This window comes from Pundamilia nyererei, unplaced genomic scaffold, assembly GCF_000239375.1.
Source record: "Pundamilia nyererei isolate P.nyererei 1_Seehausen unplaced genomic scaffold, PunNye1.0 scaffold00050, whole genome shotgun sequence".
Lineage (NCBI taxonomy): Eukaryota > Metazoa > Chordata > Actinopteri > Cichliformes > Cichlidae > Pundamilia > Pundamilia nyererei.
Window position 1 is genome coordinate 240,125 of NW_005187451.1, and position 72,089 is coordinate 312,213.

Genomic DNA, 72,089 nt, shown 5'->3' on the forward strand with positions numbered 1-72,089 from the left:
TAAAACTACAGAGAATGTGAAAAGCTAGATGAATTAATGACATAAACTGAAGTTATACACACGCCGTTTTTAATCGATCCTTTCCCCCCTTTTTGTTCCGATTTGATCTAAAATTGTGCTTTCGTTTGTTTTCACGTGTTTTTACACACTTATTATGAATTTTAATTTCATGCACAGAAAAATAACATATTCATCCAACAATTAACTTGTGTAAGTTATAAATCAACAATTCCATTTTTGGATCACATATTTAAATGTGTTCATTCTCTGTAAAATCCCATGTGGAAAAGGAGCAACAGAGGTTTGTGTTTTATATCCTCTTGCATTTAAATGACCTGAGAACAAGTAGATGAATGGATGGATGAATAGATGGATGGATGGGTGAATTTAGTGTTAGAGGTAACGGGGCTCTTGATATATTTTCTGGAATGGATAACCCATCATTTGACCAAATGCACTGAATGATGCACTTGGCTCATTTTTAGGTATTCTCTCTCAGTGCCCCATCCAATGACCTCTGGCTGCTTATGGACTTTGAAAATATAATGAGCACCCTCTCGAGCAAACTAAATGCCAGGATCACCTGAGCTGCACTTTAGATTCATTTAATTTGCCAAGTAAAAATGACACATTGTGGAAAAAATGCACAGACATGAATTAAAATGACCCCAAGATTGAAAGTAATAAATGCAAAGAGAAAATGCCCAAAGAAAAGCAGAACAGAAAAATTCTGTTAAGTTCACAGAATAGAGCCATATCTGTATTTTGAACAAAACTTAGGAAAAATAAGCTAATTATGATGTGACTGGTTGCATAAAGGTAACATGTTGCTGTTTGGCAGGTTTGGTTTTTGATCATTTGATTATAGACGAAGGTATGAAATTGAAAATGTCTCATTGCAGCTTGAAGAGAGGACTGATGAAATCACTTGAGAAGAAGAACATGCAAAACCTGCAAAAATTGGAAAAGGAATGTTTTTCATTATTCATTGCATCTTTAAAGTTTCATTGAGCCTTTGCTGTTAAATGTCATCTTTACACGTGCCAAGTCAGTGCTACCATATGTAGAAGCTTCACTGTGCTCCTTTCAGATTAATCCTGTGGATTGAGGTCAAATGACCCAGATCGGGTGTGTTTGATGTCGGCCGTTTTGTACACACAAGAACATTTTAGAGAAAGACTAAAACCCTCACATCACAGAAAAAACAAAGGTCCCTGTATGCAGTAAATCAACCCTCCACTAATTTCAAATTTCAACTTGAGTTATTTAGTCATGTCTTACGTTCTTCTTTTTAGAATAATGGAATTCCACAAAAAACTATATATTATTTGATATAAACTTTTACAGATTATTCATAAACTGACATTTTTGGATTCCTTCCTCAGATTTTGGGTATATTTTTGAGGCTTTTCATCAGTACCAACACTTCCACTCCCCTCAGTAGTGACAGATATCAGCTTCTTCAGACACTGCCATTTTTAATGCCCATTGACTCTGGAACTGTTTTTCTATTGTCTCTTCAATTTGATCCACTAGTGTTGCTGATTTCAAGACCTTTGCATGCACATTTTCTGCAGTGAGCATACTTTTGTAACGTTTTGGGATTTTGTAAGATTGTCTCTCTTACAGGCTGCACAGAAAAATGAAGGGAACACTAAAACAGCTTCTAGGAGCCTGGTGAAAGCAATGTTAAAGTTAACATTTTTTACTGATACAGAGCAAAATGTTTTAACAAAAGTTCAAATCTGAAATCACAGACCAAGCCTGTTCAGTTGTGTTCATATATGCCTGACAGCCCCTGAGCATGTTTCTGATGAGACAGTGGACGGTGTCCTGGGGAATCTCCCAGAATATTTGGCAGGGTTGACACACTGAGGCCTTTCCCTTAGAGAGAGAGCAAAGAGTTCAGTCATTTGGGAGGGTTTTAGAGTAGAGCCACATTGGTCCACATTGAAAGGAGGAACCATCTCAACTACCCCTGCGATCTGGCCCCCAGATAAGAGCAAGAAACTCCGGTCACACGAGGCCAGGCATTGCCCTTTGTCAAGAATCCAGGGCCCACTGCATCAGCATAAACTCTCGATGATGGATTCCGTCCCAGCACCGTCGAGTACTTTACGGTGGCACAGACCTGTGAGCACTAAATGCCACCCTCATGGATTCCTACTACTACCTGCAGGAACACAGCATTAAACACACATCTGTGATGTATTTTATTTGTCTGCTAACTTGAAATCCAAAGGTTTGTACATATGTTTAATTTTTGGAAGACCAAAAGCTGCAACAAGCGTGTTTCTAAAAAATGTCATTATTGAGCATGACTTACAGTGGGGCAAAAAAGTATTTAGTCAGCCACCGATTGTGCAAGTTCCCCCACTTAAAATGATGACAGAGGTCAGTAATTTGCACCAGAGGTACACTTCAACTGTGAGAGACAGAATGTGAAAAAAAAATCCATGAATCCACATGGTAGGATTTGTAAAGAATTTATTCGTAAATCAGGGTGGAAAATAAGTATTTGGTCAATAACAAAAATACAACCCAATACTTTGTAACATAACCTTTGTTGGCAATAACAGAGGTCAAACGTTTACTATAGGTCTTTACCAGGTTTGCACACACAGTAGCTGGTATTTTGGCCCATTCCTCCATGCAGATCTTCTCGAGAGCAGTGATGTTTTGGGGCTGTCGCCGAGCAACACGGACTTTCAACTCCCGCCACAGATTTTCTATGGGGTTGAGGTCTGGAGACTGGCTAGGCCACTCCAGGACTTTCAAATGCTTCTTACGGAGCCACTCCTTTGTTGCCCGGGCGGTGTGTTTTGGATCATTGTCATGTTGGAAGACCCAGCCTCGTTTCATCTTCAAAGTTCTCACTGATGGAAGGAGGTTTTGGCTCAAAATCTCACGATACATGGCCCCATTCATTCTGTCCTTAACACGGATCAGTCGTCCTGTCCCCTTGGCAGAAAAACAGCCCCATAGCATGATGTTTCCACCCCCATGCTTCACAGTAGGTATGGTGTTCTTGGGATGCAACTCAGTATTCTTCTTCCTCCAAACACGACGAGTTGAGTTTATACCAAAAAGTTCTACTTTGGTTTCATCTGACCACATGACATTCTCCCAATCCTCTGCTGTATCATCCATGTGCTCTCTGGCAAACTTCAGACGGGCCTGGACATGCACTGGCTTCAGCAGCGGAACACGTCTGGCACTGCGGGATTTGATTCCCTGCCGTTGTAGTGTGTTACTGATGGTGACCTTTGTTACTTTGGTCCCAGCTCTCTGCAGGTCATTCACCAGGTCCCCCCGTGTGGTTCTGGGATCTTTGCTCACTGTTCTCATGATCATTTTGACCCCACGGGATGAGATCTTGCGTGGAGCCCCAGATCGAGGGAGATTATCAGTGGTCTTGTATGTCTTCCATTTTCTGATGATTGCTCCCACAGTTGATTTTTTCACACCAAGCTGCTTGCCTATTGTAGATTCACTCTTCCCAGTCTGGTGCAGGTCTACAATACTTTTCCTGGTGTCCTTCGAAAGCTCTTTGGTCTTGGCCATGGCGGAGTTTGGAGTCTGACTGTTTGAGGCTGTGGACAGGTGTCTTTTATACAGATGATGAGTTCAAACAGGTGCCATTCATACAGGTAACGAGTGGGGGACAGAAAAGCTTCTTACAGAAGACGTTACAGGTCTGTGAGAGCCAGAGATTTTCCTTGTTTGAGGTGACCAAATACTTATTTTCCACCCTAATTTACGAATAAATTCTTTACAAATCCTACCATGTGAATTCATGGATTTTTTTTTTTACATTCTGTCTCTCATAGTTGAATTGTACCTCTGGTGCAAATTACTGACCTCTGTCATCATTTTAAGTGGGGGAACTTGCACAATCGGTGGCTGACTAAATACTTTTTTGCCCCACTGTAATTATCTGTGTGTGCACTGCACTGAGCAGAGGGTGAGGACTTGGCAGTGCCTGCAAGACTGTTGGGAACATGACTGCTGTGAAGCTACCTCCCTTATCACGGCCACCACAGACTGCTTTTCTTTACAATCAGCATTTAAGTGTTAGCCTTCAAAGGGCCATAAACTTAGTCAGTTGACAGTTCCCAAAGAAGATCAGCCATAGAGTCAATTGGAATCTATTTACTCTAGATGATGAGATAGCCTTTATTTGTCAGTTGCAGGTCTTTTGCCCACAACCGAGATGACAGACCTTGCCGACCGTACATGCAATACATAAACATCACATTGGGGAGACAGGTCAGGCTAGGTAGCGAGGAAAAAAACATCAAAATGTGTTAGTAAATACCAGTGTGTGTATCATAGGTTAGTACTTACTGTGCTATATCATCATTTTCGAATGCTTGCTTACAGTCAGCTTAAGTTGTATCAGGTAACATCCTCTGGTTTTAAATGTTAAACCATACAGTGGTAAATGGTAAGATAATGAACTGTGCTCATTTGTGTCTTTTTTAAATGATCTGTTCCCAAACTTTCTGTCAGGTCCCTTTCATCACTGCAATTTTTAAAAAAGCCAACCAAACCTAAAAACCACTGTATGCTGTAACTTCTGTTATTGGCTCTACAGTTCACCTGTTGTCACTTTCATTTGCACCTTCATTCAAATGGACATGCACGAGCTTTCTTTTTTAAATTTTTATTTTTAGGATGTAGAGCTCTTCTCTTCCTCATTCCATGTCTCCTCCATCAAAGTGACCTTTAGACTGACACAATCTGTAAGTCTTAAGAAGTCAAAGTCCCAATTCCTAAAATGCGTCTGAAGGAAAGAGGGCGCACTGGTGTTATCCTTAGCAAAACTCTTTTCAGCACTACCAGTTATAAAAGAGGCGTGACTTGCAAATGTATAAATAATAATTATATAAAATGATTTAACATTTCTGTTACCGGTGGTAGAACAATCCAAATATCGATAGTAGCAATACTGATGGTGTTGGTGTTGAATTGATCCAAGCACGATAGGATCAATACTTTGTTTCTGTCCCACTGAATTGTGTTAAGTAAATTATTTTAGGGGGAATTAAAAAATATACCTCACGCATTCATTCTGAAAAATGCCGCCTGCATCTTTTTGTGATGTCATGTCTATTTTATTTGTAGCCTGTAGCAGTTTGAACAACAGAGGTTCACCCGAAGTGTTTTAGAGACATGTACATTTACATTCCAAAGCTTCAAAGAAACAAAACCCTGTTTTAGAATACACGAATAACTGGAAGGAGTGTTTTATGCTTTGTTGTGTTGTCTATTGTGGATTTAGTGGTCATTAAAATGTGTTCAGAAACTGATGACAACTCATGTAATAAGTCCTGCCACTCTGATCTCCCCAACACAAGCTGCTTATGATGGTTATCAGTATTGGTACTGGCAATACTTACTTCAGTACTTGGCATAGATCATGCCAATATTTGCAGTAACCCACAGCACTACTCTTATCCTTCTTTGTGTGTGTGTTTGTAGTAAACACACAAAAATGTATAACATCCTCATTTTTTCCTTACATTACAAAGAGGAAATATAATTAAAGCGAAATTCATAACAATGCCAAGCTCATCTGACAGAAATAAAGTGCAGCAGTAGACCAGACAGACATTTTCAGAAGCAATCCATATGAATTTAATATAATTAAATTAAATAATAACTAATTATTTATTATAATTAATTATTAAAATATTATATAACTATTAAATTATTATATTAAAGACATGTACTTTGTTTAAACGCTTAAAACGCCAGAATCTATTGTCTTTTTCTCCGCTGTGGTGTTTCCACGCCACTCCAAATCAGGGTTTAGGGATGGTGACAAAAAACAAAAAAGCTGGGCTGCTCGGATCACGATCTAAAACGGAGACGGGGCAGGCAGCGCCGCCCTCTGTGGTGCGCAACAGCTCAACGTCAGGCAGCGGCTCACTGAGGAAATTCAAATAGCGATCTGTCCACAACACAGCCGCACGCATCTTTATGCTCCAAGGTCATCGCAGCCGGCAGCCCGCGGAGGACACGCACGCACAGCCTCCTTCAGAAGGTAAAGTAACATCCAGTGGCCGGTTGTCATTGACTGCAGTGAAGGACGCGCCGACGTTGCCGGTGAGCCCGAGGATTAACCGAGCGATGCAGGGATGCGTGTGCGCTGCGGTGAATGAGCGCTGTAGCCTGTCAAGACAGCGGCTTGCGGCGCTGCAAGTGTCCCAGTCGGATGGGTGACCGCATTTTATGATGCGTTCAGGAGCCTTTGAAGAGAGGAGAGAAGGGAAACCCATCTGCCGCTTTGCTGTCAGTTGTCGCAGGTGGAAGAGCTGAGGTGCACAGTCCTAAAATATATTTGCACTGATTTTTGGGCTGTTTTGAAGCATCCGGTTTAGCAGGCCGTGAGCATTAAGACTGGCTTCATCCGGTCAATATCCGGTCTCAATCAGCAGCATCATATGATTAGGCTGCAGTGCTGAGGAATCACTCTCCGGTTCCTGCGCCTTTCCAGCTATAGGCATTTCTGATCGAGTCGAACTTTGAAAGAGAAAAAAGTATATTATTATCTTAGGATGTCACAAGTATTTATGTCCACGTCAGGTCTGGTTCACTCCTGCTCAGTTAGTGATCTGTATGAATAACTTCACATTCTGCATGTGATGAATACCCTATGTGTATTTAGCTTAAATGGCAAAAAGCTTACACGACCCCAGTTTTAGGTTTGAGTAGAAGTGAAAAAATGAAGTCTGTAGTTTGTAATCTATGATCCTGTCGTGCAAGTTGGCTGTGACAGAGCATCTTAGCAGGTTATCAAATATGTGGTTGTAACAGCGCCCTCCGTGGTGAGATGCTAAAATGCTAAAGCACAGGCAGAGTTGTAAACTGAAGATCATTAAGTTCTAGGTGGCTTACAGTAGCTAGTATAAACCGGATTTATCAAACCACTTGTGGCCATAGGAGCAGAACTGAAATGTTCTGAGTCGAGTTTCAGTGTGTTAAATGTCTCATGAGTACAACTTTTCAGTCACAATTTGTTATTAAAAAGTAACGTCATTTTAATGACATTTTGCTAGCAGATGAAAAGGTCTTTTGCATCCATTATTTATTTGCATTAGATTTACATGGGACTATGCATAAACTTTTATAAAAAAAACTTTAAAAAGCTCACAATTTTTGGGAATACTCTTTTTAACTTTCTTGCTGACAGTCTGATAATAATATTGTTACCCGCACCAAATAAATGAAACTACCATCAGCAGCTAGTTAGCTTAGTATAGCATATAAACTGGTCAGCAGCTAGCTTGCTTTGTACCAAAGGAAAGAAAAATAAAACAGCTTCAGCTCCTCCAAAGCTCACCAGTTAACATGTCAAATCTGTACATCTGTGTTGTTTTATGAGGAGATGTGTGGGACAGTTTTTTGACCAAGTGCAAGCACGGCTAACCAGCGAAAACTTATAATTGCTATAAAGTAATACGTGTGATATTAGTCATCTGTGCTCCTTTAACTTACTTTACTGATATGTCCGGAATTTTCTTATGATTAGAATTTCCATTTTAGCTTTTTTTTAATATCCTAAGTTTGTCATATCATGCCCTTCCATCAGAAACGAAGTTAGCATTTTTCTCTATTTAGTCTCCGTCCTATTTTTGTTGCTTTTAATGTTGTCTTGTCTGTAGATTTAACCTAAACAGTCTGCAGTTGACAATGTCCACACTGTTTGTTTCTCCGAAAGCAGTGACCTTTCTGACCATGTGGGCAGAAATCTTAAAATGTGTGTTGTTGTTTGTTTTTAACTAAGTTACTCTTTGGCTAGCATTTATGTCTTTGCCCGAGGAGATTGTTGTTGTAAATGTTATACTTACAGTTGTGGTCAGAAGTTTACATTCACTCTTCATGAGCATGAATGTCATGGTAATTTATTTGAACTTTTTTTCTGGGTGGAATGATTGTACAGCATATATCTTTAATGTCTTTTAAGAAAAACAAGAATCAGGTGAACAAATTTGAATTCATTTTATATTTGTCTCTAATGCACACAGGGCCAGTATTCATAAAGACTCAAATATATAGATTCATTTAAATCAATTAATAATTGAATTGGTTCTAGGGCTAGGTTTCAAAGGTTTCAGTTTATCTTTGCGAGCATAAAACGTATTTGTTTGACAGCATTCCAATGCTCAAAACAATGGGGAAGTCCAGCTAACTCCACAATTTTCAAACTGACACAAATTAGGAAAGTCTCTTGAGGTTCATAAGTACAAGTTGTTTTTATGTGTCATCACTTTTCCAAAATCTGCATGAAGAGCTAAACCGTCAGTCTAAGGTGAGAGGAAATTGGTTAGGAGAACCAGAAACAATCCAGGAATCACCACGGCTCCGGCTTGCCATGAATTGAAAAGTGCTGAAACCTCACCATAACTGTCCACGTAGAAGTGAGTTTTAGATGGACATGGGCCAAGGGTGCTAACCAGCAAAAGAAACCCTTGCTCCAAAATACACAACTTCAAGCTCAATTGAAATTTGCAGCTATACACATAAAAAACAAAATGCCTATTATAGCTTTTTTTTTTGGTCACATTAACAAGAGGTACAGTATGTTTGAATGGAGTTAAGGTGAGGCTGTCAAACCTGAGAACACTGTTCCAACTGGGATGATCTGATATCCTCGTGTCGATGTTGTTCCCAAATCATCATAATAAATGTTGTTCCAGGTTCAACATTGCAAGTGACCAATCACATTGTTGTGACGTCCCCCTTTTGTGCCTTTGAAAAATACCGCCTTAAAAAATCTACTTCACTTGTGACAAGAGAAACCGCTTCTGTCCGCCAATCCAGGAACTTGAATTCTTTGCATTTCAGGATACTTTCCTTTAATAAACGGTAAGCATTATACATATTGTCCTTACAGAGGTGGTTTCTCTTCCCGCAAGTGAAGTAGATTTTTTGAAGGCGTTTATTTTTTTCGAGGTCGCGGATGACGTCAGCAGAAGGTCACTTGCAATGTTGAACTTGGAACAACATTATTTATGATGACGAGGGAACAACACGAACACGAGGATCGTCCGTACCAACTGTCAGGCACGGTGGTGGTATCATCATGCTCTGGGCCTGTTTTGCACAGTGGATGGAATAACGAAGAAGGACTACCTTCAAATTATTTAACTTCACTTCACATCAACAGCTGGATGATAGAAACTTGGACACAACTGGGTTTTCTAACAGGACAGGACTGTTTTGGAAACCTGCTAAACCTCTGGATTAGGTTTCATTAGTATGACCTCATGAACACTAAACATGGCGTATACTCCACACTGAGAAAATATGTTACTTACTTACTGTTAATCACTTAACATCCAGAATAGTCAAACTACAGCCAGGCCTTGGGTTTCAGCATTGTTATTTTGTCATGTAAAACCCATGTAAATGCACTCTGACAGAAGCTGCCTCCTCAACAGTGTACTGCAAATCACGAAAACACAACAGTTAAGAATAAGTAAGAGGGTCAAAGATTCCAAGTACGGAGCAAGCCTCCAGACTCCACAGATCAGCTCGATAAAACGTCCACAGGATGTCCCTAAACATGGCCACAGAAGCTTAACCCACAAGACCCAAAGGATCTGGTACCACAGGTCACCCTCAGAAGTTCCATACCTTGATGGATCAGCAGTACAGTTGCAAGGGTTTGAAAAATAGTGATAGTTCACAAATGAAAAAAAGTTAGCTCCCTACATTAAAAAGAGAAAAGAAAGAGCAAAGAGCAGACTCAAACTGATTCTACCTGATTCTTATTTGAAAGATGGAAATCATGCCAGATGTGAACCCACCCATAACACACCATCACAGAACCACTCGGCACTGATCAAAAACTACAAAAACTGTTTCTTTGGACTCTTATGATGGCTAGTTAAATTTTTTTGTACCCTATTCGTCAAGTAATAGGGTAAAAAAAAGTACAAATATTCTGAGCAACAGAATTAGTATCATTACATAACATTAGTATCCTTCCCCCCATACACATTTCTAGACATGACTAACGTTTGCTGTCTGACTATTAAATATAACATGATTACAGTTCTGTGACCTTCATGACATGGTCAGAGGTGTGTAGCGGAGAGGGAGCTCAGGATTGGATGTTTAATGTGGGTGTTGGCAGCCCATATGGAAAAGTGAATAAGCCTCCCAGCAAGCTCTTGTGTCCACACATGAAATTTATTTTCTAAATCAAGGCATCCCGGAGTTAGTAAAAGGCCAGAAGCTGAGGAGAAAGGGAACTACAGTGTTAGTGTACTTTATGGGGAGACCCTCTGCCTGATGGCCTTTTTAATCAGAAAGCAGATTTTAAAGGAATTATTTCTTTGTGAAAGAATATGGGCGAGTGTGTTTGCCTGACTGCTGAAGTGAGATTAGATTGTTGTTGTGATGATAAGAAGATGGCATGTGTGCTTTAGTCAACATTTAGAGAGGTGTTTATTGGGTTAATAATGAACTTCTATTTTAACAATGGGTGTACTGTTACTTGGAGGTTACCTTAGAGCTAATCTTCCATTGCCATAACTTCAAGTCCCAGCATGAGGCTTTGGCGGAGTCAGGAGGAGGAGGGGGGCATGCTGGCAAGCTGAGTGTAGAGGTCAAGTTTCCTTTTGTACTTACAGGATATGTTCACCTGAATAGCTTTTAAGTGAAGCTTTTGAGTATTTCTTCTGTTCAAGGTCTTCACAAATACAGACAAATCCTACGCTTTAATTTATCTCCTCCAGGTAAAACCGGTGTCCTCTTGCTCCGTAACTCTGATTTAGTTAACCTTCTGTTGTCCTTCATTACAATTCAAGTCTTACAAGGCTCCACAAAAGCCCATTAAAAAACATTAGTAATTGACCACTGCTCAACCTTCCACTATCAGTAAAAGTGGAAAAAGTACTTCAACATATAAGAATTCAAAGAAAACTTTTAATTAGATGTGAACATGAAAATGTGGAATTGTTGCTCTTCTGAAGGATGTCTTTGCTGTTCTTTTCATCCTCCTTTAATGGCCCCTGAAGGCTACCTTTAAAAGGTGTCTGCAATATCTCTCTCAGGAAACTATAATTAACCTCCATCTAAAAATAATAACTGGATGTTGAAGTTGTGTTGGCAGAGTTTGAGAATCATGATTCCCTTAAGGAGATATTAAAGTTCAAACCTGTGGTAATCAGTGTTTTTGTAATAACAATAAATCAAGTCCTCAATGTGTTTTGTACAAGGAGTTGTTGCACTTACTGTTTTAGAGTCTTTAAGCTTTTCTAATGTGATTTTTATGGCCTCTAACTTTACTGCAGAGCCGATATTGGATATTTAAGCCTGATACAGATATCAATATTAGGTAATCTGATATATGAGACAATATTATTTATTTTTGAGATACACCAAATATAAACAGTTTTCACTTCAATTTGTTATGTTTAGTTATTTATTTACTCATTTTAGCTCTGCACCATTCTGCCCGGATCATCTGGTTGTTGTGTTTTTGGTGTGGATGACAAAGTTTTCAATGTCAACACACGTGACGTGGCTGGAGGATGTTTCTCTCGTCTCGTCTGCTTCTTCATCATTCAGTTATCGGGTGTTATAAATTCAGATACTAATAGATTGGCAGAATGCTAATGTCAGATTTGGATCTACACATGATCATATGTAGTCATTGATTTGCTGCTACTACCGTTAGCAGGAAATGCAGTAGGTCTGGTGTGCCAACTCAAAGAGGGCAAAGTTCATTTATTCCTCTTTACTGACATGAAATCCAACACTGAGTCTCAGCTTTGTCCTTGTTGTGAATGAAACCTGACATTCTTCTTCATGTCTTGGCTTCCTACCAAGGCACTAAGTGATGTCTTTCTAGGACACACACATACACATTCACACAAAAACACAAACACACAGATGTGAGCAGACCTGTTTGCACGGAGAACATTTCTTGTCATAATGCACAGTTACTGTAACCTTAACCTGTCACGACTAACCAAACTCTAACCTTACCCTACAAACAAAGACTTGTAGCTCAAACAGCACACACATTCTGTCCAGTATGTAACCCAGCTTTTGCCAGTTCTATGATTTGATTATAGAAACTCTATTTTGGTTTCTGCTCCCCTTGCCGTGTCCTTGCTGTCCCCTCCACTGAGCTCTGTTGTCCGGATAAGACTCATCAAGGTGAAGTCAGGTGGTCAATTCAAGTGCACTGAGATCACACAGGCCCAAAAAAACAGTCTGTTTAGCTTGAGCGACTCTGTGCATGGCTCCACACTTGTTGAGAAATGCGGTTTCACAGTCGCTCTGTAGAACACTTTCTAACATGGTGACTTGTGATGGATTCTTTGGGGGATTTATTATGATGCTTGAAAAATGCGGTTAATCCAAATCAGTGCCAGTTGGCCAATCCTTCCTCTTGGGTCAGAGTGAGATATCTTTAAAAATACTTGGCAGATATTACTGGAAAATAATGAATTCAGCTCATTTTGACTTGTCTTCTATTGCCGTCTTCCAATCAAGATTTCTGTTTACGTTGGTTTCTGCCAAAACACAAAGTAAGCTTCATGTATCCTTTGTGTTATTATTAGATAGCTGTTTCATGTCACTGAGCTAATGCTAGGTAGATAACATAGCAGTCATATATATATAAAGAGGCAAAAGAAGAAAAGTGCTAATATGTTTCCTAATCATGTTTCCTGAACTCAGTGGAAAACATTGCTAGGCCAAGGAAACATGCTAAAAAAACATATAAAAAGAAGACATAAGAACTTCAGGAAAGATTGTGAGTGAATCTTAATTCACTGACATTGGACCACTAAATAATATGACTGTGGATCTTTCTGACATGGTTCTGCTACAACGTAGCACTCTTAATTCGTACTCTCATGTATATATCTCATGTATATCTCATGCACATATCTTTCCACGTAGCACTTTTAATTCTTATCCCTACTTTTATTTTGTCCATGTCTATTTAAGTGTTATTTATGACACCATGTTTGCACTGAAGCACCGCAGCAATTTCCTAATGTTGTAAACCTGCTCAACATTTGGCAATAAACCCCATTCTGATTCTGATTCTGCTAGAAAATGGACAATGGGCTTTTCATAGGTTTGGGCTAAATGATCGATGACCCAGTGAATGTATACGCAGATGGAGGACAGAAGCTGCTCTGTGTCTAACATGCTGCTTTGGAAAGACTTCACAGCTACAGTCATATTTTATGACCACTGTAAACGAGCCCTTATTTATTATGTGAAACATACAAATACTCACCATGGCAATCAGCCCATCAGTGCTGGTACATAGTCAAACTAGCATACTGGTCTGTAACTGCTGACCTCTGTGGAAGACAAATCTGAAAAAAATTCCAGACAGGAGTCAATAAAGTTTTATTAGCACCTTGACAATGAATTATGTTTGGTTGGTGAGTTGGAATGTTTTATTCTAAAAGTGGTCTTTCAAGTGGGTGTGGTTGTACAGTCCTGTTGTTGTCACCTGACTTGTTCCTTGGCACTGTTTTATAACCCACCAGCTTTGACCCAAGCAGCAGTCAGGGCTGTAGTAGCTGCTCTCATGATCACTGGTGTGAAGGGCACAGGGGAGACGGCACATGACACTGATCTGGAAGGAAGTAAGTGTTGACTTTGTAACGACCCAACAGTGACTTTACTTTGTTTGACTTCTTGTGTACTTATATGGTTGATCATAAACCAGATCCATCAAGCTTGTGCGGACAATTCCCTTTTTTTACCTACTAGATCTTTTATGGCCAATCTGTTTGGAGCTTCATATTAACAGCCATCAATTTATAAGCTGCTTATGGGTTCTGAGGATCCTTCGTGCACTGTTGTCACGTTCAATCAATCAAAACTAGTATTTCCACCAATTGCCGCTCTGGACAGTCTGTAATCTGATTAGCACGGATTAGACCTACTATATGAAACTCCGGGAAGAAAGACTAATCTTTAACTTTGATTAAAGGGGCAATACAAGATATATATATAGAGGACAGTTTTTAGCACAAGTGATGTTTTGCTTAAATCATTCACTTATTTAAAACACAGTTCCACAACTATTGAATTCCAAAATAAAAGCAAATTTAATCATTCCCCTTTGGCTTTTAATTATTATTATCTGAACTATACAGGATTTTTAAGACCAGTACCAATACGATATCAGTTTGGATATCCAATATATCTGCCAATATGGTAAAGGAAAAACAGACAAAAGGAAGGAAAAACACAATATTCCTTTTGCTTGCTAGCCAGGTAGAGTCATTCATCCATCAACACAGTGCCTGTTTTTTATCACTTGAACACAGTGATGCACATTGAAACTAGTCAGTGCCTGTGTGGCTCATTTAGTCACAAAAGTCCATACAACATTGTTAGTATAGTTTACTTGTTATATGAGTTGAAAATCTACTTGGAGGAAATGTTCTAGTTGGCTAAAAGCGAAATGCGTCTACTACACAAAATCTCTACTGACTTGCTACAGCCGCACGTCTCAGGGCCCCTGAAGTTTCTTATTTTCTGGTGCGTTCCAGTTGAAGTGGAAAGTTAGAAATCCATAGACATCCAAGTCGAAATTCCCAAATGAAACACCGCTCCGATTCAGATTTCTTTCTGTGAACTTTTTAAGCACAAAACAGCAGGTATTGTGCTGTCATGCTAATAATGCACGAATGGCTCTACATTGCTAAGAAACAGAACAAATCCTGTTTGAACTTGCTTTTCCAACTTTGCTACTGTAGTTCGTTCATTTTAAAGCCTTAAAAGTGTTCATTGTGATGTCACTCTCTGGCCTCCTGCCAAGAAATAATCTTGTCTTTTATTTCCTGCTTCCTGACTTTCTTTAGCTTTTCAAAATTATTGACAGTAGCAAATGTACGAGTCTCCACAACAATGCAGTCTGCTCATACCTGAGCTGGAACAAGGAAGCAGAGTGACATCATTTATTTACACTGGTCTTTACGAGTCATTGATGCACTCGGACAGGAGAACCATATGTTTCCTGGTTAAATCCTTTGATATTCTTAAATGAAACTTGCTCTGGTAAGATGTCGACTCAGGGCCGGTACGTTTGGATCAGCCAGCTGAATATTTTCATGTAAAAGTTAAAAACAATGATGTTGTATTTCACTTAAAGTTGTGGTTTGAATTTTCCAGTGGTTGCCTGTTGTGTTGTAGAGGAAACTGTCAGAGCTGATGGTCGAGTCGCTTGATCAGATACAAAGCTGGATAGTGAGGTTTCGTATGATGTTTATGTTTAGTCAATTTTCTGCTTGATCAGTCAACTGGCACGGGGAAGATGTTATCATTAAGCGCACAGACAGGTGAAACTTGATATGCACTGTGCGGGTCTGAGTTTTAATCGTGACCATTGTTTTTTTTTTCTAAATAAATAATAAAACACTGACAATTATTTAGATGTCTGAGAAATAGCGGGTGACGGCTACCCCAGCAGCAATCTCTTCCCCTAAACAATGAATCAAATGCAGAATGCAAAAAACTGCAGTTCCTTTAATGGCCACTGGAGTCTGACTCCAAAAAGAACTCCATCCCCATAAATGCCCAACTTCAGCCACAGTCTACAACAAGAAACATTTTAGCCCTCGGTCAGAGAGGCCTAGAAACTGTCACTAGGTAAAAATGTGGATTTCTTGGTGTGCAGCTGCTGGAGGTTGCTGGCAGATACCTGTACTGAATGGAAACTCTCTGCCTTATGCAGCATGCTTCAAAACTAGTAAACCTTACCTTGAAGCATGCTGTCCATTTTTGGTTTTGCAGCTTCACTACCACTGGACTATAGAGGGCCATGGGTGCCAAAATGAATTAGCTAAATACATAATTAAATAATGGATTAAATTACAAATAAAAGTAGAAAATAATTAATAAAATATTAATTAATTTAATTTAAAACATTTAATAATTATGTATTTCTTTTTAATTGTAATTCATTATTGACACATTTAATTAATTAATTCCTTCCAGTTTGAACGAATTATAGACACGTTTTATGGTCTATTCATGACAAGTAGCTGGTAAGTATTAGCAGTACGCAACCAAAGTGCAGCACCACATAGCTCTTTGCAACCAGTTACACCTGCCAGCAACTTCCAGCAACCGCTCACCACATGTAGGAATGCAGCTTCATCCCTAGAGACTGGTGGTTGCCAAAGGGACGCCGACCGTACTCTCGGCTTGTATAACTGAGACCTGAGGTCTTCATAGCTAATTTCCCCCTTACTAACAACTTCATGGTGGATTTAAACGCTTAGATTGTCTTTAAGCTTACAATGACTGTTCTGACTGGCAGGTATTCTAGCAACCAGCTATTGCTGATACCTGTCTGCTAGGAACAGGTCATCATTAAGCGATCAACAGGGAACCAGTTTGACTTTTAAACCTTAAAATGGGCCTCGCTCTCTAATGAAAACATAATAACACAAAGCTGAAGTGAAATCAGCGGTGCCAATTATTTCAGACTCGTACCCGGTAATCCGAGTCTGGCTGTGTTAATCTCAATAATTACTCACTTGTGATTCTGCACCGCTGACATGAGCAAACATGTTGACTCTTCGACAGGTTGCTCATTTCTGTAACGCCACACTAGCTGCCATCATCTCAGTGGGTGCCTCAAATTAATTATACAGCTGTAAATTATACAGCCTCACCTCTGACTGATGACAGAGATGAGGCTAATGAGCTTAGACAGAGCTAAAAACATAGCAGCTGGCCTTTTTGGTTTATCACATGTCCGTGAATATAAGTGCATCTTTCTTTACTTGACTTGTAGCATCAGTACAGTGATGTGTGGCAGTAGATAGTTTCCATACTTGTTTTTTTTCCCCTTACATATAATTAGGTCAGGTTTACTCTGTATACACACCACGTGATTTTAAACTGCCACTACACTTCTGTAAGTCAAGCTCTACCCTTGTTTCATTAATGCCTGTGGGAAGGAGGTGTGCTCAAGGTGAGCAGTGGGCGGGGGAGATCTGGCCTCTCAGGTATAATGAGTGCATGCCCTCTGGAATCTCGTGATCCTGTGTTTGCCCACACCCTATAAAGGATAAGGGCCTCTGGCATGTCCTCCTTGCTCTTGTGTCACATTACTGTTTGCAGCTGCGCATCTGAAATACAGAGAGAACAAACATTTGAACCTCCTTTGTCATCCCACAGGTGTCTGCATACTGTCAATATGAGCTACAGCTTGTGATTTATCTACAGGATATACTACCCCTAATGATCGATGACATTTTCCTAGAAACAGAACTTCTCGGGTCATTTTTTTCCGTAACCTTAAAGTTCTCTGTGAGTTTTCATATCCTCCTTTCTTTCTTTTTCCAGCGTTCAGCGAATCTGCGTTGAGTTGGGTCAGTGATGCCAACCCCAGCCACAAGTCCTGCTGTGCCCCCACCAGATGGTGGGTGGGGGTGGGCTGTGGTACTTGGATCTTTCATCTCCATAGGATTCTCATACGCTTTCCCGAAAGCCATCACAGTCTTCTTCAAAGAAATCCAGAACATTTTCGGCGCCTCCTACAGTCAGATCGCATGGATCTCCTCCATCATGCTTGCCGTCATGTATGCTGCAGGTAAATAACTGGTTAAAACAAAGGAAAAGCTAAATGAAATTTTTCTAACATAGTTAAACCTGTTCATGTTTCGAAAGCCTCTAATAATAATTTGGTATTCTAGAGTGGGGTTGTCATGGGTTATTGCTACAGCAACAACACGACGTAAAACATAGATCGTTTAATTATTGCATAAAAGTATTATGGAAAAGTTACAAATGAATTTTGTATAAGGCATCGTATTAGTTATGCTAAAGAAGACATAAAAACAGACCTCCCACTATGAAACTGATTGAACCGGTCTCTGTCTGCAAAACTTAACCCAGAGAACGTTTAATTAAATCATTGTTAAAGTAGAAAAGAACAGGCTTGTTCTCCATATGTCCATAATCTGCTTTATCGTGGCTGCCTGCAATAATTATTTCTCTTGGATCTAACTAAAGTCCACTTGCTGCTCCGTTAACGATAACTGATGGCTAACACAGCTATGGGTTAATTGCTAATTGTTAAACAGCGAACGTCAACATGTCTGCCAGCCAGATTAAGATTTATGATAACTGTTTAACACTTTACTGCTTTTAAAACGAGAGCTTTACTGACCTCTGAAGTTCTTTCTAAAGTGTTGTTCAGTGTAAACTACCAGCCTTGCTTTGGGTTGTTGTGTGTGAGCTGACAGAGGCAAAGATGCTATTGTTGGTATTGATACAGTTGCAAATTAGTATTTCTATTCAGTAATAATTTGTTATTAATTAATATCTGAGTACTTGTGTTTTTGTCAATGCTACAACCTAATAATGCTAAATAACTTGAGTCTAGATAGTTGGAGTTAGCAGATGCACCATTAAAGAAATCTGAAAAGCACGATATGAGGAAAGGCACATAGGATGGGACATGGTTCATTCAATAGTTTCTCTCATCATTGTCACACTGTTTCTACCTGTAAACACAATATGCAGTGACAGAATTGAAATGGAACTAGTTTGTGTCATTGGATCATGACCTGGATTTGAATCCACACGAGATGCTAGCACAGCATCACATGAACAGCCTGCAGATAACCAGAGAAACTGAAGCCGAACAACAGCAACAACAAATTGTAATTCCTTGTGAGTCAGAATCACTTACAGCCTGGAAATTGGAAAAAATAATCTATTAGTTGTTGATTGGATTTTGAAATAAATTGATCTGTCTTCTGACATGGAAACAGGCGAATTTTCATTTCACTGAGGCAGAATTTTTATTTCCGCGTACTAGAATTTCTAATAGTTTTCAGCCTCTAATCAAATTCAGAGCACGATTCAGACAAATCCTGTATCTTCTCAAAATGCTGCCACATTGCTGCAGCTGGCTCTTCATTTTGTTTTGAAAAAAGGAACCTTTGAAGGGTTGGAATTTGTTTTCAGCAGGTCGCCCTCTCCACCATATTGCTCTGATCACCTGCTGTATTTCCCCACTTTGGCTTCAAGCCTGCAGTTTCCTGGCTCGGTAGTGCCATCTGTCCACGCTGTAATCCTCCTGTCACACTGTCGTGTGCTGTTGTCATCGTCAGACCCGCAAAGCTCATTTCCTATGTTGTGTTCAATTGAAAACAAATTTTCATTCAGTAACTATAAGGTAAAGTCTTCTGCTCAAAATTAAGTATTGTGGTCTCATAAAGTAATTTGGGATTGTGAGTAATTCTGATTATGAGTAAACACCTTATGGACAGGTGGCGTTCATCAGGCTGAAACAAGCTAATGGTTGCTGTTCTGGTAATGACACAACCTCTCTAATGTTCCTAGCGAAACATATTTATCAAACAGTAAAAAACTTGAGTGGTTATTGCTGATTGTCTTGGCTTTTTAACCGATCGCTAACTGCTGCTTTAGCTTAGCAGTGTCTATATGCCGCTATCACGTGGTTACGGCATCAATACATGCGCTTACTGAGTGAGCCGCTCTAGTTTCTCATTCATTCACATTGATCGCAGCCATTCAGCTATTCATTAAACACCTGCTCTCTTGTTCTGACTCTCACGCTGATGATTCAATCAGAGTTTAACACCTTTCTAATTCCCCACTGCTGCTTTCGTGTGTGTATTGGTGTTTGCATGGCCCTGTCATTACTGTGGAGCTGCCTGGTAATGAGCCGACAGCCCCAGACACCCACAAGTAATAATCTAATTGATCCAAATGACTGAAATGACCTTTTACTTATTACCTCTACCCTGAGCTACCCTGTGTCTCTTCAACCTGCTAAGCTTTTTGATGAACAAAATACTGAAAATGATGGTTTTGGCTCAGTGGATTATATTTTATAAGCCAGTTAGGTCACATTTGTAAAGTCCCACACGACATGAGATGTGTGTGGAAGGTTGCTGGTTTGATCCCTGGCTCCTCCAGTCAAGGGCGAGATACTAACCCCAAGTTGTTCTGCGATGCATCAATCGGCCTATGAATGCTGGTGAATGATACATAGAAAGCAGTTATAGACAATGAGGCAAGTTCGGCTATTATTACATTCACAGAGAGTTGGGGAATGGCTGCAATCACAGAGATATAGGATGGTGACAGATGGACCCTTAGGCCATCTGTCACCTCGATTCAGAGATGGTCTTTCCCTTTAAACGTAAATGGCCTCCTTGACTCCGCCCTCAAACCAGCGTTCCTCCCTGTCCAGGATGTGTCCACTGGCCTGTAGGTGTAAATAGACTGTTTAGTCCTTAGCTCTTCTGTGTTGTGCCATCTGCTTGTTTGGTTTCCTCGATGTGTAAATCCTGCTGGCACTTAACATTGTACACTACATTACTCTGTTTGTGCCACATAAGGGATCACTACAGGTTTTCACTTAGGCAGGAATTATCTTTCTTCTCTCCTGGATCAGCTGGAGCTTTCTTTAGGCGCCTTCCCAGCTTTGACAAATGTCCAGCTGAGATAATCACATTTACTCAGGGACTTCTTGATGTGATGTTCTTCTGCTTCCCTGGCCACTGTGTCTGTGGGGATGGTGTTCGCTCTGTGTTGTAGCGTCCTGATGACACCCAGTTTATCATCCACATCATGTCAACCTTAGCATGCTAAGCTATCCTTCTGTCAGAGGAGGTTAGCATTAGGCTTATAGTTCAGTTTCACAGAACCCCGCTCCATATCGCCACTTTGGCTACTTTTTGATATTTGTATTGATCTCTTTTGTTGTTATTTAATAGGAAAAATCAAAAACAATAACTAGAATAATGAATAATAAGCTAACCCATCGCTGCAGGTCTATAGCCCCGAGCATTCAGTTATGGAACCAGACGTTTTGAGTGGCAGTACAACTGTGTAGCTACATTTCAGTTTCAGTTTTTGCATGACAGAGCTTCCTCTACAGAAGCTCTACAGTTATTTGCATAGTCATTTGCTTGCCCTGATGTGCATATCACCTGGCTGACAACATGTTTTCCAGAACAAAAGAACTATCGATGCTATTCTTTTGTTTCTCTGTAAGAGAAGAAGGTGTGGTTAAAAGCTGTAAACCCAACATTGGAAATCTTTTGTGATGGCCTTTGGCATACTTCAGCCCTAGAGTGCAATCCTGCCTCCTATTACATCAGGCAGCAGTGAAGCAACCGCCAATGATCCACTCAGCACAGCGAGTGTCGCACTGTGATGATGTGTTTAATCTGCATGCTGTGTGTTTATGTTGGATTAGTGTCGCTAATCCACAGTGAGAGAGAGAGAGCGCTGACCTTGGCTGTGGAAACGCTGCACACTGTATCACACTCACTGTTAGTCTTAAAGACAGGATACAAAGGCTGGTTTCTCATAAGGAATACAGCCAAACATTTTGTTTTTAATGTTTTACCTGGTCATTTTAGAAAAATATTAACAATCATATTGCTTATGATGATGAGTAAATATACTTTTATACATTCATTTACTCTTATTTCTCAGTGGAAAAAGTCAATGGGAACCTTGTTTCTTGAACTTGAGATGTCATTTCCACCTCATTAACACCTTAAGGTTGCTGTATTTGCTGCATGTCAAAGTGATTGAGCAGTCCTTTTTACCACACTGCACAGTAGCTGAAAAGAGAACTGTTGCCAGTGACGTGCATGAATTATCATTAGAAATGTGGATATTGTGAGGAAACATGTAAGTGTTGTCGTCTCTTTAAAAATGAGAACTTATGTAACTTATTCAGAAGCACCTCTGTGGTGAAAACTTTACCCGCCCTGACTGATCATGCCGGTGAATTTCAAGCACCTTTAAAAATCTGCATTTATTTTTTTTCCGGCTTAAAGCCACCGTGTTAGCATCATCCAGGATGTTGCTGCTTACTGCTCTACAAGTGTAAACTTTACATCAAAGCCTCTTGTGAGCCCGAAAATTTGGATAAACTTTTATCACATAAATAAACTGGGTTTCGGGCTGGTTCACTCTCCGTTATTTCCCTTAAAACATCCGTGTAATGGGTCGGCGGTGAGTCACTTCAAAAAACCGCAGAACAGCTTTTAAAAGTTGTTTGCCTCCATTTCTGTCAACTCTTTATCCTGTTTGAAGTGTGATGGATAGCCGGCATCTATCGTGAGCTGAACCAGCCTCTTCGCTTGCAGCTCACATTAAAGTCTCGTGGAAAAAAAAAAAAAAAACCTGTTAGACGCGTCTCTATATGTGTCATTCCCTTTTGGGATCTAGGTGCTTATATTTAGTTTGGGTCTTTGTCCACTGTGTAATGAAGTCCACGCTGTGTCTGGCCAGGAGATGATAAGCCCTTTTGCAAGAGAGGTAATGTGCAGGCTCAGGGGCTTCCTCATCTTGGCCGATTCGGGTCCCGCCAAGCCCCCGAGAATACCGATCACTGCTGCGGATGCAAATGAGGGGAACTTTCCTCAAGGTCGAAAAAAGATTCATGCAGAGCAAATTAAGTGAGATGACTCCTCGCCCAGTGTGGCTTTTTAAATTGCATTGGGCCTGGCAGAAATATGATACATCTTCTGCCTGGTAATGAGAGCATTATTCAAAAAAAGAAGAAGAAGAAGAAAAAACATCTTTCATTACTTTTCTCTTTCTGTTCGATTTACACCTCCTGCACTTAAAATTCAGCAAAAAGGTTAGGAGACGGGGTGAGTTAAAAGATGCTTAGATTTCTCAAACAATTCTTATTGCTGCCTCATTATAAGCAGGGTGCTTTGTACAGAGAAAGCAATCAAATGTTCTCACACATCTCAAGTGGAACAAAATGTAAACAATAGAACATAAAGTGCCACAGCAGCAATATAATCTGAGTTGTTGAGTCAACCATTTTTAGCTAAAATCAGTGAAACGAGCAGCAAAGCAGAAAAATGTGAATGAAAAGTCATTCCAGGCCCAACGGAGAATAACAAACAGTAAGTCATTAAGTTAGAGGAGATTTTCCCATCACTGTTATTAGAATGGAAATGGACTTTCTCTGCGTTTTTTTTTTATTTATTTTTTTAAATTCAGGACGAACTAGATTTTAATGACAGCAAGAAGCACTGCAATAGCTTTGAAGTGCACTTAAAGCAAGTGCAAGATACAGGCTTTTGTTATATGAATCCCATTTCAACATTCTTGACATCATTTTGTATATAATTGCATAATTATTTGTTTATGTGGATGTAGTACATTTGTAGCATTCATTTCATTGTTTAGTAAAATTATTAGTAATGTTGTTACATGTTGTTGGTTACAAGCTGTTACTGTAAAGTACATAACACCTAACCCCAACCAATCACAGCAGATGGCCCCGCCCCTCCCTGAGCCTGGTTCTGCTGGAGGTTTCTTCCTGTTAAAAGGGAGTTTTTCCTTCCCACTGTCGCCAAAGTGTTCGCTCATAGGGGGTCATGTGATTGTTGGGTTTTTCTCTGTATGTATTACCTTACAATATAAAGCGCCTTGAGGCGACTGTTGTTGTGATTTGGCGCTATATAAATTGAACTGAGTTGAATTAATAATTAATAATAATCATAAACAGTGTCATTTCCTATATGTTGCTAATACGAACAAAAAGGCAGAATTTATTTTAAGCATAGTTTTTAAGATAAAAGATATAAACGTTTGACCTTATTTGACCTTGAAGAAGAGTGAGAAGAAGTGAAAGGTCCAAAGTAATGTGATATATAGAATCCCCATATATAATTCCCTGTATGCCCATATGTTCTCAGTACAAATAATGGCACCTTTTTTTAAAATTTTAAAATTTTTATTTTATTCAAACAAATAATGGCACCCGAGAAACACTTTCTTAAATCGCTCTGTGAAGCATTATAATGATATTGACCTTCAGATCAATCTAGAGATCAGAGGTCAAATGTCATATAATTTTAAATCATATTTCGGTACTTTCTACATGTTGACAATACACACCACCTGCACCAATCATAGTTTATAAGTTACAAGGCTCTTTGTAAATTTTCCACCAATAAATCATTGAGTTTATTTTGAAAACCTTGGTGGATGCAAGCCAAATTTGGATGGATTGTGACCCCACTCTACTCCACTTCAAAGTTTTATCTGAATTCATTCAAAGATTTTCAAGCTATTGTGTTTAGAGACAGAGTGACATGCACACCAAAAACACAACCTCCTTGGCGGAGATAATAAATACCTGTGGTTATCATCCTTACTAATATTTTAAAATATTTTCATTTTAACCCTGAATAATTTGATGATTTTTTTTGTGTTGTTGACCCAACTCCACAGTTTCTATTAGCTTAACAGAGCGATAGCTTCAATTTCCATCTTTCAACTTGTCTTACTTTCTGACTCACAACTATAGCTTCATGTTTAACTCACGCGTCTCTTATGAGTTTTGCTTCCATTAGCACCAGGCATCTATTTCCATTATGATAACTAGTAGCATACAGTGAAAACTTTGTACTAACAGTTAGGACCCTGATTAAGCTGGCAAAGCGGCGAGATAGCAGTTAGCAGCTAGAGAGCCAGATATTTTCCTTCATGAGTTGCTGAACCAAGGCTGAGGGTTGGATTCAAATTTACACTACTAGTCTTATTAGATCATTATATGTCAGTAATGTGATTACATGGTGTCCTGTTGACCACAATTGTCCAAATATACTACAGCTTTAAAAATTAAAGCCTGACTGATATGGAATTTTTGAGACTAATGATGATAATGGTGATAAAAAGAAAAAAAAAGATTCTTGTTCTTTCTGACACATGAAACGTAATTCGATTTCCCTAACATTTGTTATGTGTAGTTAAGCATTTGCTTGTTTACACTCTTCCCAACTCTGCTGGGATCAACTGCTTGTTACATTTGTAGCAATCTAAACAGTGCTTGAATGCTTGAAGGGTGTTTCTCCAGTCTCGACTTTTCAAAATTTCTTTGCCCACAATTTTGTTCTACATGTACAACAAAAAAAAAAAAAACTATTCTATTCAATTCTCTTCCATTATAACGTTGGCTGATAATATCGATGTGTGAATAAATCAGGCAGGCTCCACTGAAAGTCTTGCTCAGTGCTGGATTTCACATTGGAAGTGCATCCTGGCTGATGAATTCAGTGCTGAGATTCATGGATTTCATAATGAAGGTGCATTCGGAGATTTATTACAAGTCATACATACCTACAGCTCATAGCATAGTAAAACTATGGAAGTGCCTTTGTGAGATCTAATCAGTCTTTTCCTATTAACATTTGTTTAATAATATTCACACAGACCTCTGTTTTTTCTTTTCATTAAGTCATTTAGATAACATGGTTACATTAGGGATTTCTTATAACCTAATTAACCTAATTTAAGACTTTGGCTGTGAGCTTTCAGTGTCATTACATGCTGAAGTTGCATAATTAGTGACCTCACATGCTCGCAGTAGGCGACTCTTTTGTATCCCTTACAAATCTGGATTCAGTGAGTAAACTGAATGTTTTCTTAAGGCTGTTTGTTTGCACAGCCTCTAAATGTGCAGCCGGGAGAATAAAACATTAGTTAATGTATTTCGACACAATGCATTTTTTTACATAACTTAAACTTGTCAAATGGAATTTAAAAAGTAATTTTACATGCAAGTCTATTCTGTTTAATCACACTGTCACTTTACTTAAATTAATTTGACACACGATGGTGGGAGTGCCTCGTTTAAAAATTGAAACAACCTAGTTTCTGCTATTAATAGCTGCTGGGTTCTGGGTGGTGTTCGGCGCTAACAAGATTAAGTCATTATGCGCTCACTTTCAGTGATCCTGACAGCTGTAAACATGCAAACATGTGGTTTGATTTTCTGTCTTCTATATTTTGCAGGTCCCATCAGCAGCATACTGGTGAACACATATGGCTGCAGGCCCATCGTCATGATGGGGGGCTGCCTCTGTGCCCTGGGCATGATCTCAGCTTCCTTCTGCACTAACGTGTTGCAGCTTTACATCTGTATGGGAGTTGTTACTGGTAAGTCCATCTGAATCCGTTTAAATCAATTTTGGGTTAATTTGATTATTCATTGGAATCTGGTTAGAAAAGAAAATAGTTTGCTGTATATATTTAAGTCATTTTCTTTTATTTAAAATTTTGTAAGATTAATCATTTCCATATTTGGACGTGGCACTTGTTTCATGTTTTCCAGAAATCAGCTACAGTACAGTACAACAGTATGTATGGGAGTTGCTCTGGCATTAAAATGTCACAAATTTACCATCTAATGATCAATATTCACATGTGGGGAACAAACCATTTAGTGTCCTGTTGTACTGTTAAACTATTTAATAGCTTTTTTAATCATTCGCTCGCAATGCATTGCATTAGGAAGGTTTTTTTTCTTACCTCTTTATGAATAAAACTCAAGTGCAACTGAAGAAAACACCATCAAATAGAAAACTGTTGCAAAAGCATAAAAAAAACATACAAAAACAACAGAAATACTAAAAACAGCAAAAAAAAACAAACAGCTGCACTTTCCTTATGTTTTGTGATTTGTTTTTGTTTTTTTACTTCCACTGTGTTTTATTCATTTTCCATTCTGTTTTTTTTTTTTTATATATCCAGTGTTTTATTCAAATTGTTGTGCTATTGCAGCATTTTTCTATTTGCTGGTATTTTCTCTGTGCAGGCAGTGTGCACACTGCTAATGCTGTTCCACAGCAGGGATAATGATGACCTTTTTCATTTCGTGCATTAGCCTGCTAATATCAAGCCTCCTAATAAACACTAATAAGCACAAATTATAGTTGTGGCTGACAGGAATGTCCTTAGTTTTATAGATTCAAGCCAAACTGCTGCTGTAGCATAGCTATAAGCACCAAAGCAACATCAACAAAAATCCTTTTTTGCTTAAAGCTATTCTTATAAGTCTTTTTTTTTTCAAACTTTATTTTAATTTTAGTTCTTATTTAGGTAAACAAAAAAATAAAAGTAGTATTCTGTAGTATTGATTATTGTAACTGTAGTTAAAGCACAGTTGTTTCAAGTTCAATGCCTTTCTTTCAATATAGGACTGGGGCTGGCCTTCAACCTGCAGCCAGCGTTGACTATGATAGGGAAATACTTCTATAAGAAGCGTCCGATTGCTAATGGGCTGGCAATGGCAGGCAGTCCAGTCTTCCTCAGCACCCTGGCTCCTCTCAACCAGTATCTCTACAATCAGTTTGGCTGGAGAGGAAGCTTCCTCATCTTGGGTGGCCTGCTGCTGAATTGCTGTGTGGCAGGTTCGCTCATGAGGCCTTTAGGACCTCCACCTGGCAAGGTCAAGAAGGATGAAGAGTTGGCCGCCATTGCTACCACGAGCAAGGAGAAGCGCAGTTTTTTGCAAATAGTTAACAAGTATCTGGACTTATCTCTGTTCAAGCATCGTGGCTTTCTCATTTACCTGTCGGGCAATGTCATCATGTTCGTAGGCTTCTTCGCACCTATTGTTTTCCTTGCTGCCTATGCAAAGGACATGGGTGTAGATGAGTACTCTGCTGCCTTCCTGCTCTCAATCCTGGCTTTTGTGGACATGGGTGCCAGGCCTTCCATGGGGCTACTGGCCAACTCACGCTGGGTCAGACCCAAGATCCAGTACTTCTTCAGCTTTGCTGTACTGTACAATGGAGTATGCCATATCCTCTGTCCACTGGTTGAAAGTTACACTGGTTTGGTGGTGTATGCAATATTCTTCGGCTTTGCCTTTGGAATGGTCAGCTCAGTGCTGTTTGAGACCTTGATGGACCTGGTTGGAGCTCAGAGGTTCTCCAGTGCTGTGGGACTGACCACCATTGTGGAGTGCTGCCCAGTTCTCATTGGGCCACCATTAGCAGGTACAGTCTTTCTGTTTTTGAGCATATTTCATTCATTTACCGGTTTCCATTCAATTTAATGTTGTCAAGAACAACGAATGATAGCATCTATTTGCAGTCAATAGATCCTGGACTAAGGTAAGATAAAAGTTTATTAATCCCTCGGGTGGGTTCCTCTGGGAAATTCGGTACTACGACTACTGTAGCTAGTTGAAAATGATACCAGTCCTGAAAAACACTTTAGTATTTTGTCCTCCACAAGTTAACCAGCTGATTGGTGGAATCCCAGAAATGGAAAATAAATGATTTGGCAACACAACTTTAAGGAAAACACTGACCGAACCCACAATTCAAAATTAAGTGACATTAGCTGAAACATGTTTCCGGTATAGTGTACCTCAGTTTTACATGTGATACTCTAAAATGTATATTATTTATATCTTAATATTTTCTGTTGTCTTGCAGGGAAACTGGTCGATGTCACAAAAAATTACAAGTATATGTATTTTTGCTGTGGAGCTATTGTGATTCTGGCCAGTATTTGGCTCTTCATCGGAAACTTCATTAACTACAGACTCTTAGATCGTGAGCGCAGACGTGCAGAGATGTACAAACGGACTGAGACAGAAGATCCGGACCAAACTCTGGATCAAAAGGAGGCTGATGGCGAAGCCCAGGCCACTGAAGAACTGGTCGACGAAAGTCAGAAAGACGAGCAACCTATGCAGCGGGAAACCAACATCTAGATTGTACTACTCTGCCAACACCTCACTGTCACCACTGCTGCAATCTTGCCACACCCTCCACTATGATCAGACTGAGCTCCGAGCTAAGAGGTGCCTCCCGGTGTTCCGCCAGGCTCTATCTGGGGTCCTCTACTTCTCTAAAGCCAAAGCAACAGCAGTGTTGTAGGAGAGGCTGTGAGGGATAAATTCTCTTTGACAGAAAGTAAAGTGTAACATACTGTTTGCATGTGAAGAGGCTAAACGTCAAAATGTTTGTGGTAGTACTAACTGTATTTTCTTTTTTCCAACATTGAGCTTGTATCGGAAATACTATAAACTGCGGCATGTGGAGAAACACTCACATGACACAGTGGCTGTTTGAGTCAGTACAAGGGAATATTGTTTCTGTCCTATAAAACTAGGACAAGTGGGAGCAATTGTAGCAGCAAATTAAAAAAATTGGCAGATAATTTTGAAACCTTCATCAAAAATTTATCTGCTGCCGTTTATTAAAATAATAATAGTACTGACTCTGTTTTAAATAGATTTTCTGTGTGACCCAACAGAAAATATCTTTCCATTCTTCCTGCTGCGTCTTCTGACCTGAATGCATCATAATTCCAACAGCACCAGCAACCACATGTTTAAAATAAATAAGCCTCCTTAACAACATAACTGGTAAATAAGATAGGGGTTTTTTGGCATTCAAAGACATTTCCGTCACTTAAACCAGTCTCCGTTACTTGTGATGTCTTGACCACAGACTGCTGATAAAAGATGGACATAACTTCTGAGTCATAAATGCAAAGCCAGTATGGAAGTGCCTTAAATATGCATTTTTTTAAATGGCCACTGGGGGGTGCAAACAGTAGTCCAGTTTAATGAAGGTCAATACAGATCACTAGATCTTATTTAAAATGTCACAAATGACATAAATTTTCATTAATTATTGTGCATATAAAACTTAAGAGTATCCTTTTGGGCATGCTTTGTGATTGACACATTGTTACATTGCAGGACTTCCTTTTCCTTTTTTCAAAGCTCAAAGGTAGCGATGGAAAAAATGCTTAGCTCGAGGCTTCGCATTGGGACTTCTTTAACTGATGCTTAATGACATGGTGGTTAAATCCATCTTTTATATACAGTCTGTTCTTGAAGTTGAACTAATTTCAACCTCTGGCTTCAGCCAACAAGCAATTTCATTGCATTTTTTTCAGCATCTGGGTTGTTTGAGGTTCTACACCCATATTGGACAAGCTAAATGGAGGGTGCTAAATTGCTAGTGCAAATAGCTTACCAGAAAAGGCAGATGAAGGAATCACCTTTGGCCATAGTAATGAACACACCCATTCTACAAGTATCAACATTTAAATTCAAAGTTGTGAAGAATGGGACTGTACCTAATTGCACTGTGCTTTATATGGCAACTGGGTGCCCTAAAATTCCAACTTCTATAAATAAGGTACAGATGTGTTCACAGCTGGCGCCTGTGTATTATGCTGTCCATCCGAGAACTCTAACTTTATGCAGTAAAACCTGCCAAAAAGTCCAAGCTCTGATCGGGTCATAAAATGCTACGTTAAATGTCTTGGGTCCCATATTCTTATACTCACATATACCGTGTGCCGCACTAAAAGTGAAATGGCCACACTTCATTCCAGACTTCATTATGAAATTGCTGCAATTCAGTGAATTTAATTATGGTTGAATGTAATTTCCTCTGTGGGCCTTAAGAAGGTATTAATAACCAAAAACCATCGATTACGAGTGGTTTTCTACATATGGCCCATAAGCAATATGCTCACATTGTAACACAGCTATACAGGGAAACATATTTATAGTGACCATTGCCTCTCCATACTGTGATACATTGCCTTAAATCTAGTGCAATCAGTGCAGAGGAGACAGTGAAAACTTGATGAATCTTGATAAATCTTTGTGTTAAACGTGGTCCACCTCTTTGGTTTGATTAACTTCCCAACTCATGAGAAATCAATGTAACGTGTGTATACTACATGATAAAGCTTTAAGTAATTGTATTCTATATGCTGTAGTCATTAACAAAATAATTCACTAACAACCCGCGCACCAGTATGTTAACAAGATGAAGGAACACGTCACTAATTAACAAATGCTAATCGTGTCCAAGTGTGTCGTGTTCACTCAGATATTTTGGTTGTTATAAATGTCAGTGTTGTTCAGTATGATATCCATTACATGTGTATTTTTGTAAACGTCACCCTGCTGTGCTGCTGATCAGTTTTTGTCTGAAAACCTGGAGCTAAAACTGACCAAATGATATCCTGCCACAGATAAGAAAGCCAAACACATTTGCAAGTAATCATGAACATACACACTGGTCCCTTTATAAATGGTGGGATGTGTATTCAGAACTCTAAAATCCTGATATCAAGCTGTGTATCAGTGGTTCAACCATATCTTGTCTTTATCTAAGACTCATGATAATAGTGCTGTGATATCCTCTGTAGGTGGGTTTGAATCGGCTGCTGTTTTGCTTGTCTGTGTGAACTCTGGTATGAGTATTGACCACTGCTGTGTTCTTTGTTTGTTTTGTTTCTTGCAAGTAAGATTGTTCAGTTTCTTTGAGCTCTTTTTTGTCCTGGACTTAGTCTCACATATATTTTCCTTTAAGAATCACTTAATCTGAATCTCCTGTTATGGCCGCTTGTCTCCAGAAATGCACTTTAGTTCATCAGCATTTCATTCCCGTATCACACAGTATTTTTATATACTGTCATGTCTGTACCCTCCTACATTTAAAGTCTGTGAATGTTACTTTATTCAGCCTGCACTTAATTAGTGGAAAGAGGTTCACTATGAATGCTGCAAAATCACTTCTATCAAATAGCACTGCCCCCTGCTGGTTTCAAGCCACATGAAAGGTCAAGAAAGCCAGGTTGTTGTTTGTTACATTTACCTATTTATAATATCAAAAACAATTAATTTTTCATGGGATAAATGCATGAGCATTTTTCTTTTCTAAACTATATTTTCTTGATATTTATAGGTTGAATTATACACAAATAACAAAGCAAAATCTTGTCATGTGAAAATAAGGGGAATATAAATTAGTTTCAGTTTCAGTTTCATTCCTATTTTTTCCAATGCCCAATTTTCCCGGTAATTAAAATGATGCAGTATGGATAATGTTATTTATGCAAAAAAAACAAAAACAAAAATCATATACCATTAAATTTAATGTGTGATAAGGTAAATAACATGCTTGGAATGTTCTTATATTTACATATTGACATCCAAAACAAGCATTTTGTGTATTTTTTAAAATTACGTTTATTATCAATTATAAGGTGTAGCATCTCAAAGATTGTGTTTATTTTCTTTTTATGTGTGTATATTTAGAAAGAAGACTTTTATTTGGAAGTTTGCTTAAAACCAATTTTAGCAGAGCAATGACATTTAAGCGAATAATAATGACTCCTCCCCCTGTGGCATTATTTTTTTAAACACAGTTAACTATTAAGCAGCTTAATTTATTATCCTGGTGTGTGGAGGAGGTGTCACTTCGCTGTAAGATATATGCAGATGCTAACGTTGTTGGACACTGGACAGCACTTTGCAGCTAACACCCTTAGCTTGTTGAAATGACAGCAGATTGGAGCTTTTCATTCATATACTAAATAATATAAAACAAATCGTGAACTGTTAACTATAATGATCTGTTTTTCTTTGAATAATGTGTATTACATTTCAATAAAATTATTTTCTTTTTATAAGAGAATTTGGGGAATTAGAGGTTTATTCTCAGTTAAATTTGTCTTTTTGTGCATTTCAAATTACCTTTAAAAAACACAAGCAAACAAAATTCCAGCTTGCAGGTGGAATCTTCCCACACGTGTATCACACTGCTTTACGTTGATGTGGATATCAGTATGTGTTGCTGCTGATTGTATAGAAGGTCATTTGCTTCTGGGAGGAGGAGGAGGAAATGTAAGCTAACTGTGCCTTATTGTTTTAAACTGACAGATATAAACATGGACAATAGTGCAACTTCTCCCCTTGCTTATGTTGTGTGTATGTTTACACATCACTGCAGTCCTTCTTTTTACTCTAAACGATCAACTTGTGTAAAGGAAAGGAAAAAGAAATTCACTCCATATTTAAACCACATATGAACAAATACGCTGATGATGTGAGAATGTGTATGCACTGAATCTGGAAAAGTATTTTTTGTCATTTGTCTGACAGAACTCACTATGTATTGTGTTTATGGAGCTTTGTACACATAGTCACACATCCAGATATTTCTGTGTATGTACACATGTACTTTTTTGTGTGCGTGTGGTGTGTTTGGACCTTCATACTGTAGTTTGTCTCAGCAGTAATCTCAGTGTCTTTCATCCTTCGAGTACCAGATGTAATATGCGCTTTCAATCAGGGCAACTATCCTGTACAATATGATCCTTTTTCAGATTGCGTCACTTATTTCCACTACCTCTGCAACTGTCATGTCAGAGTGGGGAACAGAACCACACGGGTATAGAAAATTAAATTATGTTTTTGTAACTAATATAAAGATACCACAAATCACATTAGCTAAATAAACTATGTATGTATTCAAATGAACGATTGTCCCTGACTTTGTTTATGATTTTATGTTTTGACTGATAGCTAATGAAAGTTAAACCAAGCCACAGACTGGATATAAAGATGGACATGATGTAGCCTCCACCTGTGAGGTTTTTAGCAGTATTTTACCTGCACTCTCTCTAATGGCCAACAGGAGGCGACTCCTCTATTGTCAGAAACAAGGCTAGTTGATCTAGATTCTAGAACATAGTTACCTTTCCACGTGACTTAAATTAGCTCTTTTGTAAGCAAATGCAAAGACATCATTTTATCACAAAGCTATAGATCTGTAGATATGTAAAGTCTGGCAAGTGCCGAGTGATGTTAAAGGGAGTGAATGCTGACGCCAGCCGAGCAGCTGAATTCAACAGGTGACAAAAGCAGGAATGAGCAGTCATGTAGCTATAATGCTACATGTAGCATTATAGACTCCATTTCTGTCTGATTCTGTTGATACAAGAGTTGCTTTTCCTCCTTCTTTGGAATGTTTTTCACCAACTTTTATGTTTACTTTGTTACACTTAAGGATTGTGTGTGGCCTGATTAGGGTAGGAATTATCAGTGATTGGGACTGTAACTATATTATACTGTTAATTTTTGAATTATGCGATTTTGTATCTCAGGTCATTTTGCAGGGTGACATAAAAGTAATGTAATGAGTAGTTTAATGAATTAGGCTACGTCCACACATACACGGGTATTTTTGAAAACGGAGATTTTCCGTTTTCGTTTTAAAAAATAATCCCGTCCGCACGTAAACGCAGAAATGAAGGAAAATGCTGCTAGGAACATGCCAAAGCAACAGGTGGCGATATATTCCTAACCGTGTAGAAATGTTGGCCAATCAGAAGTCTAGAAGCCTCGGTGGGAAATAGTAAACAAAAATGGGGCATAGAAGCAGAACCAAGTCGTATGTGTGGAGGGACAGTAACTGTGTGTATATATGTGAGCATTTAAACACTGCAGAGAGTACAAGTAACAGTAACAGTAACAGTATTGTAGAAATTAATTTCACCGAAACAATAACGTGGCGCACAGTGTGACGTCAAAAAAGGCGCACACCTTTGACGCTGCGTTTTCTCCGTTTTTCTCGTCCACACGTAAATGCAAAAACGGAGTTTAAGAAAATCTCCACCCTGGCAGGCGATTTTAGAAATCTCTGTTTTCAGTGACCGAAAACGCCGTTTACGTGTGGACGAAAGGTGCAAACGCATAGAAAAATCTGCGTTTGCAAAAATACCGGGTACGTGTGGACGTAGCCTTAGTGTCTATAGCAGGGCCGGTATCCTGAAACTTTTCCATGTGTCCGTGCTGCAACACACCTGAATAAGATTTGTAGGTGATTAGCAAGACTTGACTGCATGCTGAGGTGGCAACACCTAACCTTACTTACACTTTTATTTAAATGTACTTAAGTTAAAACTAGTTTTATTGAACCATATTCATTCATGAGCTGCTGTAACATGAATCAAATGGCTGAATTGCCACCTGCAGTCAAGTTCTATAGAGTCTTGCTAATCACCTACTAATTTTATTCAGGTGTGCTGCAGCAGAGACACATGGAAAAGTTTAAGGCCCTGCTATAGACACTAATTCATTAAACTACTCGTTACATTACTTTTATGTTACCCCGCAAAATGACCTGAGATACAAAATCACATAATTCAAAAATTAACAGTATAATATAGTTACAGTCCCAATCATTAATAATTCCTACCCTAATCAGGCCACACACAATCCTTAAGTGTAACAAAGTAAACATAAAAGTTGGTGAAAAACATTCCAAAGAAGGAGGAAAAGCCACCTGTGGTCTGTGGGAAGCAAATAAGTAACATAACCCAGAACTTTTTAAATCAGCATGTCAGTGACATAGTAGTACATCTGCCTCATGATCCAAACCAGTTTCACCCAAACTGTAAAGACCACATGTGGTCTTTACAGTTTGGGTGAAGACATATTAGGCAATCATTCATTATATGCACATTTAATTAAGTTCCTTCCAATACTGCAGGAGGACTAATGATTCTCGTGACTTGTGGAAGGATGTAATTCATTACTTTCTGTTAAGTAAAACTTTAAACACTGTCCAGCACGTACAGAACATGGCATGAATATCCGCTGCAGCTGGTGGTTGCAAAAATAATAAACTGGAAAATGTTAAAAAGCTCAGAGCTTAACAGAGTGACTCTGGACACATGAACATACTGATAATTATATCAAAATATCAATTAGTGCATCTTTAATTTATTAAGTGTTACTTATATGTTTATGATAATGTTGGCTGTGGTTTTCTTTGACAATAACACAGATGTGCACTACCAGTCAAAGGCTTGGACACACTTTCTCAGGTATTGTTTTTTCTTTATTTTTACTACTTTCTATATTGTAGATACAAACTGGAGACATCAAATATATCATGCAAGATATATGGAATTATGTAGCAAAGAATAAATTCATAAATAACTCTACATATGTCTTATATTTTAGATTTGCACAAAGTGCCACCCTTTGTTGACAGCGCTGCAAACCCTTGGCCTTCTCTCAGTGAGCTTCATGATGTCATCACTTGAAATGGTTTCACTTGACAGGAGCACCTTGTCAGGGGTCAATTGTGAAATTTCTTGCCTTCTTAATGGGGTTGGGACCATCAGTTGTGTTGTGCAGAAGTCAGGTTGTTTCACAGCTGACAGCCCTATTTGACTACTGTTAGAATTCATATTATGGCAAGAACCAAATTCCATTATTACTTTAAAAGCTGAAGGTCAGTCAGTCTGGAAAATTGCTAAAACTTTGAATGTGTCTCCAAGTGCAGTCGCAAATACCATCAAATGCTACGAGGAAACTGGCACACATGAGGACGCCCCAGGAAAGGAAGACCAAGAGTCACCTCTGCTGCTGAGGATACGTCTGAGGCACCAGCCTCAGAAATCCCAAGTTAAAGGCACCTCAGATTAGAGCCCAGATAAATGTCACAGAGTTTCAGTAGCATACACATTTCTACATCAGCTGTTCAGAGGAGACTGTGTGAATCAGACCTTTATGGTCAAATAGCTGCTAAGAAACCACGACTAAGGAAAAGCAAGAAGCAAAAGAGATTTGTTTGGACCAAGAAACACAAGGAATGCACATTAGACCAGAAATTACCAGAAATCTGTGCTTTGGTCTGATGACTCCAAATTTGGTTCCATCTGCTGTGTCTTTGTGCGAAGCAGAAAAAGTGAACGGATGGTCCCTACATGCATGGTTCCCACCGTGAAGCATGGAGGAGGAGGAGTGATGGTGTGGGTGTCACGGTCTGGCTAGGGCAGACCGTATATTGCAGGGAAGGACTCAAGCGCAGACCGAAATGGGATGTGAATAACAAAACAAGCAGTTTAATAAGGCAAGAAACAAGGGTACAAAATAATGGGGCATGGGTGAAAACTAAACAATAACCTAAACTGGGTGAACTAATAACAAAACATGAAAAACCTTAACCATAGCGAACTAACATGGGTACCTGGGGATGAGACATGGATGAGCAGTACAATGGGTGAAATACAACAGACGACCTGACAACGAATGACTGAAGACACACAGACTAAATAGACACAGGAGGATAATCAGGAAAGTGGCAACACATGGGGAACCAGCTGACACACATGAACATAACGACGTAACACTGGAAGAGTAAAACTGAACACGATGAACACAGACACACCAGACCTCTTCACAATAAGACAGGAAACACAGTGAGATATAAACATAACAACCTGAACTGACAACAAACGCCACAGACATAAAGTACATGAAAGCAGGGGAGACTTAACATAGTGGAAAACACGAGGGGAAAATAACTAGAAACACCTAGGCATGATAATGATAAACTTAGGAAACTTGAAGGCAACAAAGAACTAAACACAAAACGCTGGGTCAGAGACCCAGGCCGTAACAGTGGGGGTGCTTTGCTGGTGACACTGTTGGGAATTTATTCAAAATTGAAGGCACACTGAACCAGCATGGCTACCACAGCATCCTGCATTTAGTTGGACCATCATTTCTTTTCCAACAGGACAATGAACCCAAACACACTCCAGGCTGTGTAAGGGCTATGTGACCAAGGAGAGTGATGCGTCAGATGGCCTGGCTTGCAGTCACCTAACCTATGACAATGAACCGTAGACTAACGGCAAAGGTGCCAACAAGTGTTCAGCATCTCTCCTTCAAGACTGTTGGAAAACCATTTCAGGTGACGACCTCGTGAAGCTCATTGAGAAAACGCAGAAAATGAGATGAACAGAATCAACTTTTGGGGATTTACTTACCTGGATGACTGAACATGCATCAAGACATTAATATTCATAATTTTAATTACAAGTATAATTATACATTGATTCTAAGTTATAATCCACCAGACTCTCTTTGCTATATTAGTTTGATCCCATCAAAAAAATGATCAGTGGTCTCATTAGTCTGATGCCCAGCTTATAAATTGTAAAAGTTTTTCAAATATCAAATTTCCTGCTGACACAGAGGCACAAAAACAAACCGCCAAATGAAAACAGAACCTCCAAGGTGGAGGCAATAATGCTTCAGCAAGTCAGCAGAATGAATAATATCTCAGTGTGTCTTTCCATTAACAGTCAGCACACAAAATCACCTGGATGGGACCAACAACTCTCACTGCACTCACAGTGCAGCTCCTCCTGCATCAAACTCAATAATTAACTCACTAATAATCACGCATCATTCTCATATTAATTCTGGTTAATGGTGACCAATGAAAACTCACACTTCAAAGATGCCCCCACCCCATCCTGTCGCCCACTCCACATGGCCCGCTCCCCGCTGTCTCATTAGTATGCAATGCATCAGCGAGGCTATGCGTGCCGATGATGGCTGAAGACCCTCAGGCAGAGTTTCAGGCTAGATTTTAATGGGGCGGTGAGGGTCACCAAGCAAAGAGAGAACAATACGCCTCTCCAGTTTCCTGTGATCGCCTTTTCAGCAGGATGGGGCACCCCAGGGGGAAGGACCTGTTGGGGTTTGAATGCAGAAGAAGCTGACCTTCAAAACAGTGTCAAACCATATTCCCTGTAAAGCTGCAGAGTTTCAGGTCAGCCTCCTTTGAGTGCTGCCGGTTGGCAATTAGCTGTCATACTAGTGCTCAGGCTAAGCGCACTTCACTAACAATGTTGTGATATTAGGTTAAACACTGAAGGGACACGGGCGGCCCAGCGGATATGTAGCCATTCTTTGATGTTGCATTGAGGCTGAAACCGCAGCACATCCAGCTGCTTCCAATCCTTTTTTTTATTCCTACGCTTCTCTTTTCTCTCGCCTTTTAACAGGACTCTATAAACACACTCCAACCACTTTTTTATAACCTTATGAAAGGTAGATTTTATGCAGCAAATGTAAAATATGCCTCGAATGCGAGCAGCAGCCAAATATTTATGGAAAAATGGGGAAAAGTTAAAGATGTATAAAGCATTCACTGGTTTTATATATTATTCATGACTCTGAATGTTTTTCATGCTTTATGCATGAAAACACCTATTTAAATGCTCATCAGGAACTGTATGCTTGGTACTGTATAAAAATGTGCTCTATAACCATATTTTTAAGTATCTTTTTACGCTAAAGACATTTTAGCGAAGTAAAATAGTGGAACAGTGCTTGAAGCAGAGTGCAAACGTTGTGCTTTTATTAGCTGATTGGCATCAGCTGTTCCATTCATGCGTTGCAATCACTGGCTCGTTCACAGCTGTGTGGCTACCGGCTTAACTCTGACATCCAGTCGTACTTGCATATTCAAGTGTGGACTGCTGCAGTGGGAATTTACTCTCAGACAGCCCTAATTTGATACACCGAACTGATCTGACACGTTTGTCGATCAAGGAATTGTTCGTTTAAAAAAGGTGCACTAAAAACAAACGCAACTGTAAAGTATGCGACACACACAGCGATTGTGCTCACGAGCAATGTTCCCTCTAATTTTTCACGTGTCTGAGCGAACACACAAACTCCTTGAGCGGACACTTGGACCACAGTGAGCAACATCAGACGTGTGCACTGTGGTCACGCCAGCATCGAATCCATCCAAGTTACATCGTTTATTAAAAATAATCAAATCACAGCATTTACATTTATGTTAGACTACTTTTAATTAACTGCTTTAGCCCACTTACAATGAAAAAAAAAATCTTGTTCATGACCTGTGTAGTATGTTAACACTATTGGAAGTAAAAATAACTTGAACTCCAATTTTGAAAATAAAAGTTGCTTTTTTTTTTATTTTTAATAAAGCTCTGACTTGTATTATGAGTCTGTGGTCTGGGTGAGTCTAACTCTCTGTCTGCAAATACAGTAAATAATGACCAATGTTGGACAATTAATATATAGTTACTTCTTCAAAAAAGTAACTGAGTTATGCAAACAACAAAGTTTTTTGCAGCTGTTTACCTAAAAATGCAGCCAAGGCGTTTTTAAATAAACATTTCAAACTATTTACAGAACAATCAGCTGTTCTGCATCAAATCTGATGCCACACAAATTATTTGTGCCACTCCAAAAATAATTTCTGTCCACTATGAGATGAAGGAGAACAACAGCCTGATACCTGCAGGCCTGACAACAGGAGACGTATCACTCCTGTAACACCTGTAACACTCAGCAGTCGCCTCATTGTTCTGACACACACAACAGAACTATTGACTACACTACACACTAACTACACAAGATCTGTGCTAAACGTCGCAAATCTCTCACATGTCAAAACACGGTGTCACTCCTAAAACTTCCCCCTCCCTAAACAACTAAATGCCATGTTGCCATATCATTTTTTTGATTGGTTGACATGGTACATTTTTCGACCAATAGGAAAGGGTGGGGTTTTTTTTTTGGTGTTGTTTTTGCTCACAGGCGGAGCTTTGGATCGTTTTCCTTATAAAACACAGTTTTTAGTTTCTTCCCGCAGTAAATATAAACAACAATAGTATTCAGGAAGAAAAATAAACATTGCATATATTTTATCATAATTCTGGTTTTACATGGCCGATCAACACAATTTAAAAACTGGTATAAAATCCACACTGTGGTGGGGGCCGGTTTGCAGCATAATTTGCATAGTACAGTTTTCTGGTCCGTGTCATACTTTTCATAACCAAACCATGTCCATGCTGCAGAGGTAGCCCCATGTTTAGGAATAAGGTCCTCAATGTATTTGGACTGGTCCTTCTGTTTGGACCTAACTGGTTCTGCCTCATCTTTACTGGCCATGCTGGTATTCTCTGTGCCTGCATCCACGTGGTGACCATCCAAACGATGAAAAAAGATTTCCGTAAACAGTGTATTTTGTGACAAACGATAGCCTATAATATGAAACAATAGATCTTTTAATTTTGTCATCGAATATATTTCGTCATATCGAACAGCCCGACCGAAATCTCAAAACTTTGTGATAAACTGATAAAGTCACACAAAAAAAGATTAGTTCACATTACTGCTGCTAAAGGCTACAAGCTACTGAACGATAGTGTACTTGGTTTTTTACAGCGCTGTAGTTCTTAGTAAGACAAAAGCATCCAACTGTGTTCATTCCTGCTCCCTCCTCTCGTCTTTACTCGCCTCATTCAAATGTTTGTTTAGGTTGTAGGAAAACATATTCATTGTTAAAGATGAGGTAGCCTTCTGTCCATGAAACAGAGAATCCAACAGCACTGAACAACTAGCACGGTGTGCAGATGTGAGAGGGACTGTTTAGAAAAGATATGAACAGTTTATCCTTCATAACTACTAGAACAACAAGTCCTTGTTTAATCAAAAATATCAGTATTTCACAAAGTCCACTGGATCATGCACACACTGAAATACCACATAAAATTTAGTATAAAGTGAACCTTGATACCATTCACATGCACATCCATTAAATGTAAGGCTTTAACCAGATGCTGTTAGCTTAGCATAATGGAAGCTAGCTGTTTGCCCAGAAGCAGTGGCGTACTCTATTCAGAAATGGGAAACACATTTCCTGATTTGTCATACTTAAACCTACATACCACCAAATAAATCCTTACTTATCATGTAAAGCAGAACTAGAAACCCCTCTTTTAAAAACAGAAGCTTTACTGCAGCGTTTCCAATCAGTTTCTTTGCGTCAGCGATCCCTGAGGGGCTCACATTGTATTAGATGTGGTTGATAGCAGCTGCCTGATATCTAATGCATATAAAGCCAATATTGTCTGCCCCTCATATCACAGTCTATGCATTGATGCTATATCAGAGGAAAATGTCTCTCAAAGCATCAGCTACGGAGCGAACCAAACCAATAAAAAGATGGCCCGGAGGCGTTCTGACCCAAACTGGACCTCAAACTGATATGGCCAAAAGCTACAAGCTGCTCTGGTGTCTCAACAAGACACACATTAACCTTTCCTCCGTTATTTTTCTGTGGAGATCTCCCACTTTGAAGTGCTTCCATTTAACCTTCATTTAACTTTTGTGTCATGCGCTCCCAGGCGCCCCATTTTGACAGCGGAAGCCTTTAGAAGTCAGAAAAGGCCTGCGGCTATAGATGGCATATCAGCACATCTGTCTGCTGCAGTGCCAGGTTGGGGAGTGAGGAACTGGCTGTTCGTTCTTCCACAAGTGGTCTGTCATTTTCTGGCTAGATCCCTCTTTAGCTCAGTGTCAGAAAGACACTTTAAAAAGGCATAATCCTGATCTTACACTACCAAGGAGTCAGAATTTTCTAGGGCTTATTCAGACAGCATGAAGCCAGGCGAATATGAACTAAAGCTGGCATTTCTTCCAGTGGTCTATTTTAGTTTGAAACATATTTTTAAAAAGAAAACCTTTTCTGACTTGTCTGCTTGGGGGACACGACTCTAGAGTCTCCCACAGAAGGAGCACATTTGACACTGTGTTTTTAATCAAGGTCAAAAGTCACTCTCGTTTTAACTCTGTTTTGGTCTCCACCGATTTCCAAGGGTAAAATATTTAACTGTTGCTCACTGAGTGTTGAACAGTTAGTCAGTGACTTTTGGGGTTAGTACAAATTGTTGTATTTAGCAACTTTATCTAAAAAGAAAGACTAAAAGGCTACAAACAACGAAAGACAATCAAATGCTTTTTTAAAACTGCAGAGTGCAGTTGTAATTTTCTGAAGGCTTATTGCAATAAAGAGCTGTTTTCCGTTACACACAGTCATTAGATAACATCATTACTGACAGGTGGAGCTTTAAAAGAAGAAGAAGAAGAGAATTCACTCCCCCCATTTTCATATATTTTGGGAAACTGACACAAGTTAGTTAGAGCAGGAAGGTACTATTAATCCTTTAGCTTGACAATATCAGTAACCACTTTATTAGGTACACTTATCAAATCAGCTCTAATTCAGCAATTTTCCAGTATGTATTTTTATTTTGGGTTAACAAACCTGCGGTCCATGCATAGATGGCACAGTGGTGAAGTGTTTAGCACTGTCATCTCACAGGAGAAAGGTTCCTGGTTTGAACTACAACTCGTGAGTCTGCATGCTCTGTGCCTGTGCAGGTTTATTCAGTTTTCCAGCTTCCTCCTGCAGTCCAAAGGCATGCATGTGAGGTTAACTGGTGATTCAAAATTGTCCAGCACTGAAAGGTAAATAAAGTGCTTCAAGTGTAAAGAATGAAGCATTTTACAAAGTATGAGAACAAGACACTTTTAGCCAAAGCACTTTGTGTGGTCAGTAATACTAGACAAACATTATATATGTATTTACTTCTGTCTGTGTTGTTTTCTGCATGAGGACACTTGTACTGTGCCAGTATCTGTCAGTTTAACAAAGGTCATTTGCCTGAACTGAATTTGGTAAAAGAGCTTTTGTCCATTTAGCACCGTCGGCTTGGAACAAACTGCAGAACGAAAATGACTGAATTCATTTCATGAAGTGCTTTTAAATCTAAACTACGAATCCTTGAGGCCAAGTCCATAACATGCAACTGTTTCAATTCGATTGATTTTAACTGATTTTTTATTTGAACTTTATTGAATTTTATTTTTTATTTTTTGCGTATCTTGGCCAGGTTTTTAATCTCAATGGGATCTTCCTGGTTAAATAAAGGTTAATAAATAAATGATAAAATGAAACATTTAACTCCAAATACTTTGATAATTTATAGTAATAATAATAATTTTAATAAAATGGTTTCTTTGCATTTCTTTGTTCATTTTGAAGGCATTTAAAATTTCACACATTTTTTTTATTACCTCACAAATGTCTGTTTTTCCTTGTGATTGTCTCATTAGCATGGGGCTAGTAGCCCATACAACCATGCACTCACATAAAATACATTATGTAGGCAATTATATAGTATTTGTATAGAGTATGATCCAGTCGTGGGGGACGAAGGGAGAGGAACACTATTTCTACAAAAATGGCAATAATATAATTGCCTGTAGCGCCAGTCTTTAACTTGGCTTTAGTACAGCCAATAAATGACTGCATGTTCAGACCATTTGATTTTATTCAGCCAGCACACAGCTGTGTGACTTGGTCTGTGGCTGGTTGTACAATTCCAAAGGACACATAGTATGGTCCAACCACATCTTTAAAGACAAACAGATAATCAGACCGGAGCATCAGGTACATAATTCAAAACATAGAGATAAGAGTAATGGTGACAAACCAATATAAATTTAGCACCATCACTGTGCATCCACTCACTTCTGCCTGGACCTATCCCAGCTGTCTTAGGGCGAGAGGCAGGGTACACCGTGGACAGGTCACCAGTCTGTCGCAGGGCTGACACATAGACAGAGACAACCATCGCACTCACATTCATCTCCACTTTCACACCAGTGGGCAATTAAGTGTTTCCAATTAACCTGTCCCCACTAACTGCATGTCTTTGGAGGAAAAATATTTTTTATTTACAAATATCAATGTTGTTGTTATCAAAATGATAGATATCACTTATTTACTAACAAGCAAACAAACAAGATTTCTATTCATTTATTCAGTACATGTGAGGTTTTTTGTTTTTGTCATTTTACATTTTCCTGTTTTTCTATACCTGGTTCATTTATTTTTAATTAATCAACTTATTTGTTTGTAACCAGGTTAAGACTGTCATTTATTAAAATGTGTTGAAATATTAAAACTGTTGAAATCCATGTTAAAATGTAAACTAATAATGGTTAAAGTATTTAGAAAACCTTTAAGAGGACTACAACATAGTTTAAAAGAACATTTACTTTAAATATGGCTCGTTTTTATTTTAGTGAGGTTTGTATCCTGTTTTATTGTGAAGAGGAAGTCAATGTGGTTGTGATCGGTAGTTGTGCGTATGCATGAACTGGACTATCTACTCGACAGTCTTTATCGATGCACACATTTTGCAGACTGCCTATGAGAAGCTGGAGACGTCCACCGTGCATCTGCTCACTTGGAGATGTTCGCCGATCAGTCTGCATTCCTTCACACATAACTGTTTCTACAGAGCATATACATGTAGAAGCATTATAAAAATGAGTCTGAGTTTGACAATGAAAAGATATTCACAGCAACCACATCTGGACAATAAATAGCCCGCCCACTGAGCTCCTACTTACGTCAACACTAGAAGTTCAATAGACGTCAAAATCCAGTCTTCAAGTCTGACATCATTATCCGTTTCCATGTCCAAACTCTGTTTCAGGTCCCCAAGTCAAACAAACGCTGCAGCTTCACTGAGAGTTAAACACTGTTATGTGAAAATGTGGTTTAAACAGCAACTTAGTGACAAATACAGCAGAACAAGATGGAACAGAAGACTACCCGCTCTTTAAGTCTGATGTCATTAGCTGTTTCTAGGTAAAAACCTTAACCTTAAACATCTGCAGCAATAATATTGATCCACATAAAACTGACAGGGAAGATTTTTTTCTGCAGAACAAATAGTTTTATTTTTGATACTTTGATAGAGTTGTGATTTATATAATTAGCCAATAATGCAGTTAATTTACGGTTAGTTTAATTGCTACTATTGCTAAAGCCACCACTTGTTATTGTCAGATTTAGTACTAGATAAGCAGTAGTGCAGGACTTTCTGGATCAGGAGCATATCGTGACACTTCCCTGCCCAACTGCACTCATCTAGTAATGGAGAGCCATTCCTGAACAAGAGATCTGGATACATGTGCAGAGGACATCGTACCTCATAATAAAGAAGTTGTACATACATATATTATACTGCCAAATACACTAATTATTACTATGTAACTCCAACAAATGCAGCAAAATTAAGGTTAAATGTGGTATAAATGTGTGATAGTGTGACATATCAGCCTTTACATATGATTGAAACGTTGAGTGTGAAATGAATGAATATAATAATTATCATGACTGTGAATAGAGAAACGTATCCATGTAAAACAAAGGTAAAGAAAATTTTAATCTCTGTTCATATTTGATGCATTTCAGTGTTGAAATGAAGTAAACAGGATGCTTACTGACTGTGAAATCTTTTAGCCTCCTTCTGTTATCAATCATTACTTTTTGGTGCATTTCATTCACATTTTTGTGGTTAGAGCGCTTTCTCACAGTTTTACATTTTTATATCAACACAATTAATTTATCTAGTGAAGCTACAGCTATGCTATAACCACTCTATACCCTTCTTAATTGAATCTACACTTAAACAGACAGCTTACTCTCTTAAACTTGCTCTTGAAAAAGCACATCTTATGATTTTTTTTGCTAGTGCACCTGTTTCCTTGATATTTATAGCTTCTTTTCATGCGGCTCTTAATTGAAACAGTTTGTCTGCGGTTGACAAACCCTGTCTTCATCTGGCTGGAAGGAATCAGCTGGGATTTTGACACGAGTCCAGATTTTCTGTCTAATTGCAGTTTTTCTGGCCTTGTAATTGACTTATTAAGCGTTCTTCAAACGGAGCACTGATTTGAGTTACACAAGCGTGACTAGTGTGTGTACCATCATCTGGTGCTGGAGGGAATAATTAGTCCGGAAGGAAAATCGTTTTTTGAGCATCTGAGGTTGTGACAGGGTTTCTTGGGCTTTAGCAGAGATAAACTCAGACAGTGAAGATCTGCCTCGCCTCTTTGATCTGGCCTGCCTTCCACTTAACTTGTGATGACACTGCACTTAGAGAGGGCACAGTGAATGTGAAGATTTCCCTCTGACTTTTACCTCAGGTGCGCTTAATATTGAGCCCACATGGAAAAAAAGGTGCAGGGTCTCAGCTGCTTAAGAGTCCGGTAGAAAGGAAAGCATTAATATACATCAATATTTGAGCCAAGTCATGGTGCAGCAAATAAAGCTCAATATCTGGGAGATGAGCCTTATTCCTTATAGTCACTGTATATTTTGCAGCAGCTCTGCATGACTGTATGACACATTTGTAGTCATAAAGCTTCAGCCTGCACATAGAGGGCACTCTTAGCTCGGTTTTCTCTGCAGCCCCTCTATGCAATACCACTGGGAAGTTATTTATAGAGGCTGGCTTCAAAGGAAGAGAGAGCAAGTTTTTATTGAGGTGATTTTGCTTTTGTGTTAGGGAGAAAGGACGGCTTGATGTCTTTTGTCTTCAACTTTACAGACTGCCACCACATTTCCTAATCTGTGTAATTTAGCAAATTGAAATCATGCATTGCTAATTTTTGATGGCTCCATAAGTTGAGAAATGTCTCCCATTGCAGCAAAAGCCCAGGCAGTGGAAGTCCAAGCTGATTTGCTGTTGGACAGTTCAGTTAAGATGAAGAGACTCCAAAATGTGCTGTCATCACGCACATGCTTTCTTTGGCTTTACTGACAGTGAGTGGGAGACCAAAATTGTGGACTCTTGTCAACGCTGAGGATGAATTTTCTGGTTTATGGGCAGATTCTGTGGTGCAGGACCGACAGCCTGACTATGAATTCAGATGGGGGCGTAGAGGCTCTCAAAAAAGCAAAAAGTAAATGAACTGTCATGAATCTACCACAGTTGGGCTTTATGAGCAGTATTTTTCAGTCACTAATTACAGTATATGATCTTTATCAAATCAACTAATGTTCCTATTTTCGGCACCACCACAGAATCACAAACCAGCACAAGGTCTGGCAGCTTCTCCCTGAATATCGCCAAAATTTCTCTCTCAGAAATGTGCCTTCCCTTGGCAGCAAGTCCTTGTTTCGTCCTCGGTGTGCGCCGTCTCTCAGCTTCACAAGGAGATTTTGAACTTTAATAACGAACAAGCAGAGCATACAACAAAGTATGACACATTTGTTATAAAGTTATTAGTGTCGTGGGCTGGGAGAAAGAAAGATTATGCTGGAGTTTGTTGTTTATATAGAAACAAACTTTTCTTTTTCCCCAGATAAAGGTTTTTTTTCAGTGCATAATATACGTATATATTCCAGTACAAAGTTTTATCTTTGTGTTTATCTTGTGCCAACAAGATGCACTCCCCCAATATTATACGTTTGTACAATTTTTAACTAACTGTCCCTTCTTTATTTAAACGGTTTTTGTTTCCATTTTAGAGACACACATTGTCTTGAACACAGACAGTGCTTTCCACCCAAGCTGAATGGAAGTGCAGACAAAACCCAAACAACAATATGTAGTTATGAAACTTAGAGAAGTCCAGTCGAGTTCTTTCCAGGCTTCCTGGCCAAATAGAAATACAAATGTCTTTATTTAACTTAAAAGGAAGACAAGACATTATTCATTCACTGGGGTGAAGGGAGCTGTTAAGGCCACGGTCTGGAGATAGGTCCACTATAAGAGAGGAGAGCGGAGTTAATAATGCTGAACTAGACAACTTTTCACCTGGGCTAAAAGTGCGAGGCTCTACATTTCGAATTAGCTCTATAAACCAGGAAACTCTGTGAAACGACATCACTTCCTTGTTACCCAGAACCAGAAGCTCGAAGGCATCAGCTGTCAGTTTGACATGAACATATTTTTTTCTTTCTTTTTATACAGTTATTACTTGCTAGAAGGCATCCAAAGCTGAAGAACCTAACACTAGTTTGCTCAAGTTTGCTATACATTGGTGGCTCACTGATCCTGCCATCTACATTCACGTAACAAGGAAATGATGTATTTCACAGACCCTAATGATTGGCAGAGCTAACATTGCTAAGTTAGCTAACTTACTAACTGAGAAGATAAACAGAAACTTTGGCATATTAACAAAATATTTTGATATATATATATATACCTTGAAATTTCAAGTTATGGATGCCGAAGTGTCAGAAACATAGGTGACTCCTGCGTGGAAGTAGGTGGCTGGTTTGTTGGGTTAAAGGCAGGTATGTGCTTGGAATGGAGTTGCTAGGACCACGAGGAGAGAAGCATTAGAACACATGTGCAAGAAGATTGCAGGAGAAACATCGGAGAGCTCATTTACTATTCTGATAGAGCTGAGTGTCTGGTGAAGACTCAGGGGCCCATGCAGGTCCTTAAATACAGCTGATGAGTTCTGATGAGTCCTGATGGGAAACGGGTCAGAGCGGCTGTGGAGCAGGAATCCACACTCTGCCTCAGAGAGTGGAGGAAAACCAGTCCAACCACACCTGGTCTGTGGGTGCAAAAACATTTCCAGACCTTTCAGCCACCATCTTAGTGACTTTCATGGAGGTTATAGGCCTGGTGCTAGCTCTGAGTCATATCACATAAAATGAGTCCATGTTGAACGTTTTGGCCATTTTAAGTCTCATACAGAAGCAATATCTCCAGTGTTAAATTAACACCAGAGAGTGTCTATATGGGTCCACTCCTCTGAGTGTTAACCTCCTAAGATCTGAACTCTTCCACAGCAGCATTTTAAATTTCTCTTTGATATTTGCGCTGATTGGGACCTGATGAATGTAAAAACAAAGAATCACAAGATTATTTTTTTTTTTACCCGATTCTTGTTTCTAAGAGAAATGAGAGCCACATATGATGATATTCGTTTTAAATTTTCATAAAACAGAGGCAGTATGTCCTCATAAGTGGATATCAGGCCCTTGTAGAGCAAAATTTAGTATATTGGTCTAAATAACCCAAAATGCGATGTTCACATACGTGGACGGCAGGTCCTAGGAGGTTAAATATAACACTTTTGAGTGTTAAATGAACACTTTTGACAGTGTTATATTTTTAAAAGTAAAAAGTAACCCAACACTGGAACATTTCTAGCATTTTGAGCTATTTTCCAGTGTTAGAAAATCAGCACTGCTCAGTGTTAGTCATTGTTAATCTTCAAAACTGACTAGGTTACGTTTAAAAATATAACACTGTCAAAAGTGTTCATTTAACACTCAACAGTGTTGTATTTAACACTCAGAGGCGTGGACCCATATAGACACTCTCTAGTGTTAATTTAACACTGGAGATTTTGCTGTGTATTATTTTTAATCCGAGGAATCTGAAGATTATTCTTTGCTGAGACTTAGCTTGTTGGCTAATAACTAGTGACATGTTGTTAGCAATGAGCATATGGATTCACAGCCAGATTCACCCTTCTCTTGTCACAGCCAGTATCAAAGCATCAAGATGATCATCTCAAGGCTTCCTAACACTTCACAAATCAATGGGTGACATCATGGTAGTTACATCTATCTTTTATACTGTCTACAGAGCTAATAGCTCCTTTACCACCTAAGACTTTAAAGCTGTTCAAAATATATTTGAACAGCTTCCTCTTCAATATCTCTTGAATGTGATGGGGGTGAAAAAATCTCTCCGCATCTGAATCCGAGTAACTCAGAATTGTGTAATAAAATAAATACCGTATGTAACCAGTATGTAACCATATTACATTTTTTCTGTTCTTGTAGTGAGTGACTGGTGGACAGAACAGAGAATCCATTACCTGGATGTTCACTGGCTGCACTGGAAGCCACAAAAAGAAAAACGTAAGGAAAGAAAATCAAAACGATTCAAATCAAAACTTAGAAACAGAAATGATCTGAAAACTGGAACAAAATCAGGAAGACAGCCCAGCAACACTTGCTGACAGTATAATAAAATTAATGTTAATATTGAAAGAGATGGTAAAGTAGGACACGCAGAAGCTGGCGGGACACACACCAGGAAGTGTAGCGAGCAAACAGCATAACAAATAAGACCAGAAACAACAAGGACACCATGAGCACCCGATTAAGCATAAACTATCTGCTGACGCTGAAGCGACGGGGGAAACAGAACAATCTCGACAGGTTTTGGCAGCGAAAATTCTTTTTTTTTCAAACGCACTGACTCTGCAGCTCACAAGACTTCTTCAAAACTCCATCAAACCTCTTTTTAGTGCCGTAACAATCAATCACAGGTGTTGGAGCAAACGGGGGTTGATAGTTTTGTTTTCAGTATTTTACCACCTGATCCACGGACCTCAGAGGCTGACCGGTGGATTTAAAAAAAATATATATATCATTTTATTTTAGACTATAGTGATAAAGACACACACAGCTGGGAATAAATCACAGTGGAGACAGTGACTGTGTTTTTTGGAAAAAAAACAAAAACGTCCTGACACACATAGAAGGAAGAAGGAGGCGTAAATAAGAAAAAAAAGTCAACAAACAGAAACAATAGATGACATAGACTTTTGTCTTCGCTTCACGCTGGGATATCATTAATCACATCCTTCAGCTCAGCTGTGCTGAGATTATTTGCCAGAGTTGGGCAGAAGTAGGCCACCAGTTTCTGTATTTAATTACAATCAAACTGCTGATGTTCAAAATATTATACTGTAAGTCGCAGCAGTTTCTCTGATGCCTGATTCTAACTTTAATTCATTTCTCAACGTGACCTTGAAAAGACACCCTGACCTAACAAAACCTTAACTCCAATTATTGTTCTTCGCAATGCTAGCAGAACATCTCGATCTTAATTGGGAGCCGCTGTACAAACACTGAAGAACATGAAGATCTGAGCTGCCTGTCATATAATTAGAGCGGTGTGCTCTGCGGGGACGTCACGACGGGATATTTGAAACTACGGGAAGAGTTCACTTCAGGCTCAGGTGCCAGCACGTCTCCTGCCCTTTCCCCATCGCTCCTCTGCACCTCTCAGCTTGCTAAAACCCATCCGGCTTCACTTAACGTCACTTCGCATCATCGTGGGGTTTCCTGACCGGACGCTTTTTGCATGAATTCAAAATGTTCTTTTATACTGATGGTATGCAAACAGAGGTTTGAGCAGGAGATGATGATACACTTTAATCACAGAGTTGTGATTTTCTTTCTGAGGAGCAGGCCTCGTTCTGACCTATAGCTCTGTGGGCTGCTATACTTGGGCATATCCTGTCTACGGGGGCAAGGTTACCCAGAATTCATGCAGCAGCAGGGTGTATCTTTCATGCCATGACGTGAGGTAAAAAGGTCACCTGTCTGGGCACCTGGTCAGACTGCGGATGAACACACACGCACACACACAGGCTCTTTCTAGTTTCATGAAGTGAAGCAGCACTGGATGCTTGTGATTTATCACACGCCTGTTTTATTTTCATTCCTGAGTAAAACAGCTGTAGTTGTTTATTTTAAAAAATCCTTTTGACTTCAATCAGATGCAGCAAGTATTTAATAAAAGGCCAGAAATCTTTTTATTCTTGTTTTCAACTTTCATCAACTAGTAATAGGTTGATTTCAAATTTCACCCTTTTGCAGATTCAACAACCAATTTAGTATTTCACACCTGCTGGAGCGTAAAGATGCTACGAGGGTGAAGTAAGCAGATTTAACTGGCGAAGAGGAAGAAACTCTAAAGGCAAAACTTTCAGAAAGATGAGAGAAGCTTATCAGACTGTATCTGAAGATTATTAACAAACACAAAAAGATGACACTGACAACACACAGTTCCATGTGCAAATTTTCTTTAGTTGAAAAGATTTTGTGATATTATAAAACGATTGCTTTGTAACTTAAATCACAGACTCAGAGATGCATGATGGATGCATGAGATGGAAAAAGTTGCAGTTCTTCAATTGGCCATCACTGGTAGTGAGCTGTTGTCATGGTCCATGCTGGCTGGTTGGTCGGTTGATTTGAGTTTGGGTTCCTGCTTTACCGTTCAGATCAGCTGTTTCCCATCAGAGTCATCAGTCTCCTGTTTCTGACTCCCCCTATTTTCGGTGTCTTCCTCTTGAATTACTCAAATTTACCTCCTTCTATGACTCTGATTCCTCTCTTCTGGTAAACCTACCCACCAGCCTGCCTGCCCTCCTGAAATCCATCTAGTCCAAAAACCAGTGGACCAGCCACTCTCCTCCACTAAGGACCACTCTCCGAGGAAGTCTCTCAGTCAGCTCATATTCTAACTGTGGACACAATTTGACCAGCTTAGTTTCACTAAACCCGCTCTCGTCTCTCCTAGTGGATCCGTCTCCCGGTCATAGCCAAGACAACTCTCTTCACTCAAGTGAAGAAGTTCAGCCCTGCTGTCCCTTTGAGCTACATAGAGAACTCAAAACTGCTATTGCTGTTCAGATTTTGTCTGTACTTGAGTCTTGATGTCCAATAAAGACCACGTGGTTTTTATTGGACATCAAGACTGGAAGGAGGACCAATAAACACCTTGATCCATGGTCCCCCCACCACGCAGGCTAGCATTCAAATGTGGTCACTTCTTGCTAAAACATAGCTCCAATGTACAAAGTGACTCTGAAGCAGTGAGTAAGTGTGACTAATGTGCTTCAATACATTTGTGCTTTAAGATATGATGAGAAAAGGAAACCAGCCAATCACAGAACATTTCAAATTTTCAAGTTGATCTTGCATTTTTTGACAAAAATGTTTAATTTTTGTCAAAAAAATGCAAGATCATTGAAACTACATGATAAATGTGTAAACGTACAGAAAAAGCTTTGTTAGTTCATTGACCAAACTGTCCTGTAATTACAAAATATAAAGGTGTTGTTAATTCAAAGAAATTGTCCTTTTCTTCTGTAAACTCACTGTTCACTTATTTATTGGAAAAACAGGAACTTTCTGTCATTTAATTGTTTACCTACAACTTAATTAATTTTGTGCAGTATGAATGAAGGCTTCTTTTTCAATAAGAAGAGTTGCTAAACTTAAGAAAATAAAGCTAAAAGTTCAAAATCAGAGTGGAGTCTTTGGCAGAGAGATTCTGTGATTGTTAATTTAAACACACCTCGTGTTTTTTCATCTTATAAAAATGCTCTTTCTTGTCTCTTTGCATAGAGTGAGCATTACTTCTTGCAGCAGCACTGAAAGTAGTTACTGCATCTAAATCATGAGCATAATTACTGGGCTGGTGTCCAGCAAGTAGTCCTGAGAGGAGGAATAACATCAAAGCTAAAGCTTAAGGTAAGCTCAGTCTGTGAGGAAAAAAACGACTTCAAGGACAAATGTTGGCACGGGACTTGTACTCGCGAGGAGCACCATCAATACACTTCCCGTCTCAACAAGAATTGAATTTGCAGTTTAAGTGCATCTCTTTGCTAATCATATAGCCCTAATTGGCAAAAGTAGAAGCCATTTCTCTGTAATGAACACCTCTCTGCTCGTTATATAGAGAACAATAGTGTGTAAAAATAAATCACTTTCACTGTGCTCTCCAAATTACCTCGCAGCACTTTCCATCTTCCACAGCCTACAGCAGGTTCTAATGGCAGAGTCGCCGCGGTGCTGCTTCACGAGGTCAGATGGCATCAATGACTTTCTTCTCTCAAGTTTACACTCTGAGAGGAGCACCAATCTTTGCTTGAACCTTTCTGCCTTTCATGGATCTGACATGGCCTCCCTACAGACTGGTTCACACTCTACTTGGCTCAGAGAGGCCAGCTGTGGAGCGTTTGGTGCTGGTGGGAAAACTTCACCCACAGTCTGTTAAACGTGAAGGCAGTGTAAGAGCTCATTCAAAGGGTGAAATACTGACAAATATGTAGCCGCTAAGACTGGTGGACCTAAATCTTCACCACCACGTCTGGTATACATACAAGCGAAAAAGGGGAGTGGGTGGGTCAGCGCTCAGGGCACAGAAACTTAACTGGCTTCAAACACCATTTATTTCCATAAAAAAAAAAAAAACACAGCCAGAGTCACAAATACAAGACAAAATTCCCCGTATACAATAAAAATAGTGTTGCAACCCGCTAAAAACCCTGCCGACAGAAATAACTATACACTATTAAAACAAGGCTAAAACATGTTTTCCATATGCTAAAATTACTCTCCCACAGTCCCATAATCCCACAGTCCAGCCACAAATGGGAGAATGGTCCTTATATGAAAGAGACAGGAGAGGAACTTCTCTTCCAGTATGGTAAAACTCGTCAGCAGCAGACCATGGAGGAGGCTCCTATCGCAGACCTGTCTCCTCCTGACAGCACGTCGCCGCACAGTCCCGCCCCACTCCACACCTGAACACGGCCTCCCTCGTCTCACCGCCAGATGCAGGCAGAGGGGCATCCCTGCCCTGTCGTGCATTGCAGCCATCGTCACCCACTGTTGCCGTTCCTGCCGTTAGGACTGGATCGCCGAACAACTCGCGGCGCCCCACAGTCAGGCAGCAGTTCGTTCCATACACGTGCGGGGTTGCACGCGTTCCTTTTTCGCCTCCTCACCCTTCGCGCGTCACTCCTCTCTCCTTTTGTCTCTGCGCTCACCATCCCCTTTAACAGGTCAACCTGGCGGCTGATAGGCCACCTTGGGGAACGCCCCCACCTCACAGGTGCCTACAATTATCTGTTTAGTCCACAGTGGGTTAAAGGAACATGGTACAACATTAACACAAATATAAATATGAGGATAAAACCATGCAGTATAAATATCAACAAACAAACATGCAATATAAATATCACTATAAAATCATGCAAATAAAATCAACACTATGTACCAATACACAGATTGATAAAACATAAAAACACAAATTTCCGCTGTGTGACAAATACATCACACAATCCACCATTATTTGTATTCTGAATACCATAAAGTGTTTAATAAAGACTACCTGTCATAAAAACAAGACAGCTCTAATATTTTAGAACAGGGGTCTCCAATCCCAGTCCACGAGGGCCGGTGTCCCTGCAGGTTTTAGATCTCACCCTGGGTCAACACACCTGAATCACACGATTAGTTCATTACCAGGCCTCTGGAGAACTTCAAGACATGTTGAGGAGCAATTTTTTCCATTTAAATCAGCTGTGATGGATCAAGGACACATCTAAAACCTGCAGGGACACCGGCCCTCGTCGACTGGGATTGGGGACCCCTGTTTTAGAAAGTTGATCTGGCACAATCTTGGCAATATGCTCTCTTAAAAAACAAATAGAGGATCAATTTCAACCACTAAAACACTTTTTAGGAATCCAAGTAAATTATTTTTCATTTGGCACCTTAATCAAAAAAATTAGAATTTTTGACATTAAAAATATAATTTTGCTTAAAGAGCTTGTGCATTAAAGAAACAATTACATAACAGAAACAAAAACAATTATAATGGTAATTACTATATATATTTATATATATCCTAGCATTACAAAAATAGCTACTACTGACATGTACTAATTATACTAACTTACTTTTCATTTATCCAGGCTCGGGACCATCAGCAGGAGTACACAAGCTTGTGACCACCTGAGGTTGGGTTTGTGCCTTTCGTGTGTTCAACTTCAAGGAATTTTATTGTGAAAGGAAGGAACAGGAAGAAGCCCTTTTTCACAAACAAATAGATTTTCTGGTAAAAATCTCCAGCAGAGCCACAGACTATTATAGATGGATTACAGACATCTGGAGTGCAACCTATGTGAATGTGTTGGACACAGTAGCTAACACCCAGTTAGCATATGTATATGATTACACCAGACTCACGCAAATTATTTTCATTATTTGCTTTTTTTTTCTCTTTCTCATCCATTTATGTCTTTAAGCTGCACTGTTAGACACATGTGCTGCACCATACACTGGAACACTCTGGAAACAAGTAAAAAAGTGTGATTCAACAGATTCAAGCTCAGGTAAGGACGCTGCTGCTGTTGGTTCCAGTCTATTTGCAATATGTGACCGTGAAGTAAATACAGTGTGACCAAAGACCACAGCGGTGAGCCTTGTTAGTGCCGTAGCCTGGGGATGTGAAAAAAACTCAAAGGACAGCAAACACAGGAGGTGAAAGCAGCAAAAGAAGACATTTAATATATGCTGTTTGAAAGCCGCCTCTCTCCTCCTCTCACACAAGTCTTCTTTTGTTGTGGCAGAACTCGACGTGTCCGCAGGCCCGAATAACATTACACTACAAACTGTTTCCTCAAAGCGAGCCAAAGCTGAGGTCTCACTCTTCCTCCGAAAATGTTTCTCCACTCTGAAAGGCTTTACCTCTGTGACAGCATGGATACATACTTTCCTTACTCTTTAGCTGCCAATTTCCATCTTACTAAAAGATGCTCACTTTGTAATAGAGTTCCATCTCCTCATCTCCCTTTTCACTAAGTCCCGTGCTCATCGACAAACTCTCTGTCCTCTTATTATATCTCATGAATAATTTAAGGGCAACTGTGCTTTGTTTCCAACACACGACTGTAGCTGTGCATCTGGGCAATAAATCATCTTCAGGAGTTGATTCATGCTAATATTATGCTGGTGTTGTTTGAGCGAGATTTGTGTTAACACGCGTCCGCACTTCTTAAAGTCTTGTCTGATGCATGGGTTACTTTAATCCACAAACCAGTCGGTTTTAATGTGTCTTTGTCGTGCTTTTCATAAAAGATTTTCACTAAGAACTCTTTTAATACATCAACTAGTGATGTCCTGTGCACATATGTAAATAAATATTATTAAATGCTTTATTTAAACTTTCAGAACCGTTATATTATTCTCATGTGTTTTTGTTCTGATCTCAAAAAATTCCAATTAAATATGCCGATAGTCTCGGTCCTGCACATTGCTGCATACTTCTTTAGGAATCATCAAAACATTCACTATTAAATGACAATAACTGCTGATGGAAGAATCATTCAGACGTTTTTCTTTAGCAAAGCTTTAGTAGAAGTAGCCAGACCACTCTATGGAAAAGCTCCGCTACATGTGAAGCTGTGTTTCTAGCTAAAAATATAAACAATAAAACAATAATTTAATCCAGTTCAATTCAATCTTATTTTCATAGCACCAAATCACAACAATTCTTGCCTCAAGACAGATTATACTGTAGGATAAAGACCCCACAATAATAGAAAGAAAACACAGAAAAAAGCAACAGTCATATGACCTCTTATGAACACCCACTTGGTGATTGTGGAAGGAAAAACACCTTTTTAACAGACAGAAACCTCCAACCAGACTCATGAAGGGGAAACCTGTGAGCAGTTGGAGGTAAAGGGAAGGAAGACGGGACAAGTAATACATCATATTCTATTAAAACATATGTTTGAACAGAACAAATATTCAATAAAAACTGCTTGTTGTGAACTTAGAAGAGCATATATTTAAATGAGCTCAAATATATATCAATTTTTAAAAATCACTTTTGAATTAAAAGCCCTAAGCAGTGTGTGATATGCAGAATGAAGGTGGGACTGAGCAAATAGTTGGTTAATCAGCAAAGTGATTTCCTAGAGATGCTAATCCAGAAACGCTGGTGGACTCCTGTTCAGAATCAGAATCGACTTTATTGGCCAAGTACGTGCACACACAAGAGAATTAGGTTCAAGTTTTTTCTTTACTCTCAATGTCCTTAAGACAAAATACAGACGATAGCGATGTGATGCAGGCAATAACAGCATTATAGGATATATATAACTTGCCTGTGAAGCCTTTTCTTACTTCAGTACTTTCTTCACCTTCTGCTCTAACAATTAGCAAGAGAAAACCTACCTGTTGAAAAATATGCTAATGATAAATATCATTTATTCTGAGTCTGACAGTGTAAAAGATGGCTGCAGTCATGGTAACATCATCCACCGGTTTTTCAAGTCGTGTTTTGAATTCTCTAAATTAGTGTTTCTGCTGTTGTCATCTGTTTAAAAACCGGGAAAATAAAAGAAAAGTGCGATGCGGACTGTGAATCCACACACTGACTAATAACTCGGTCTGGCCATCAGTTCTGTTGGTTATGATAAAACCGTATTCAGGAAGGATATTCTTTATATATTTGAAGATCTGAAGCTTGAATGAATATCCTGGTTCAAAGCCAGATTAGCTACTACATTATTAAAACATAGAACAGAGAGATTGAGGGCACACCTAATGTTGCTTGTCATTTATCACTAGAAACTCTTGCTCACAAGGCTGAAGCCGGTTATAATAATACGGCTTGAAAATATATGATACACGAACAACTTCCAGAAAAAATGACAGCATCCTAATATAGTAAGCTCTTCACATAGATATTTCCATTCTTGAACTCTTCTATAGTATCTTTACATAATAATGTTAACAATAATACCACCCTTCATCCACATTCTGAAACAAAAATTCTTCTTTAGGAAAGTAAATGTAAAGTCCTATACAACCAAAACAAAGCTTTTCCCCCCTGTTTTTGAGAAACATCCTTATTACTGTAGAAAAACAGCTTGGTGGGGGCTGCTGTGCTGACAGCTAGAGCTGTGGTGTGTCTGAGATGTGATTCACAGCTCAAAAATAGTCCTTATACACTCTGTGGACAAAAGTACTGGGCCACCTTCAGCAGCTGCTCGGCCATGAAGTTCCCAGTGCACAGTTTTGGTGCTGATGTTGATGCCAGAGGAGGTTTAGACGTCTGCAGTTATTGAGTTGGCACAGCGGTTGTGACTTTTACCCATGATGTGCCACAGCTCAGCACTTTGCGCTAAAATACAGTGAGAACAATCAATTCTTGCACAAATAAGACTGCATGGAGATTCAGAGGTGTGGCTGAGTGCTGTTGTCCATTTACTGTACAGTATGTTCCACAAGTATGACTGTAGTCCTTGAGTTCATACACTTAGCTCCCTCTGCCTTTCATTTAAGCCAACTTTACCCTTATTGGCTGCCACTGGCAAATGGAAGGTTTGACCAGCAAGTGGGTGGGGCTTCAGTGCTGGCAGACAGAGCTGTGTATTTGAACATTTAGAACAGTAAGAATCTGAGCTTTTGGCCATGCAGTATTGTAACAGTATACACATAAGACATAAAATGAGGAAAAACATAATCCACTATGAGGCTTGATCCTGGATGGATAAGCTATTAAGAAATGGATGGATGGATACTTTTCACTGTGGCAGCACCTCTGTGGTATTTACAGCAGCTTTATGCTAACACAATGCTACGTTGCTGCAGGGTTTCAAGTGTTCAGTTTTGCAGATATCCTCAATCCAACGCCAGTGCAATAACTGGAAATGTCAGCGTATATATAAACAATACCATCAGGTACAGATAGGCATATGTGCACACCCATCATTTAATAACATCACCCCTTGTGTAACTTCACTTTGTGCGTTGCTTTGTCTGTCTCCACTCTGCATTTTTCATGCCATATTAGCTCCCTTGCTTTTGTTTTCTTCCACCGCTCGCCAAACCAGACATCAATCAGCATGGTTTAACGGGCGCTGAAACACAGAAAGAACCTCTCTTCATTAAGGGATCCAATTTAAAGCATGCAAATGGACTTTAGTGAAGAGCCAACATAGCAATCAGATAAATAAGGTGACTTTTTCATGTCCTCATAATTAGTGCTGTGGGTTTGTAATAAACTTTTACCTGATGGAAGGCATTTCTTCCCTGTGGTCATAGTTAATTTTGCTTCCACTGCATTTAAAAAGAACTTTTTGTTGAAGCTGCACCTACTATTTCTACCTCTGACATGTTTAACAACCTAAGTTAAAAAGAGGTTTGTGGAGCTGCATGTCAGGGAGCAGTTATGCCCTTGACAAGCTTCAGGCAACAGATTTCCTCACAACTGGAACAGGGCACTGGGGGCAGCACTGTCACAGGGCAGCTGAACCACTGAAGTGAAGGGACAGCTGGCAGTAACAGAGTAAATGCATATTTTAGTCTTACCCACTACTGTCAAACCACCCAGCAATAAAAAGATAAAGAAGTTACCTTATCTCACTTTAATGTGAGTCCGAATGCCGTGGAACGCCGAATATGTTATTTTACTTTGAACTGTTTCTTAATAATTCAAGCCTAATGGTGATCGGTGTTCATAAATTCAATTTTTAAGCATTTTATAGACCTACAACTGAGTGGTAAATCTGCCAAAATCCAGCTGAAGCGAACCAAAAGTGTTAAAAATGAAAAAACCCAAAGGCTGAACGCAAAAAACAGGATGAGAGTAATTCTTTATACTGCAGATTTCAGTGAGGCATCAGCGATCCTGTCGATATGTCTCTGTATGATGGACACTGGCAACTAAATCTGGACAGGCCTTGAGTGTAGAAAGACAGACACTCAGCCCATCCGTTAATGGTACCAACTGCCGTAATCCGATCAAGTCGCAACTTAAAGTGTCAAGACTCATTTCTGTCTGGTTCGTCATCGGCCCGGTGCAATCACTGTGATGTACAGGTAGCTTTGTAGCAGGAACCTGAGAAGCTAATGAAAAGAAATGAAGGCCGCTATGATTTCCTGAACAGCCGGTTTGTTTTTGTCTCCCTAGTTTGTTTTTTTTTAGAGATCATGTTGTGGCTTGGTTTGCCATCTCTTTTGAAATGCTGATGTGATGTGTTAGTTGGCCTCCTGATTTAAAAAAATATCTAGCACCATTTATTGCTTGTTGTTTCTCTGAAAACACTTTCTGTGATGGTGGAGTTAATAATTCAAAGAAAAAGGCTAAAAAAAAGGAAAAACCTTTGATCAACTTTGCTCTGATGCCAAAGTTTGGTAAACACACTGAATGGAAATCTGAACGGTACCTTGGAGGAAGAAGAACACATATTCACTTCAAGTGTTAATCGACGATATACTATTATTATTTAATACATGTAGTTATTATTAATAGTCAACATATCGGCATGTCCCAGTCAATGAACGCAGCTGTGTGTAAAGTTCCTTATTCTTAACCCACTTCACAATCAGTACATGGCATAAAATAATCGAAGTATTGTGTGGCTTTTTCAGAACGTTTCAGAACTTCCACCTCGATGCCATCATTCATCCTTCTCTTTGGCCTCGAAGGAAACTCTCCAGTGTGACCGTTTCAGTTTTACCACGAAGCACATGGACAGTTGGCATCTGTCTTGTGTCCAAGGCAGTAATTGACAGCTTACCTGACAAATGCTCCTAATGTTGGTTCACCATTAGCCTGTAATTGTGCATCATCGTTTTGAAACATTTCAAAACTCAGGTAACCACATGCAAAATGTAATAATTTTATTACCTGTAAGTTTTCCATGTAATTGTGCAACATATGTACAATGTGGAACATTGAATTTGATGGAATCAAGTTGATTGGTAAATATTCCCTTTATACCAAGCATATGTATCCAAGCTTTAATAACCTGCAGAAATAATTGACTGCATATATGTTAATTACTGCTTCAAGTTAATGAGGGCCAAGAATCATTGAAGTCTGTGCAGAATCATGTGATACATGCTGTCATTCCAAAAGAATCAATCTGTCCATCCCATGATTATGAAACAGAAGGAATCAGGGCTGGAAAACCAAAGTGGACAGGCACAAACGATATGCTGTGGTTGAAGTTGACCGTAACATTCACCTTTTGAAGTTATTCTAATAAATAATCAGACGATGGATGAAACATCCAGGGTACAATTGTCTGCTTCTCTTCATCATGAACATGAAATTCCACTGATGCTAAAAGTGAATTTACAGTACAAATTTAAAAGCAAACAATTAAAATTATGTCTTTAAATTGTTATATTACCATTACCACCATATATACTTACGACCAAAGCCCTTCTACGATGCCCTTTTATACACCCCCCCCCTAATGTTTCCTGTAACTTATACATTGTGTATGTAGTGTTTCTTATATTGTTGTTTTGAAACTTGTCACCTTCTTGCACCTTTGTGTTCTTGCTAGCTAATTTCACTGTGCAGGCAACTGGACAATGACAGTAAATAAAGTTCTACTGAAGAGCAGCAAAGGATGTGATGTGGCCGGTAATTTCAAATGGACTGGATTTGACATGACATTTGTGTTCCAATAATAATAATATTTACTATTATGATGATGTTATATATGTAATGATAAAATAATTAAATAATTAACAAACAAATAAAATAAAAAGAATATATTTATGTATGTTAATTATCAGTTTACATTAATATAGCACAAGGTTCAGTTAGCTTTGCACAGAAACAGAAGGAAGTATCATCCAAAAGGTTACTTTTACTTCTTATTCCGAGTTTCTACTTGTTTCACTTTTACTAAAGTAAAAATGTACTTCAGTGCTTTGGCTTTTACCAGCACATTTTTTCACACACGTATCTGTTCTTCTATTTAGGTAATGAATGTCTGTATTCTTGCCACCTCTGTTAAATTCCACAGTAAAAATGTGTGGTGTGCTACAACCCTTCGTAGAGAAGAGCCATAGTTATTGACAAGAAAACGCCGGTGATTATTAGTTCTGGATTAAAGTCGTGCACATTGTTGCTTTGATTTTACTTGGAGAACAGTGTCCCCCGCGGTGTAGCTGAACAGTGAGGACAGCGTTGCCAAGCACTCTGCCATCCTCCCCCTGCACCGGCTGTGCACATCAGACGATTACCTCTCTCTTTTCGAGTGGGGGTGAAAGGGGGAGGGAGGGCAGGTCACGTCTTTATTGCCTCTGTGTCACATTAAAGCTCACACACCAAAGCCAGTCCAGCTATTCCAAACCTGCTGCAGATAAAAGAACACCTAGAGGCCTGAATGCACTGAAAAACAAAAGATATACATTCAGCCATGAGCCCCCTCACATGCACAGGTTACAGCTACACAGGGATGAGTTCTTGAAATATTCACATAAACACCAACGTGTGCAAACCCAAACTGACATAAACTGAACACATCCTCAAGTTGCTACCTGTCCTATTTGTCCTCTCTCATTTCTCCTTTCCACGTGCTATCACTCTCTCTTTTTCAAACACACACACACACACACACACACACACACACACACACACACACACACACACACACACACACACACACACACACACAAAAGCACTGCGACACTCTCCCCAGCACTGACAAGATACATGATGAACGCATCCACAGTGATTTATAATAACTCACTTCAGTGCGATGCTGTTGCAAAGGAGGAAATTGAACAAACAGGCTATGTTATCTGTCACCAGATGACCCAGTTCAAGTTCAAGAAGCTGCCTGTCAAGTACAATTGACTGCACAAGTGATATATTAGACCTTAATGGCAGCAGAAAAAAGAGGCTCTTAACGATTGCCTTTGCTGGGCATGTGAAGGTCCCATGGAGGGCTGGATTGCAAAGAGGAAACAAATGATTTCCTGAAGTAGCATCTTTCTTCCCCAAAAAAAGAAAAAAGAGAAATCCATCTGATACAGTAGGTAGTACGGCAACCTGAGAGGAGTGGGTTGATAGTAAGTGGATTAAAGGATGTCTCGTAAGGAATTTGTTGGAAAATGGTTTATCATGTGATGAAATGCTCCGTCAAGCTTTGTTTCTTTTGAAGTTTCTTTTGATGTTAAAATAAATTTAAGCTAGCAAAATTACCCCATAAAGAACTAAAAAAAATTGCAGTTCTTGCCATGACCACCTGAGTCAACCCAAAGAGCGTCTAACTGCCCAACGTTAGTGGAGAAACGAGCATATCTACAGCCCAGTACACCAAACAGTTAAACAGCTAAATAATGTGTTCATAACACCTGTGGGGAGTGAGATTTACGAAATCCTCCTTTTAAACTTTATCAAGGCTGAAAGTTATTTAGTCGCAGTGACTGACATGACAAAATAGTAATAAATAAATACTTGGGGCCTCCTCTTAGCCTCCTAGTAGATGCACCTATGGTATGAATTTTCAGAATCCTACGTCCTCTTGTTCTCAAGCTATCGTATTCACCAGGACTCTGACCTCTAACCTGCCCGGCAGGGTCACAGCAATACCCCATTGATCTGATGGGGTATTGTCAAGTATATTGATACCTGCGTTGGTATTGATACTATCCATTTTTTGGATCGATCTGCCGCCCTCATAACCACACTTTATAGAAGAAACCAAGGACTTTTTCACAGAGTCAAAAAGACCTTTTGCCCATGTTGAAATATTTTAGGCTATATGAATACAGATAGGTCTGTATTTGCACCAATCTGTGTCCTGATATTGCCTTTAAATATATTTGTGCCACACGAAGACGTCACTTGAACTTTGTGTTAATGCACGATTTCAAGCAGTTCAAGAAAAATGATAAAAAGTAAAAACTTTTACAGATTTAAATTCTATCCAACACAAAAACATATTGTTTTTGCATCCTAACAACTGGCAACATTAGACAGCAAATCGATACTAGCTAACAGCAACTTCTTATTTCAAAATAACTATATAACAACTACAATTTGTGTATTTTTTGTATTATATTATTTATATAGTGCCAAAGCACAAGCACTTAATGTGCTTTATATTGTAAGAAAAAGACCCTACAATATTAATTTAATAATAAAAACATAAAAAAATAGCAACAAATTTAGGCATATGTACTTTATATGAACTTTATACAATAAATAGTCCTATTGGTGAATGAATCACTACTTTTTTGTATACATTTACAATACTCTGCCAAATTCTTTTCATTTCTTTATATTTTGCTAAGAATATGGGAAATAGGAGCAGGTAGGTAGGTAAACATACGTGGAAAGACAGCATATAAGGTAAAAACACAGTTTGTATAAGTGTAGTAAGCCCGTTTTTGGTATGACAACATTTGTTCTTCAGTACGGCCTGGAGATTTTTTTAAGTAGTCTCCAGGCTTCATTAGATGTCGGCTCCCTTTTATGTCGAGATGATCCCAACACGGTTTCAATAATGTAGTCCGGACTCTGGGGAGACTAACCCACTGACTGACAGTCTTTGATAACGTATTTTCCAATCCATGTATGCTATACTGCATTGGCATTTAAGATCACTGTCGTGCTGATGGAGGAATCTGCTGACAATCAGATGCTTTCCTGATGGTATTGCATGGTTGATTAAAAATCTTACAGTACATTTGTGTGCTGTACTTTTTAATTTTGACAAAATCTTCAGCAGCAGTGGCTGAAAAGCAGCCTAAACCATGACAGGACCTACACCGTGTTTTACAGATGTTGTGTCTTTCTCAGACCTCACAGATCTCACATTTTCTCACATGATAGTCACATGACCACATCTGAAACTGGAAAAATGCATTCCTGGAAAAGAAACCGTCTCAAAGTTCATAATGTTTATTTGTCCAGTAAGAGGACTGAATTTGCTAAACAAGTTAAGAGAAACACTTGTCAAGAATAACTCCTCATGTGCTGGGAATATAAAAGGCTGGCTGATAAGGTGACAGCATCAAAACAAAGCACAATGTATTGGCGTTATCACGAAGCCGACGAAACATATGCTGCAGCATATGGTTCGTAGGGATCAGGATCTGATTTGCTGTCAGCCGGTTTAACTCAGTGTAGAAAGTTTGAAAAATATTGCAGCGCGCAGCTGCTTTCGGAAAACACATTAACCTTTTCGTAGATTAGGAGGGAACTGAAGCGCTGTGAGGGCAGAGCAGATGCAGTAGAGGTGCATTCAGATTTGCAGTGTGGCATCTGCAGGCCACCTCTGATATGACTCCAGCAGAATCTGTGGCTTTTTTTCTTTTTTTCCCCACATCACAGCGAACCTAATCATGCACAAGCCTGCCCACAGTGGGAGAAACCTACACTAGCCTGCTGGGGAAGTAAAATTGCAATCAATTGACTTGGCATGCGATCCCAAGAGTTCAGCTTACAGTTTCATTAGAGGAGCAGCAAAAAGGAAAAAAGAGTGACACAGACTGTGAATTTCACACCACTAATGTATCTCCTGTTTAGCTGACAAAACATACTTTGGCCACTCTGGTATCAGTCACTTATTTTCCCTGTGTTGTAACGATGCCAGCTATGGACACCATATTGCTGAACGCATGTGTAACGGCCTTTTGCAGCAAATAGTGGACGTTGTTATGAGCATTATAAATAAAATCTGAATGATTCTTAATGTAAGTATATTAATTGTAAAAGCTTTAAAAGAACTAAACAAAATAAACATCACAAATTTGAGCTGTAAACTCAGAAGTAGAGCTTTAAACTGAGCAGAAAATTACACTTTGACACATGCATTTAATCAAGATGATCGTAAAAAAACAACAAGGGAATAGCTAATGCTTAAGCAAACAAGCACAGTTTATTATTTTAACAGTGAGAAAATTATACCTTGTCAAATTTTATATGCAGCTGACAGAAGCTATTTAAAACCCAAGTGGGAACCGAAAACTGAAGTTAAAGGCCAAAAAAAAAAAAAGGAACGGCTCCCCTGGAGTGAACAGATGAAGCGTGCTTAAAAGAAAAATAAATAAATAAATATGTATATTTAGAATTATATAGAACCAATTCCTAGAGTTGCCTCAAAGCGCTTTATATTATAAAGTAAATACTTTACAATATCGAAGAAAAAACCCCAACAATCATCTGAAAGCACTTGGTGACAGTGGGGAGGAAAAACTCCCTTCTCGGCAGAACCAGGCTCAGGGAGGGGCCACAACCAGGTATGGAGGGTGAAGAGGAAAAAGAAGAAAAGACAAAAAAAAGAAGCACACAGAGAGAAAAATACATAGGATTAAGAGAGAGTGAAGACCAAAGTTAATAAACACGAAGGATGAAAAGAACAATGCTCAGTGCCACAGAAGCCTCAGCAGCATAATTAAGGGATGATTCAGGGTTACTTGATTAAACAATAACTATGAGCTTCATCTAAACAAAAAGTCTGAAGAGCAGAGATGGTGACTGTCTCTCAAATCCAAACTGGGAGCTGGTTCCACAGAAGAGGAGTTTGATAGATGAAGGCTTTGCCTCCGATTCTACTTTTGGAAATTTTAGGAACCACAAGCAAGCAGACTGAGACAGCAGTGCTGTGCTGGGACGGTATGATGCTGCGACATCTCTACGGTATGATGGAGCCTGATCATTCAGCACTTTGTAATTTAAAGAGCCAATGAAGAGAAGGATAGTTTCTCTTTCTAGTCCCTGTTAGTACAATCGACCTATTACAACAGCCTGATAACAGGCATTTATTAGGCTGTTGGTAACTGGTTTAAAAGGCTTGCTAGGTTTAGCTAAAAACTCAGCACTCCATCTGATGGATTTAAGGGTTTGGGTTTTATCTGAAGCTTATAACCTATTACCTATTATTTGCATATAAATGTTGGGTGATTTAGAAATGCAAAGTTATTACCATCAGTCCCTATAAATAGTAAGTGTACCAGTATAAGCAATAAACACTTTTAAAGCTGTGACTCTGGGCTAATCAAGCTTATTTCAATTTTATTTTGGGGGATGTGTGAACATCAGAAGCAGCTCGACTACATTTCTAACATTTCTAACACCGACGGGATAAAAATAAAGGAAAATCAAGCCCCCCACATAACACTTTCAAATATGGGATCAATAATAAGCTCGAAAAATGAGATGAGCTCTCATCTCGTCTGTTGAATGTGATTCTGCGAGCTGTTAAAAACAAAAAGCAAAAGACTAATGCTGGTGTCTGTCAGGGATGTCAGGAACACATGCTAGATGCAAATGACATCCACTTACATTGTTTTACAGTAACACTGCTATTATTGCAGTCATTAGTCTAAATTATTGACTCATAACGCAGCATTTCTGCGTCCATGGCTGGGTCTAGGCTTTAATTTATATGTAAATGCATTTGCACCCTGTGTATTATTTGTTAGCGCATCGTTTGTTGAAATGAGATGTGGGATGTTTGGTTTGAAGGGATGTTGATTACAGCTCAGATAGTTGAACTCCAGAGAATAAGTCCAATTTCTTTAAGATTTTCGGTGGAATAAAAAGACGATTTTGTTGCCTTGACTTGAAATAAAATGAGTTCATGTTTATAGTTTATAGTCACAGCGTTAACCTGTTGGGGGCAGGCAGAGAAACAGAAAAATGCCTTGAATGTGAGAGTAGGAGAGGGCTTTATTCAGCGACGACAAATGTAAAAGCTTCCCTAGACATAGAACTCATTACCTAAATGAACACTCATTTGTACAAAATGGTAACCAATTATCTTCCGGTGTTAAGGGGGAGAAATAAAAATTTATTTACAGTTTTATACTCAATCATACGCCTAATTAAGCAATTTCTGTACGTCATTATTCCTGCTTTGAAACCTAAAGAGCCCAATGAGACTGATTATGTTATCTGAAATATAACTTGTGGCAGGCCTGTTGCTGTACGCTATCAAGGATTTCTCACAGACAGCGACACTGCAGGACTCAAACAAACAAACAAACAAACAAACAAAACAAACAAACAAAACAAACAAACAAAACAAAAAGGCTGTCAAATCTGAAGCAGCGCAATAAAAGATAAAAAAGCAACTGAGGAAAATGTGCAGCTATATTGTCATTCACACGCCCACACTAAAGCTAGAATCGTTTTTTGCTCTCTCTAAAACATCGTGGCTGATGGCCTGATGCTGTGTTTGCTGACTGTTTTTGTCAAATTGTTAATTATATTCATAACATTGTGGTGTAGCGGTTAGCATCGTTGCCTCACAGCAAGAAGATCCACGTGTGGAGCTCGCGTGTCTCCCTGTACTCTCGCTGGGTTTCCGACTTCCTCCCACAACCCACAGATGTGTCTTTTGTCCTGTCGCCCTCCTCTCACCCCCAACTGTTCGCAGCAGATGGCTGCTCCTCCCTGAGCCTGCTTCCATTGGAGGTTTCTTCCTGTTCAACAGGAGTTTTTCCTTCTCGCTGTTGCCAGGTGCTTGGTCATAGTGGGTTGTCTGCCACAGGTGGGAATGTGAATGGTTGCTTTTGTCTTTATTAAGGATAGGCTCCAGCTCCCCTTGACCCTGAATTTGATAGTTGGAAGAAAAACAGTGGATGTGAAATTACTGATATTCTACCTCCATGATTAAAGAATCCCTGTAGTAAATAAAGCAGTGGTGATCAGTGGGCCTATGATGCTAACTTTGCATGTGTCACAGTTCAATATAATCACCTTCTTTCATAAACTGGACCTTTGCTCAGCCTCTCACTTCATCTTTTGTCTTAAACGAGCTGCTTCTTTAGCTTGTCTTCTTACCGGGGTCGCCTTGCAAATATATAGTCTGGGGTGCAGGTGAGTGGAGCTGCTCCGCTCACAACCACAGACTGAATGCATAAGCAGCCCTCTCATTGACAACATGCAACACCAGGAATAGAAAAACTATTCAGGTAATTGGAAGAGTAAAAAAAGAGTTTCTCTCATCTTGTTTTGTGACCAGATATGCTATAAGGAAACTGTAACTGTACCTGAACTATAATAAAATATATAACAACAGCATCAGTATGCAGGGAACAAATGAATTCAGTAAATGTCTCTCTTTAAATTTTGTGGAAGATTTCAAGGACAGCAAACCTGCTTTTAAAAAGGAGACCGAGGACTGTAATTCTGTGGTCTCTGCAGGTTCCACCTGTCCATGACTCAGGGTCTTATGTCAATAGTCAAAAGTGTATGTATGTATGAAAACAGACCCGTTCATCGACAGTGCGCCTTCTAATCCGGTGTGCATCAAAATACGGTAAATAACAATCAATACAAGCTAAGCATCCCTCAAACTCGTTGTGCAAACAGACATCTTTTACATACTGGTCACATTCATTTCCTGGCTCCAGACTACTGTCAAAAACCAGTGACAGGCAGTGAAGGTCTCAAAACTGCATCAGCATCCAAAGTAATGTAAATGCTTTAACGTACGAGGAACCTGATGTGAGAAGCCTCTGTGGCCACTAGCTGTGCACTAGGCTGTGCCTCAGCTGATTCCAGTCACGGAGCTGGTTTTCTCTAATGTGTTTTCCACTAATAATACGGCCTGCTGCGTGGTTAATTGTACTAACAGACTAGTGTATGAATTGCTGAGTGAGAGAACAACAGATGGAGTCATCCAACTTGTACAGAAGCCTGAATTTCATGGGTGGAGCGCGTGTTGTTAGTGTGACTGATGGTTAAAAGCCACGGCAGAACTGCACATATGTCCATGTGCTGCAGCTACACAGCTGATGTGGTATGTGGCCTACGAGTGTCATTAGAAATGGATTTTTGGGTGCCGGTATAACTCACTGGGCTAAGCAGGCAGCTCATATGCTGCGAGGCTGTTGCAGAGACCTGGTTTCAAATCTGCCCCAAGACTATTTACTGCATGTCTTCCCTCTGCTCTCTCACCCAGCTTTTCCATCTTCTCTCCGCTGTCCTGTGTCAGTAAGGGCTAAAAAGCCCCCACAAAAAGACATTTATTTTTCCCTGGTGGGTGTTTGTTTGGTGAGTTGAGGTGCGGGGTGTGTGTTCATGTTTGTAAGGCTGAATAAATAAAGAAAATCTCAGAAGCAAAACTGACATAGGATGATGTTCTTACTTTAGCTGTCCTCCAGTGTAAGCATGTGCTCTAACTTTGGAGTTAAGAGGCCTTTGACCAACCTGATAGATGAGTATAAACAGTAACAAGTAAGGTTAGTGGTTCCTTTTTGCCACAAAAATGACATTATCAAGTGACATGAAGGTAATGTTTAGCTTTTTGTAACTCCCATTGGTCCTCTGGCTGCCGCATATGTCTGCTGAAGGCTGTCCACACAGAATAATCAAAGTTCTTTCCAGAAATCTTTGGGTGCAGCCAGTGATACAGACTGTCAGTGATTCACCATGAAGAAGAGGCCTCTAACAACAAACTGCTACTGCTTAGCTGCTCCAAAGTAGCCCCCTGGCAGCGAACCAAACCTGGCATTCCACTTTAATCTCTACTGACTCTGATGCTGCACCAACAGCCCACTTTGATTTCAGACAGAGCAAACACTCCAGAGAGCAGGTCAGGCAGACACTGCAGATGTGTGTGTGTGTTTGCATAAGTGCATTTATGCTTGTGTGTTTGACTGCCTAATAAGCGTTTTAAAGCCTTTTCAGACGTATCGTCAGCCTGATGTGGTGTAATCATCGCAGGCTATAATAAGGGTCTGACCCAACACAGCAGTAGTGACCAATGGGGAGAAAAGAAGTGTTTATTGAAGGAATACCAATGGAAAATAATCACTCAGAGTATGACTAGAAAATAAATGAATTCATTAATTAACAGAAATAAAACTGATACTCAAATTCACCAATGGTTTGTTGAATTAACGACCTGGCCTCTAAACCTTTAATTGCCCTGAAATGAATAATTAATTGAAAAAGACCTTTTTAAAGACAGACTCATGTACTGAGTGGATTTCAAGGAATCGCCTACCAGTTCTATGCAGATGATTCACAGCTCTACGTCTCTGTTAACCCTACTAACCTCTCCTGCCTCGGTGAATGCTTCTCTGCAACTACTAATTTAATGTACTAAATTTCCCTGCATCTCAAGTCTAGTAAAACTAAGGTTTGAGTGTTTTGTTCTGACAGTTTCTCTAAGGATTGCTTTTCTCTTGTCCTTCCCCTCATCCCTAACAGGTTCCCCTAGATGACTCCCCGTCCCTTAACCTCTTAAACACCCACGCACCGAAAGATGGGAGGACATCGCGTTTAATCGGTTATAACACGGGTCAGAAATATAAATCCTGACATGGGTAGTATCCACAGAAACCTCTGAATCTCAGCTAAAATTTCATATAAACCATTTTACAGCCACCAAACAGTTAAAAGAGCAGTTATGTGATTTTTCTGGAGTTAAATGTGAACCAAAGCTGTTCTATGCTATAAAATACTTTTAAAAATTAGGCGAGGGAAACAAAAAAAACAAATTTTTCTATGTTTGAGTCACAGTAACTTTGACATAGTAACATCTGCAGTGCTGCTTACACCTCTGATGAAATCTGACAAGTGTTAGCTTTATTTTGATACCAGGACAGTACACACAGAGTTTGTAATTGCGAGAAATACTCCATTTATTTTGGGCATTT

The 72,089-nt window shown here is 39.3% G+C and overlaps 1 protein-coding gene across 2 annotated transcripts; it reads left to right on the plus strand.

Annotated features, from left to right (window-relative positions):
* The first annotated feature begins 5,740 nt into the window (after positions 1 to 5,740).
* Positions 5,741 to 31,869, plus strand: zgc:165507 (monocarboxylate transporter 2). 2 transcript variants are annotated; one of them, XM_005733088.1, is made up of 5 exons: positions 5,741 to 6,049; positions 17,356 to 17,602; positions 25,828 to 25,971; positions 27,012 to 27,815; positions 28,260 to 31,869. In XM_005733088.1, exons 2-5 carry the CDS (start codon positions 17,389 to 17,391, stop codon positions 28,538 to 28,540), a joined length of 1,443 nt encoding a protein of 480 aa, XP_005733145.1. In that variant the 5' UTR covers positions 5,741 to 6,049; positions 17,356 to 17,388; the 3' UTR covers positions 28,541 to 31,869. The 2 variants fall into 2 exon arrangements, with proteins under 2 accessions (XP_005733145.1, XP_005733146.1); XM_005733089.1 differs by lacking the exon at positions 5,741 to 6,049 and adding an exon at positions 13,578 to 13,634.
* The last annotated feature ends 40,220 nt before the right edge of the window (positions 31,870 to 72,089 follow it).

Coding starts and splice junctions, on each gene's coding strand:
- zgc:165507 (XM_005733088.1), top strand. CDS start 17,389: ATGCCAACCCCAGCCACAAGTCCTGCTGTGCCCCCACCAGATGGTGGG. Junction 17,603..25,827: donor TGCCGTCATGTATGCTGCAG/GTAAATAACTGG, acceptor TATATTTTGCAG/GTCCCATCAGCAGCATACTG. Junction 27,816..28,259: donor CATTGGGCCACCATTAGCAG/GTACAGTCTTTC, acceptor GTTGTCTTGCAG/GGAAACTGGTCGATGTCACA.